Raw genomic sequence first — 72089 nt, forward strand, 5'->3', positions numbered from 1 at the left:
CCTCATGGAATGGAGTGGGGGAAAAATGTGCTGATCTAACTAATTTTGAAAATGAGTGGAGTTTGTTATACTAAAGGCAAAAGGAACTGTACAGAAGCACTGTACTCTAGTTGGTAAAGTTTCCCATAGGAGTTTGGGTTAAAATTCTGAAACCACTATACATGCATACTTTAATTGAACAAGTAAGTAAATAGATGGCAGATGATGGGATTAAGGATTTTGCATGGGAAATGGTCATAACCAAGAAGAATCCAAGGAGACATGACTACTAAATGTAATGGGGTATCCTGTGAGATACTATACCAAAAAAAAGGACATTATATAAAAACCAAAAAAATTTAAATAAAGTATGATCTTTAATTAATAACAATGTATCAAGATTGGTTTATTAGTTGCAACAAATGTATCATTATCATAAGGTAAGAAATAATAGGGGAACTGGATGTTGGGTATATGGGAACTTTATGGACTATCTTAGCAATTTTTTCTGTAAATCTAAAACTATTTGAAAATAAAAAGAGAGACAGAGAGAGAGAGAAATTGGTGTGGATCTAGATTCCAGGGCAAGTGTGATCACTTTCCCCATGTAGCTTTCATTTGTCCCTCTAGATCCTCTTTCCATTCATCACTATCTTGTTCTGGGCCCTTGGCCTCTGGCTTCCAGTTGTGTTCAGGCAATGGTAGACAACAGCAAGGAATCAAGGAGGAAGGAAGGAGACTGGAGAATAAAGCTGCAGAATTTACTTCTCTGAGTATTTCCCTGCACGGCTGTGTTCAGTAGACAGACTTTCCATATAACTCTCTCTTCAGGTTCCTTTAACAGATTTCTCTCTTGCCCTTTATGTCTAAAAGTGGTAATAACTCCCTTTTGTTGCTTAGCCCAAGGTACTGTACCATCCCTTCTTGGTTTCCCTAAGCCTTGCCTAGCTCTTTGTAAATAATCCCTTTATTAAACTTTCTTCAATGACCTAGCTTGTGTATGCCATCTGATACATGCTGAAACCTGGTGAATAAACCCTAGATTTCCTGACTCAAGAAAGTGTCATGAAAATATAGTCCATGAGCAACACGTTTAACTTCTATAAGTTTCCTTTTTTTTCATACGAAAACCTGGAATAATATTTCCTATCTCAAGGGCTCTGATGGATTTCCAATGAAATAATATGAAAGATCATAAGATAAATTGACGTATATTTTTATATCACTTTTTATCATGGCTTTCTTATACAGCAGGGGTTGCTAGTATTGTGCAATCTTTTTAGAAGGACACATAATATTAGTGACTTTTACAGAGCATTTCAGGGAAGTGTGGGTGGACAGTGGGTGGACTGAAGCTAAGGTAGTGGAGGAATGGAAGCTATGTACAACATAGCTCCAGTCAGTCAGTTAAGAGAACAAACATCTTCCGGGGACATTCACTTCCATCAGGAAAGAAACTGGTTACTAAGTTCAAGCAGAGAGTAGACCAAGGTCAGAATTTGGTTGGCAGTTTGGTTTTTGAAGAAGTCAGATCATATTAAAAAAGAAGATTGTTTATATTTGTATAACCTATTATAATTTACAAAATATCTTATCTTTTTCTTACTTGATTTACTCAACAACAATGTGAAGTTAATATTTTTGAAATCAAGCAGGACGCTGTGGGACTCCTGGGCACAAAAACCTTTCTGTGTCCCCCAATTCTTGATTACAGGAAATAGGCTTCATTCAGCCTCCATGACCTTTTCTGAGTTCCAAGGAGCAGGTTCAAACAGCTGCTAATTAGGGAAGGGAGGGGATTGAGAGACAAGGGAGGAACAGTCAAGAAACAATAGTGCAGCCTTGGAGCAGGGTCCTGGTTCCTCTTCAAGGGATACACATAACAATGTCTTTGAGCTGTTTTGCAGATACTGAAATCCCCACCAGGTGGGAGAAGTTAACTGTATGCTGTCCACAAGCACTTAGACACTAGACCAGTTGGAACAAGAAGGTTGATTATGCTGACTCCCACTTACCTCACCACCAACCAATCAGAAGAATGTCCATGAGCTGATCACACCTTCTTTGAACCATTACTATAAAACTCCTCACTACCCCTCCAGGTTGGGACACACAGTTTTGAGGGCATTAGCCTGCTGTGGCCCCCTTTGCCTGGCAAAGAAATAAAGCTATTCTTTTCTACTTTGCCCAAAACTCTGTCTCCAAGATTTAACTTGGTGTCAGGGTACAAAGGCCGGATTTGGCTTCATTATTTTATTTTATTTAAAAAAACATTTTTTGGCTTCATTTTCAAATTTATTTACAGGTGAAAAGAGTTTTAGAGAGATCCTGTGACCTGGCTAAGCTCACCCTCTCTCGAGTGGGTAAGCCGGCACTCTACAGTGAAGCTGTGGTGAAAAAAGCCACCTGAGGTCTGAAAAGGAGACAGGAGGCTAGAGACAAGTGGTAGGTAGCACAGAGTGGTAGTGCCAGAGAATGGACAGGATCAGATAGCTGTGAATATAATCAGCTTGAATACTGAATAGGATAAGGAAGGTACAATGAAATTTTGATTCCCTTATGCTGGTCTCTCTACTTTGTAAAGAGCTCAGGGCTAAAGCAGATCTAGGACCCTTAGGGGTTCTGACAGACGAACAAATTAGGATTTTGATCTTCATACTTCATTATGGAAATACTGTTTCCAGTGGAAGGCTTAATACAACTTGGGACAATAAGTAGCCAATAGGAACATTCCAGCAGCCTCCACTGCCCAGAGTGTCAAGTGTTCTTTAACATCCAGGTGCCCTAATTTGCCTTCTCAGCAAATAAAGTTTCTCACTATTGGACTTCTGAAATACCAAGCTCTTCAGTATATCATTTTTCCATTTACAGTAACTTGAGACAGACAACTTTTTTGTCACACCCAGAGAATTTCTTTTTGCTTCAATTATATAATAGGCTTCCTGGCATTTTTGTCCCCAAATGTAGGTTAAAAAGTGCTTGCTAAAATTAATTTCTGTTATTCTGCACTCACGGGGCTTTCTGGGGAAGGTCTGTCCACTTAAAATAGCTTCTAAGGGAACTATTCAGGACTCTTGTAACTTTAGGTTTTATTAAATGATACAAGCTGCTGATGCCAGTTTTCCTTGACATGTAACTGAATCTCATTTGATCAGGTAAAAAAATGTTCCCTGTGTTGCTGGTGAAATAATGGGGTTCCATGGTCACCCTGTATTGTCATTTTAGCAATCTGGATTGGGGGCGAGTACAGTACAGTGTGGGGAGTCTGAAGATGAATGAATAGCTTGGTGGAAATAGTTCAACTCAGGCTAAAGGGCACTCAGGGAATTTGACCTCTTTCCTGGTGGCCAGTTGTGTATCTTGGAAAAGGCAGAAAGAAAGCGCAAATCATAGAACTGTCTTGCCCTATGATAAGAGCTAGACATGTGCAATGTGCAACTTTACCATGATACACTCTTGTACACACAGAGGTGAAACGCTATTTTCATGTTATTTTTACATAGTCACAGAATTAGTGCCTACAAATAGTCTATAGTGATTGTTTTCTCATGGGATATTCATGTATATATACATATATACACATTCATATATATGTGAATATACATGTTATATATACACAATACATATGTGTATAATATATATATATATATATATTATACACAGTAACCATTTTTCTCCAGGTCACACCACCCTTGGAGATAACTAGGGTTGGGTGTCAACCTAATTGCAATGGTAATTGGCTTCAAGGCACTATGCTGTTTTATTATCCTGATTCCTTAGTCCTGAGTGATTCACACTCCTCCTTGGTGGCACCTGTGACGCTTACTCCCTGCTAAAGATCTAGTGCTGCCCACCAAAAGTGACCAGTGCCACCAGCAGGGCCCATTTATGAGCTTCTCTGGTCATTAACTCTATTTTCCCCTCATCACCTGATTCTGTAGCCCTCTCATTTCCCATGTACCACAGTGGTAATATTGGGTCCTACTTTTTGAGCTGTGATGAGCAAGGCCATTAGAATATCCTGAGATGGAGGAGAGCTGGTGCTGACAGCAGTGGTTCTCAGCACAACATGTAGCCCCTCTAGTCTTAGGTTATGGAACATATGAATGGAGTAAATTTGAGGGCTCAAAGTTCCATTAGGTCTTGGCAAGATTCTACCTTTCTTTCCTGCCCCTACTTCAGATCAGTGCCCATAGCCTCACCACCACCATTTCTCTTGCTGTCAGGATTAATGGTTTATCACGGTTTCTGGAAATCAGTACAAGACCCTCATGTAATTTATCACCCCCCCCCCCCAATACTCTTATCCCAATACCCATACTCTGGATATCCCTTACAGGACTCCATTTCCAAATCCTGCCTATTGCCTAATAGCTTTCTTTTGTGTCCTATGGAACTTTTGCTCCCTCATCACTAGACTTTCTTCTATTCCCAAACTATTCTCAAAATATCCTCCTCTCCTGGTCTAACTTGAACCTACCCTAACTCTCTCCTGAGGACATCAGTTCCCTTGTAACCCCCTCCTATTGTAGATGTTTCTCTTCCCCTCCAACTCCTCCCCCAATACCATCAGGTGGGATAGATACTCTTCTCACTCCTCTTGCTGCTTCCATTTCTGGACCATCGTAACAGCCTTCCTCCCTTTACACTATTCAGGGAGAACACTTATGCCATCAGTGCACACCATCAGCTATGCCTCCTTGTTACAGTCATCTTCGGACACCTTGGTTATTATCTAACTACCGCCTTTTATTTTTCTATCTTACTTCTCCTTGCATCAAATTCTAGCAATCAATCATTCCACTGGGACATGAAATCTGAAGGTCATACCACCTTTTAATTGTCCTTTCCTCCCCCTCATGATCTTTCATCCCCCCTACCAATACCTAGCTTCAATTCTATCACCTATTATTTTTTAAAACCTATCATTGCGTATACCCTCATCTCCATTGTCCCTCTCTGTCATTATTACACTTACTTTGCAAAAATCCCAACCTAGTTATATGCAGCTCTCTACCTACCCTGCACCCACACTTACCCAGGAAAATACCCACAATCATCCTCTTTGATGTCACTTTAACATTCATGACCACTAGCTTCAAGTAGACTATTAACATCACTCAGCAATCCTGCTATATTTCCTCAGTCTATTTCATTTTCCTCTTTCCTCATGAGTATTTCCTACCTTCTCCTTGTTCCCCAACCTCCAGCTCCTTCTTCCTCATTCTCCTTCTTAGCTGATGACCTTACTTCCTATTTAACTATATATAAACAAAACAGTAAAAGCAATTAGAACAGAATGCCCCCCCTCTTCCATTATCACATTTACAAAACTGTCCTTATCTATGCCCACATACTCTGTTTTCCTTTTTGCTGCTATGAATGAATTGACCATGGTCACATCTAAACCCCATTCCATGGCTTGCACAACAGGTCCCTTCCTCCCTTGCCTACTCAAAGACAATACTCTAGCAGTACACCTTCTCTACCTTACCTCATAAAAGTTTCCTTTATTCTGAATAGCATATAATACACTGTAATATCTCTCAACTTTTTAAAAAAATCTTTTTTCTTGATCTCACATCCTTCTCCTTGTATTACTCCATTTATCTGCTCTTTTTTAAAGCAACTTTTCTCCAAAGAGATTTATATTCTCACTATCTCCAGTTCTTCTAGTCTCACTTTAATACATGCCAATCAGTCTTTTAACCCAGGACTTCACTGAAATAGCTCCTGACAAGGTCACCAGTGATGTTGCTAAACCAATACACATTTCTCGGTTTTCATCTTACTCATCCCATCAGCAGCATTTGACACAATTGATGATTTCCAACTTGAAACACCTTCTTATTTCTTTTCTTAGTGTGTTTTCTCTCTGCCTGGCTGCTCATTTTCAGTCTTCTCTGTTTCTTTCCTCCTATTTCTCAAACCTACAGAGGCTCAGTTCCACGACCTCCCATCTTCTCCAACTCCCTAGGTGATATAATCCAGGCTCATGGCTTCTAATACCATCCATATGCCAATAATTTCCAAATATTTGCTTTCATCCTGGAAGTTCCCCTGAAATCCAGACTCCTGTATCCAATTGTTACTTCATAGCTCCATTTAACATGTCCACAAAGAAATCCTTGATTTCCCCCACTAAACTTTCATCATCAGTAAATGGCAATTTCAGTTTTCTAAATTAGTTCCAAAAGTTTAGAGTCATTCAATCTGTCAGCAAATGGCGTCATGTCATAGACATGACAACAATGTTTTGTTAGGTCAGTCTCCCAAGGTAATAGAAATAAAAGCAGCAGCACTATTTGCAATAGCCAAGACATGGAAGCAACCTAAAGGTCCAGTGATAGATGAATGGATAAAGAAGATGTGGTACATATATACAATGGAATACTACTCAGTCATAAAAAAAGAATGAAATAATGCCTTTTGCAGCAACTTGGATGGATCTAGAGATTATCATACTAAGTGAAACAAGTCAGACAAAGTCAAATATCATATGATATCACTTATATGTGGAATCTAAAATATGATACAAATGAACTTATTTATAAAACAGAAATGGACTCAGAGACATAGAAAACAAATTTATGGTTTCCAAAGGGGAAAAGGGATGGGAGTAGGATAAATTAGGAGTCTGGGATTAACAGATACAAACTACTGTATATAAAATATATGAACAACATATATATATATGTGAATCACTTTGCTGTACACCAGAAACTAACACAACATTGTAAATCACCTATACTTCAATTAAAAAATAAATCTGTCACCTAGTGCTATTGGTTCTACCTCTAGAGGACATCTAGAATCTGACCTCTTGTCATGCACTTCTACTACAGCCTCCCAGCTCCAAACCACTATTAATTCTCTCCTCTATTATCTATTACTGTTTCTTCTCCAGAACCACTACAATGGCCCACTCCATAGCAGCTAGGATAGTGATTTCAAAACTTAACTTGCTTATATCTCTCCTATGGTCAAAATCCTCTAGTGGCTTTCCATATCATCCAGAATAAGAGTCAAAGTCCTTACTTTCCCAATAAACCCCTAAATAATTTGCCCCCCTATCACTTCTCTGATTTTATCTCTTACCTCCTTCATGCTGTTACAACCAAACAGGCTTCCTTATAGTTCCTTGCCTCATCTCCTTCAGATATCAGTTTCAACGTCACTATTCATAAGATCACTCTAAAATACCATCCGCCATCCCTGGCATTCCATTCCTCATTTCTCTGTTGTATTTTTTTCCATTGAATCCATCACCACCTGCCATATGTCTGTTTTCATATTTATTTTCTGTTCTCTCAGTTAGGATGTAAATTTCATGAATATAGAGACTTTTTCTGTTTTATTTACTGTTATACTTCCAGTGTCTAGAATAGGGCTTGACATGTAGTATACACCCAATAAATATCTATTGAGAGAATGATTGGTGAAATTATGACACCAAAACTAAATATTCTAATAAAAAGGGAAACTAAACAAAGGAGGACATTTTGAATATTGCAAAATTATGTGATCCTGGAGCTTTGAGGTGAATTTATAGTTCAAACTACTCTCGATGTAGAGTGAGAGAACCTAGTGAGATGGTGGGTATAAGAGACAGAACATTGACACTGAGCTGGACCCATTTTATTTTGACCTTCCAGGTAAGACAGAGCGAGAGAGAGATGAGAGATGAGATCAAAAGGAAGAAAGATCATGGGCAGGTAGAAAAAGAATACAGAAACTATAAAGTTAAAAGTCATTTGAATACTGAGGGATAGTAAAGAGGACTCAGAGGCATGCAAACGAATTAAGGGAAGAGAAGTAGAAAAGGAGGGAAGCTTGTAAGGCAGACACTCGTCTCCGATAACCTCCCTTACATTAATTTAAGATAATACTCCATTAATCTTCATAGTGGAATCTTTAATTGCAAAATCTTTCATCAGCCCTGTTATTTGCTGCACCTGTCATTGGAGACTGTTTTTTGTTGTGTTGTTGTCATCTCTCATGCTAATTAGAGGGCTGTTTTGTTGTATTCTCCTTCAGTGTGGTTGGGTTTAAACAGTAATGCTGTCAATTATGTTCCTGTTCCTCGAGCAGATTTCACATAGCATTTTGGGCAGATTTCAAAAGAGAGATTTTTTAAAACATTAATTAAATACCCCCACAATATTAACAACTTTCTTAATGCCCTTTAACAATCCCATAATCCATCCTGCAGCTGCCTCATAGTCGTTAAACCTCAAATATATGTGTTTAACATTCAATTGGGTGCTTAATGATCTTACCTTAACTGGGCCTATTAAATTTAAAGACATGTGCATAATTGAGTTATTGCACATTAATTATAAATACCTATTGGCTATTAAAATCACATTCCAAGTGTTAACACCTATCACTAGATTTGGCTAAACCTTGCCCAATCTGTGTTCTTCTTGGTGAAAAGACACTTGTCAAAAAGAAATAAGGAAGCCTATCTCTTTTTGGGGTGATCAAGTCGAATTGAAACTGCAAGCCCCAATTCTAATCAGATAGTGTGGATGCCTCTTACAGAGTTACACAGAGAAAATCAGTAATAATTCCTCACAATTTTATAGCACTTAGTACATTTTAAAGGACTTTCACTAAACATCATTGCTTCTAAACTTCCAGAAATGCTGGCATCTATACAAGAAATATGATTCTCTTTATGACAGATGGGAACATGTCAGGCATGAAGAGTTCAAGTGACTTTCCTGTTCCATTCAGAACTGACTTAGGCACTGAATCACAAATGGAGACCATGTAAGTATTTTGCTTTGCAAAGGCAAAAGGTAGAGGCAGTAAGAAAGCAGCAGGTGCCCCTAACCAACTCAGTTGTCTTTCCTTCTTCTGCTGCTACATTATCCAACACTACTCCACAACTTTAAAGATGCTACTGACTCTGTCTCTTCCTGTCTAACTTAATGTGGACCATGTATCTTCTCTACATGTTCACAACACCCTTCTGTACCACTTATTTATCAGTTCAGAGACTTGGGTTATAATTTAGTTTTTAGTTGATAGAAGCATGTTAAAGCTAGTACAACTTAGCTGTACATTTACTGAGGGCCACCATGAGGTCTGATTTTTCTGATTTCTTTCTAACTCATGCAGTAACAGTCAATGGTGAGTGCTTAAAAAATATGAGTAGATTAATTCCCTTTACTGACACTCATTCCACCTTTCAGATGATGCTCATTTAAAGTACTTTGGAATCTTCTTTTGTACTGAATCTTTAATTTATCCTTGAAGACAATGTCTATAAGTTCGGATGCCATGGGAATAAAGTAGTGTTGTGTATCAGTCCCTCCCTTTTTTTCTTTTTTTTTTTTGCCTGTGCCTGAGCTCTGAAGTTCCTCTGGGCCTTCCTCCTCTCTGTAGTAAAACATGACTGATAACAAGAAACGGCAGCCTTCCAAGTGGCTCCCTTTGTAGAAAATCCCCAAACACATTCAATTCAAATTTAAACAGCCACATTTGAAACAAAGAGAGAGATGTAACAAATGACCCCCAACTCTGTTTTCTAATTGTCTCCAGAGACAGATCATGTCTATTTGAATCTTTTTCAGCCCAGTCACACCAATGCACTGACAGATCCTGTCCCTTTCCATCAGGCTTGGAGCTTTCCTTCTTGGGCACAGTATAAGGTAGAGCAGCATGATCTGGGATTTCAGATATGACTTTTGTGGTTTGTGGACCTCTCCATGGTACGGCTTTGAAACTTGGGCAAAGTTTTTATACATAACAACAAAGTTTGACAAAATGTGAACTTTACGATGCAAGTAACATCTCTCAGCCCATGCCCAACTATTGTTTCTTCTCATTGGTTCTCCTCTGTTCATTTGAGGAATCAAGGGGTTTTACTTTCAATGCCATCATTAAGAGAAAGTCAGTAAATCTCTCTGTACATTTCCTTTAATTGTCAAATGAAGAGAACAAGGCTACGCAGCTTACCTTGTAGAAGTTTTGTAAAATCCAGTGGAGAAATGTATATAAAAGTTTTGAAAGAGGCAAAACATTAAATTCAGGTAGAAGGATTGTATTATTTGTCCCAAATAAACAACCTAATGGGGGCCATGTGTGTTCTGCACAGGACTAAAACTATGATAATTAAGTGAGCATCACAGGAAAAGTAGTGAATTTAAAGGATGGCATAGATGTTCAAGAGGGTCTCCAATAAGGGAAAGGAGGAATAACATCTTGAATGTTTACAGAGCTTTCTTCTTAAAAAATGTGATAGAGTGAAAAGAGAACTGAGCTCAGAGATTGGTGAACTGGACTTTAGTCCCAGTTCTGCCACTAGTTGTGTGACTTCAAGAAAATTACTGAACTTCTCTGGGGCCTTCATTTCCTCAACTGTAAAATAAGAGGGTTAGACTGAATGGGCTCTGAGGTCCCTGCTGGTTCTAAAGTTCTATGTAGCTTTATATTTACACTCTGCCACTCCATCACGCAGGACACTGGCATGGTTTGGTTGAGCACGTGATGGGAATGAGGCTCTATGAGTTATGAGCTTTATTATCCAAACTGCAGATCAGAGATGGGGCTCATGTAACCTGTGTTTGGAGTCCCTCCCACTGTGTGAGCTTCACCATCTGCATATACATAGCTCAGAGGCAGGGCCCAGAGCCCTACCAGGATAAGACTAGGTAGACAAGGCTGGTCAGATGATGTTGAAAGGCTGAAAAACACACTCCGCAGTATTGACTGTGTTATGCAGTGACAATTACCTGCTGTCATGTGTGCTCTTTGAAGCAGCATACCAATGGCTGGGGTAACCCCTTCATCATGAATCCCCACTCCACTTTGGCTAGCATCCTTATTGTCACCCACATGCTCAGGAAATATACTTCTCAGCTCATGGTGCTCATCACATTTGGAACCTTCCCATCCTCTCAATCTAATCCCACCTGCTGTAACTCTCCTCTGTACTCCTGGAGCACGAATCACACATCATGTCTGTTGTTCTCTGGATTCTTTTTTTTTTTAATCTTGAAGCTTTGAGCTCCTGCACTGTGCCTTATACTCTTCTTTCTTATTTGAGCATAGAGTGTCTCATGAATTCTATTTTAATTGAAGTAATGCATTTTCAGTCTCCTCTTGAATAATTCCCACTTTGTGTGTGTTTGATCTTGTTTATCATCTCTCCAAAAGTTTGATTTTATATCACATGCTGTTCACCCTGGGTAGACAGCTTGTAAATTTAATACAAAATAAAATAGGGAATACCATTTCAGAACTGCGGATAATCCATTAGCTAAGAGGCCTTGACAAAGATTTATAGTGAAATAATCTTAACCATCAGTAGCACTTTTTTTAAAGGGTACACTATTTTATTAATTATTGCCAAACATACTATTTTAGGAGAAACCATTTAAAAGCTTAGAAAATAGAAAGGATTTCACATAAAGAAAGTTGTGTTGGTAAGATTCTTCCTTTCCCAAGGATGATTTCCACGCTGTAATCTCTTACTGACATGTCACGATGTTTTGAATGTTAACTGCATATTCCATTTTCCACCCAAGTTTCTGCAGATAGAGATATGTCAAAGAGAGATCAGATGACAGTTTCTAGCAGGGCCTCACAGGTGAAAACTTGATGGGGGATTTTCATAGGTCCAGAGTCCAGCCCTTGAAAACTCAATTTTACCAGCCCATCTAAAGATCATAAAGCTCTTGGACTCAACCAAAGGAAGAAATCTGCATCTACCAAATTCACACATCAGAATAGCAATTCATCTGGAGTGGGAGACATGTATGGAAATATTATCTAAATTGCAAATTCAACCATATTACTCCCCTGCTTAACATTTTCAGTACCTCCTTTCTGCCTACAGATTGCTAATAAGACAATTCCCGATATAACCCCTTTCTACCTCATCTCCTTCTGTACCTCCTCTCGCACACAACCTATTAAAAATGTTCCAATTTTCCCAAAACACACAATGCTCTCCAATGTCTTCTTTATATTGCCTACGCTTTTAACATCTGCTTTGAATATGCCCTCCTGCCTCATTTAAACATAATGCCAACCCTGACTTACCAACCTAATCCTCTATTTCCATTTCTAATCTTCATATTTAGGATAAATTCGGATCTCCCCTAATCTAATATGCCCTCATTGTCTCCTCCCACCACAGCCTAGGTAATGTACCATCTCTCTGTACTCCCAATCCATGCTATGCTTTTCTCTTTAACAGATCCTGTCTCTTCATATTATGATAATATATTGAATTCTGTTTGTCCAACTAGACTATGAACCCCTTGAAAATGTTAACCATATTAACCTGTAACCTTAGTGCTGGTGTACTTGGGACATGGTGGTACTTAGAAATGTTTGTTAAGTCAGTGAATGAACAAATATTCTCAGGATTCTCACTTCTGGTAGGTCAGGGCACTCAGAGTCCAAGTTACAGAACAGAACCTTGCTTGGTGAGATGCATTTAGGACAAGAATTGCTAGATGTTTGTAACATCTATTTTTATCTAGTCAAGGTCACCAGGTGAAGTGCCCTTCTCCTCTCTATGGATACTTCTGTTAGCATCCCAAAGCCCTTTCCACCATATAATACTACTTAAATTTCCATCCCTTCTTGCTCTGCATCTCACTGTATTCCAGTCTCTACACATAATTATCTCAGACAGTTGTTACTTATTATATGAGCTTTTGTTTCTCAACACCATTTGCATTTCAGTACTGAGGCAGCATACTGGTCATCTTGATTAGCATGAGAAATACTGTGGTCTTCTGTCTGGCTAGTTTTCTCAATTCCCCCAGATAGAAATTGGGGAGTATCTTAGTCTTATCATTACATCATGATCATCTCTTCAGAATCAGTTACTTTTGCCACTAGGTAATTTTACCTATTATGCATTGATCTTATTAGCTTCCATTTCAGAGGCTGACTTCTGCCTAATCTGTCCTCTATTTCTGAAACAGAACTACAGTTCATGTGCCTGTCATTATTAGACCTGCCTTTTAGAAATAGCTGCCAAATCAATCTAAATTTACATAGTGTCTGGGCCCTGACATTAGAAAGAATATAGCTCTACAAAGCCACCTTTCTAGGTTTCTACATCCCAGAGAAAGTTAGTCATGGAGAAGGGGTCCTATGGTAGATCCTTGGGAAAGATATAGCCTCAGATGCTGGCTAATGGCTTGGCACCATGGGAATTTCCCAGCTTGCTTTGCAAAGTCTGCCCAAACTTGGCTCACCACACTGCTCAGATAGCCTTCCTAGGGAAGCTGGCTGTGCTTCTTGTGTTAGTTTATTTTAAACACAGTGTCTTCTCCTCATCCCTTGATGCCTATTGTGTGGTTTAATTACTACCCTCTGCCTAGTAGTTGCCAGCATGATATGCTGCGAGACCAACACACACAATGCAATGTGTGCTTGGAGGGACTGACAAGCCCAGCTTCTAAACCGGATTCTCAAAGGGAGAGACCAATGAAACCCATCGTCGAGAAAGTGATAATGTCTGTGCCATGCAATTATACCCTTTAAAAAGTATACCTCTGGTGCACTATCCTGCCAACAGTTTACTGACGATGAGGAAACAAAACCAGCAGTTGATGCTAGAATGGCTATGGAAACCCTGTAATCATCTTAGAAATAGATTTATATAGGGAATCTGGTTGTTAGGAGTGTGGTTTTGCACTCTGTTTCAAAAGAAAAAATTCCTCTTCACACTTAAGCCATTTTAATTTCTATGGAACATTGTGGATATTTGGAGTTGGAGGAGAGGTGGGAAGATGTAAGGGAGAGAGGAGGAACAAAATATGTGCTGGGATTTTTCTTCTGTCATATGCTTATGCTCAACTTACCCACCCATAGACACCGCCATCACCACATACACCACACCCCTATCACTATGGGAACATCTCCCTACTGATCATACCCACCAAGAAGCCGTAAAAGTAAACCTTGTTATCACAGCTACCCACTCGCAAATAACCACTGCCTTAAGTTCTACTTTACCCCGTTTCCCTCTCTCCACATGCAATACTCTTCGGTACTTCCTTTCCCACCATGTGTGTATAAAACGCACATGTAGATAACAGTCCTCTACTGAAGGATCCACCCACAGTGGAAATTTCTGGGTATGTGCCAGTGGAAATTCCCGCACCCCTTTCCCTGCAATTTGCAAGTTAAAGTGATAAGAGCCTAATAAAGTCAGGGAAGGTGTAATACCTGATCAGGTGATGGTACAAAATACCAGTTGACCCCAGCCTTGGGTGATTAGGAAGGCTGGCCTGAGAATTTAAATGCCATTTGCTAATGTTGTCAATTGAACAAGTGGTGTCTAAATGATTTTATGAGAGCTGTAGATACATGGTTGAGAGAGAAAACTCTGCAAATAGATGATTTGGGTTTGAATCCAGTCTCTTTCATTTACTTGTTTATAATTTGGATAAATTAATTCTCTCTATGCCTCATTTCTCTCATCTATAAAGTGGGGATTTAAATAGTACACACCTCAAAAAATTTGTCATGAAGATTCAATTAGTTAATATATGTAAAACATTCAGAAGAATGTGCTATTTAGTATTATTTGTTACTGTTGTTATTGCTGTTGTTTGCATATCAAGATTCAGAGGATTAAGCCTACTGATTGAGAATTTCTTATCTTATTTAGATAACTACATAAATATTCAGAATCATGTGCTTTGGAGAACTTTATAGAATTCTTTGGAAAATACCAATAAATCACACAGCAACTGTCTTGTTTGGCCAGGAAAATGGCATCTTATTATTGATTCAAAACAGGACCAATTGCTTCCATTTTTGAAATGACCTGAAATAGAAGATAAGTGATGGGGTAGGAAACAGGAGGGGTGTTAAATTTAAAATTAAAAGGAGGAGAAGAAAGAGCATGAAAGGGATGGCAGAGAAATATACAAATTAAAATATAATAAAAAATGTAATCAGGAAAACAAATACTTCTAACTAGCACTTAGGTCCATATAACCCATAAGACTGTTTCATCAAAGTCGGGCTCTTTTTTTAAAAAAAACTTAATTTACCATGTTTTCCATTAAAATTGACCTTCCCTTTGAATATTGTCTAGGTCTTAGAGAAGTTGGACTATTTTATGTTGTGAAGAATTTGAAGTTCACCATAATATTTCAACTTCATATTCAAATCAGCTGTATCACGAGACGATAAACTCCTTACTAGCCAAGATCCTGCCTATCTGGTTCACAGTTGTTGTCTCATACTGCATAGTGCCCAGGACATAGTAGGTGCTCAATAAATATTGATGAAATGAAAGAATGAATGACTGAGTGAATGTGTGAACTCTCTCACTCAACATGCTTGTGATGCAACGAACTATTAATCATGTGGGTGAAACTCATCAGATGTAGAAACAGATATGGGATCTTGTCCCAGGTTTGGCAAATACTGGCTCTATGTCATTTGCAAGTTACCTGAGATGGCATTATAGCAGTAACAATAATAGTTGGCCCCTCACAGGTATCATATGAGGATTACATGGGGAAATGTGGGTGTTAACCATAAATCCATGCACAGAGGCAATGTCTCCTGTTTAATTGGGTAAACTAAGTCTCAAAAAGAAATTGGCTCCCCATTGCTTCAAGCTTTAATAAGAGAGTTTTTTGTTTTTGTTTTTAATTAATTAATTTATTTATTCATTTATTTATCTATTTTTGGCTGCGTTGTGTCTTTATTTCTGAGCGCGGGCTTTCTCAAGTTGTGGCGAGCGGGGGCTACTCTTCATTGCAGTGCGCGGGCTTCTCATTGCGGTGGCTTCTCTTGTTGCAGAGCACAGGCTGTAGGCGTGTGGGCTTCAGTAGTTGTGGCACATGGGCTCAGTAGTGTGGCTCGAAAGCTCTAGAGCGCAGGCTCAGTAGTTGTGGCGCACAGGCTTAGTTGCTCTGCGGTATGTGGGATCTTCCTGGACCAGGGCTCGAACCTGTGTCCCCTGCCTTGGTAGGTGGATTCTTAACCACTGCACCCTAGGGAAGCCCCAGTAGGAGAGCTTTAATCCAGGAGGCGCATTCATTTTGAAACTGTCTTTACATAAATCATGGGAAGGAAAAGAAACTTGAGAAGTGGAGAGAAAGAGAAGACGGTAAGGGAAAAATGAGGAAGAGTTAGAAGAACAGGGAGAGAAAGTATTTTCACCTTTGACTGCAGTTGTTCAGTCATGGTGAGAATAAATAACATTCTGGAAATCATTCTTGAAAAATGGACATCCTGCCCTTGATTCATTTTCCAGATCTCCTCAAAGGGTCGGGGCTGGTATTTGGAGTGACTTTTTAATTAGCCAGCCCTCCAGAAGTCTGGATCCAGGCTTGGAGATGCTTGCCAGGGTAGTGGCTTTTATCTTATTCAGTCATAAGGAACATGGAAATCAATTTTTCCCAATCTCAGTTATAGCTGGAAATCCATCCTTTTTAAGTCAACAAGAAGATTAATCTATTGAATGGTTTTGGGGATTTTGCTGACATATAAACATGTTAAGAATACATTACATTTTTTTCCTCCCTCCCTAGCACTATTTTTAAAATGAAGCCAATGTGCGGTGCCAGCCAGGGGAAGAAAGATGGCCACACATTCCCTCCCCAAGAGATTGCAAACCCATTTTTTCCAAAGCCTGAAGCACAAACCTCAGTTTACATTGGTCAGTGCCTTCCTCTCAACCAACTGTCCCAAATCACAGGAAAGTCTACTTTTTTCATAAAGATATTTATGATTCCAAATAATTCAACTTAGTGCATCCTATACACTAGATAATATTCCTTTCTGCAGTAACCACTACAATGATTTGGTTGTTTTTTTTTGCACCTAAAACTTTGGGTGTCTGGAGAAGCCCAACCCGCAGTATTTTTAGGTAGTATAAGGCTTAAAGGAGTAGTTTCTGAAATGTGAGTTGTAGAATTCCTGAGGTCTAGAAAGTCATTTCAAAAAGCTCAGAGATATACCTACACATCATCTGAGAGTGAATATAAAGTAGGCTCCCCACATATATGTTTCTACATTTCAAATGCATTTAGATACTCTTAGAACAAATAAATAATACGTTTAATAATAAAAATATATAAATAAGAAATATAATAAATATTATATACTAAAGTAATAATATAATAAATAAAACATTGAAATATGAATATAACAATGAAAAATGTATACCATTAATTATACTAAATATACAAAACTTGAAAAGTACTCTACACAAAGTAACTTTTATGTATTTAGTCAAGCAATACCTAAAATCACACTTATTAGTATAAGCAAGGGTGAGCACAATCTGGTAGGTCTATAGATGGGTTATCATACCCAAATAGTTTTAGAAGCACTGATGGAGAGTAGATACATAGAGATGGGGGTGGGCTTGAGTGATGTGGAGCTATTAAAATGAAACAAGCCGCAAATAACAATTATGTCATGTGCTATTATAGAATGGGTAATGGAGAGTGGAATTGGAGGAGTGAACATGTGGCTATACCTACGGTCATAGATCCAGTCCACTCTGTGAATGGCAGGGAGCTGAATGGACAGATCCTTGCCATCTATGAAGCAGTACAGAATATGGATACAAAGGCAGACATACCAAGAAGCTAATGAAACTTAAGCTTCAGGGCCCTTCCCTTGCATTGCCCCTCCCAAGGCCCTGGGAAGGACTCTAGGAGAATGTTCACCTGATGATAAGATTTTGTAAAGTTTGTAAAAGTAAAAATATTTTAACATCAATCAGTTAAATCCACTCTGCCTTCCACTCAGATACACTTTCCCCTTGTCAGGAGTCATTAGAGTGACTGTTGTCATTTGGGGGGTTGGGGAAATTAGTTGGGGGTGTATTTAAGTTAGATTTAGTGGGGTAGATTTATGTAGTTTGCCATCACTTCTGCATATATAGTTAAGGTATTGCTAACCAGCATAGCGTTGGAATGGCATCCGGGATTACCCGTACCGCCCTCTGAGCTGACCTACTTGTTAATGAAATGAAGCTGCAGGCTGGAAGTCTTAGGATGAAATAAATAAATGGCTCTGTACCAGAGCTAGATGGGCAACAGAAGAGAAACAAGGTTTGAAAGGTGTAGCATCCGAAGTTAGTCTAAAATTAGTAAAAATTTCCCTGGAATCAGACATCTAAAATTGTAAGCAGCAGATTCACTCCTCATCAACACTTGGTAAAGATAGAAATCCACTCTTGTAAGAAATATACTTGTTTTTTATGCAGAATGTACCATTATAAAATACCATAGAATTTATATTTTTGTTGGACATGAACCCGTAGCAGTATGACAAACAGTGTATATATGTGTCCATGGGTGAGGTTGTGTTTTACCACTAATAATGAAAATCAAATTTTGATCAATCATGTTGAAGAAGATAATGAATTGTCTTTTTATTCTCTAGTTAGAAAATATTACAAAAAAATTGCTTTCATGTAAAAAGATGATCAAAGAGTTTAGAGCAAATATCTTTAAGGAAAAATTATTGTGAGATGTATAGAAATTAACTCAGCTAATTAATAAAAATATTACTTTTCTGCATTTTATTATGTTTGTGGTATTTTATTATGATTTCTCTTCTTATTGTAAATAAATATTCACTTTTATATCTAAGGTTGTATTCATAATTTTGCATCATTTTTCTTCAACAGGGTCCCCTAAATTTTATATGCCATAAAACCTGGGGAATCATCAAGTTATCATATATTGTTAGGGTCAGTACAATTGTTAAGTAGCTAAGAACTCATGCTCTGAAGCTGGATAAACTTGAGTTCAAATCCAGATTCTACAGCTTACCACCTCTGTGTCCCAAAGAGTTTGCCCAAATGCTTACAGCCTTGTTCCATCATCTATAAACTAGACCATTTTTGTTGAGGATTAAACTACAGTGTATGTCAAACACTTACTACTCTTCCTAGTATATGGGATGCACTCAGTAAATGTGATTGAGAGAGAAAGAGACACATGTATGCAATACACAGACACATATTTCTTAGTGAGATCAGCATTAACAAATACACAGAAAGTACCTACCATATGAAGCCATTCAACAGGACCAGAAACAAAAATGTCTAAAACATAGCCTTGCCCACAGGAAGCGTTCTACCTAGGTGATAGTGTTAAAGTTAGTAACCTACTCCCTGGACCTGAACTATTCTTTTTTTTTTTTTTTTTTTTTTTAAATGCTAAACAAGTAGTAATTCATTGCAGGTCTAGTTTATTTTCCTCCATGTGTACTTACAAGGGTCAGGGTAGGTTGTGCAAGTTGATAAATTGTGTTTATTTATTGGCAGGACTGCACCAAATAACATGCAAATGATATGCAAAATGACATAGACATTCACATCAACGACTCAGCCACTTATGGTAATAGCACTCCAACCCCGCTCTGCCTCTGATTGTGGCAGTATTGTTGTTTCATAAGTATCGATTGCTCTCAACTTCTGCTGATGCAGCCAGACAGTTTGTCAGGACATAGGCCAAAGAGACCCATCCCTTCAGTTTAATCTGTCCTTCATTCACCTCCTACATTTATGCTAGGACTTGCACCTTTGGGTTTGGGGTCCATCAACATTATATCATTGATTGCAGTATGGGTAATACAGATAATTTTTGCTCTCCAATGTAGAGTGTATGCTACGTAGGTTGCCTTTGTTAAATAACACTTTTATTTGGGACCCCCAAACCTAACAATATAGCCTGTAGGGTATAGCCAGATCATTTCTTATTACCCCCAGGAGGACCTATAGTGAACTCATATTCTTGCTGGTATCCGGCAGTCAACACCAAGTCTTCCCTCTGAGCACTCGTCATGTGAGGTGGCAGTGTTCTCCCGGGAAGTAGATGGGCCCTGATCAGCCTCTCTCCATGATAAACATGTCTGGATGTGACAATCAATTCTTTCCCTGGGAATGCAATGATGATGTGATTTCCAAGGCCCTGCTCTGTATGTATGAGTAACAAACCCATGATCCATCATCCACAATAAACTGTCTTCGTGTAGGTATTAATTTAGTCTTATGTAATATATAGAAGTGATTTGTTGGCTGGCAAGCAGAAAGCATGTGTTTAAGCAGGCCAAAGATATTTGGATCTCTCCTGCGCATCTCTCTAACTTGATCGTATATACCATGCATATTGATTGCTGTTTCATATTGGAGGCTATTTTCTGAAATGCTTTTTCATGGTCTTCATTACAACACAATGCTATTGTAGAGAAGAAATGGAGGATGGCTATGGCTAAACACACTGGGGTTTTTGGACATCTTAATTCACTAAGCAATCATGAGAATAAAGAACAATGCAAATGGAAAGGGTAATTTTTCTCTTTAATGGTTTTGGAATAGATGCTAATTTTCATGGGCTGTTTATTAATCTGAATTTGGGCTCTTAAAGACATTCTCAAATTTTATGAAGGCCAAAGAATTTAATTTGTGCTTTAAGGAAGCAAGCTGGAAATAAAACAAATCAGGTTCCTTTTTTAAGTCATAGTACCTTCTAGTCAACTCAAGCCAAAAAAATATAGTAGAGCCATGTATATCGTTTTAACTTTTCTAGTAACTTCATTAAAATATTTTAAAAGATAAAATAAATTTAATAATATTTTATTTAACTATACTAAAAATATTTTATTTCAATATGTAGTCAATACTAAAATGCATTCTTATTATATTTTATTTTATTTTTTCGAGAGTTTCAATGTGCATTTTGTAATGTATTTTAATGTACATTGATGTAACGAGATAGTTAACATTTTTTGTACTAAGTCTAAAAAACCCAGTGTGTGTTTTACTGCGTACATCAAAGCCCAAATCAGATTAGCCACATTTTAAGTGCTCAATAGCTACCTGTGGCTAGTGGCCGCCATATTGGACAGCTTGGCTCCATATAGCCACAGGTAGGTCCCCTAACCTACACTAACCTAAGGCTTCAACTTCCTCTTTTAATCAGAGAAGGATAAAAGACATACTCTACTGATGCTTTACAGATTTACTAATAAATGTCAGTAAAATTGTTGAAAATAAGTAGAACAGTAGTTCTATAGACTATTTGAGTATTTGATGGACTAGATCAATAGGTTCTACTCCTGACTCCATCACTACTTAGACATGTGATAGAATTAAACTCTCTCCTTTATAAAGCGGGTCTCTAGTTTAGATAACTTACGAGCTTCCTTCCAAATGTAAAATTATATATTTCATTTTTTGAATTATTAGCCTATCTTATCTTTCAGAGCAAGAATAGAATGGTTCCTCATCCCCATTGTTATGACTGGCTGAGCTTTACTATTTTAAGTGTTGGCTTTCTCACTTCTCCATTGGAGATCCTGTTTCTCAGATTGATGGCTCCTATACTCAAGAACTTTTCCTTATACTGAACTTAATTGATGTTTTCTTTTCCTGCGTTTAATTCTTTGATCTCTCAGACCTCTCTGAGCACTTATTTCCCTTCCTTGATGATCTCTGTGGGCAATTAATATGTCACTCCCTTTTCAGCCTTCCCCCATCATGTTCTCAATATACACTCATTTCCTGTCATCTCCCTTCATCAGCCAGGTCCTTGCTCATTTTTCATGGCTGTCCTTTGTGTCCCTAGTCAAGGGAGGAGGCACTGAAGTTTGGACCAGAATCTAACCCCTTACCTACCTTATTTCCCTCATTTTATATTTTATGGGGAGAACGCAGCTTGTTGGCTAGTGAAGGAGACTGGACATGAACTACTGTTTGTTCCTGCCTTCTGTTCCATGGAGAATTGCAATGTTTCTGGATGTTTTTTTTTATAGACTCTGTCTTTCCCAATCTCACTGTCTTCTAGAGGACCCCTCTGTTTTCAGGTCCCATCAAGACTGTGGGGAGGTCTCCCAGATCCTGCTGATGTGGTGTTAGAGGAAGATGCCCTTTCTAGGCCTGTGTTGTCCAATATGGTGGGCCCTAGCCAGAGATAGCTCCTGAGCTCTTGAAATGCGGATAGTGGGACTGAGGAAATGAATTCTCAATTTTAATTAATGTGCATTTAAAAACTGACAGGGGCTTCCCTGGTGGCGCACTGGTTGGGGACACGGGTTCCAGCTGCAGGGGACACGGGTTCCAGCTCTGGTCCAGGAGGATCCCACATACCACGGAGCAACTAAGCCCGAGTGCCTAGAGCTGGTGCTCCGCAACAGGAGAGGCCACCGCAATGCGAAACCCATGCACCGCGGGGAGGAGTGGCCTCTGCTCACGGCAACTAGAGGAGGCCCGCGTGCAGCAACAAAGACCCAACGCGGCCAAAAAATTAATTAATTAATTAATTAATTAAAAAAAAAAAAAACCCTGACAGTTAATTCAGGTATTGGAAAACATTCAAAAATATCTGTAACAACTTGGGTATATGAAGCTGCTTTTTCACCTGTAAATTTTATGAAATCTAAATAGAGATCAAGTATTTCTAGTAAAATGTAGCATTCTTACTGAGATGTTTGTAGACATAAAATACTCACAGGATTTCAAATACTTTGTATAAATAAAAGTAAAATATCTCATTGTTTATATGTATTATATGTCCAAATGATTACATTTGGACAAGTTTAGTTAAATAAAATATTATTGAAATGAATTATACTTGTTTCTTTTAATTTTTTTTGACTTGGCTACTAGAAAATTTTAAATCATATATACGACTCTTTTATGTTTCTACTGGACATTAGTGCTCTAGGCAAAACTTCTCTGTATTTCTGAATATTCTTAATTTAAATTATTAAACATGTTTAATACTCTGAATATGTTATTTCATGTAATCCCCACAACAACTATATTTAAAGCAGATGTTACCCACCTTCTACTGATTAGAAAGAGGCTCAGAAGTTTGACAAAAATTTTTCAAAGTCATATAGTTATACTTAATAAGTGGCAGCGTTGGATCTGAATTTAGGCAAGTTTGGTTCACTCTACAGCCCATATTCTTTTCACTTCACTGTGCTGTCTCAGACCCTGACATTCAGATTCTGATACTTGTCTCACTTGAGCCTACCAGATGCCCATATCTGATGCCTGTATCTGAGTGTGTCAGATGCCCACTTCTGACAACTATAATGATAACAATCTCTTATTTTTATAGCTTAAAAAGTTTTTCACGTTCATAATCTCACTTGGTCTACCTTTATTTTATGGATGAAGAAGCTGGGTGACAGAGTCTAGATCAGAATGCAGGATTCTTTTCATTTTCCTTTTACTAAGAATTAATGGATAAACATGGTGTATATAAAGGGAGAGAAGGTTGAACATACCAAGAAGGTCAGATTTAAGGCAGGAGAAGGAAAAGAGAGATTACTAACAGAGTTGGAAAGACTTTCTATCTGGTGTTTCAGAACCCAGAAGTAAGGAGGTAAGAGCATCAATCTTTCTTTGTTTCTCTTCTGATTCTTCACATGTGACTATTGGCAGATATTTTAAGTGGACTTTGTATATGCTAGCATTTTTCAACCTACAGGTCAAGACCCATTAACGGGTCGTGAAATCATATCAATGGCTCACAATGAGTATTTTAAAAAGTAAAATAGAATACAATAGCATCTATCAGAGTGTACCTCATGTAATAAGGGTAAATATTGTTTTATGACATTCTATCTTCATTTATGTGTGTATAAGTGTGTGTGTTGCAACAGAAATTGTATTTATTACTCTGAGTGACAGTAAAAATAAAAAGCAAGTTGGAAAACACAGCTGTATGCTACCAGAACCATCACAGCCATACATTATGCTGCACTAGCTCTGTACCAGCACTGCAGTAGCTGTTTCTTCCAGTAAACCTTCTGACTCTACTGGATCAATCAAGCTGACTGTCTCAGCCAGTTTCACAAGGCATAGAATTGTCTCAATTGCTCCAAGAAGATGTCAGTCAGGATGATATACACTCAGTTATATAAGTCCACACCTTAATTTAACATTTCAATATATGGCTTCCTCTACTCCCCCAGATTACTTCATCATCATTATTTTTTACCTTCTGAAACTCAAAAAAATTAAACTCTTATAGCAACAGTTTCATGTATTGGCCATAGTAGTGGATGAATAGCGAGAAAGATTTTAGATGGCAAAAGATGTGCATACATTTATTCATCTGGTACTTATTGAGTACTTTCTATGGGTAAAAGTTAACTTGTTATGTTTTGATACGATAAAGAGAAATCAATTGTGCTAGTGTATGCAGAATTCTCACATACACACAGAACTCAGCTAAGTAGGGAGATGACTTGGTTTCTCTGAGAAAGAGATCTTTACGCAAAGAGCAGAGGTAACCTTACCAAGAGCTGTGTTACTAAAGAGATAAGAGGAAGCTCCAATGGATTGGGTTAAAGAGGTGGGTAAGAAGAGAGAGCATAGACCCAGAGAGTGTAGGCAGCTCTGGAGAAGTTTGGTTTTGAAGAGAAGAAAAGAGAACAGGCAATAGTTGGACAGAGAAGTTTGGTCAAAAGAGAAATTATTTTGTTTTGTTTTGCATTTTTAGATGGAAAAGACTTGACCTTTTTTAAAGGCTATTGGGAAATCTCTAGAAGAGAGGATATGCCTCCTCATTTTCACTTCTTTAAATTTTACTTATTCTTTTAAGGCCTAAGATGCATATCATCTCTTGTGTGAAATCCACTTGTCCTCTCAGCCCTCGCCCACCCATCCCCTTCCCCAACTGATAATTAATTTGTTCCCCTGAGAGTTCCCAGGTCTTAGTTACAGTATTAGAATATTTATTCACTATAGCTGTGATGACATTCTTGTGTGAGTATTTTCCTCAGCTTATTTTCTGTCTTCTTAATTGGGCTTTGAGTTTCTTGAGAGAAAGGACTGCATCTTGGTCAGCTGTGTCACTCACTATGAGTGAAATATAGTATGCACTCAGTAAATGTTTGTTGATTGACTATGCAGGAGGGATTCTGAAAGCTAAGGGAAATTGCAGAACCAGAAGCAGAGACGATAAGTGCTCTTATCTATTGCACCTCTTGTCCCCCTTACACTCAGAAACATCATTGTCCCCATTCCTTTAATGACCTAAAATCTCTGTCCCAATTCCTTTAAGAACTTTAACGATTAAAATAAAAAAAAAAACCCAGAAGCTGTCTGGTGGTCCAGGGGCAATATTAATCCCTCAAAACTATTCTATTTGGCCTGCATAATGATTTTTAAGCTTGTGAATTAGTTATCAACATTTAAATACAGGAGATTTCACCTAAGATTTAGATACCTAGCTTCTTTTGAAAAAATCAGAACACTCAGCAGTACTGGGACCAATTTCCTGGCTGGCAACAACTTGCATAAGCTGATAGGTGCTGCTCATTTTAAACAGTGCCTGATATCTAAACTGGCGACAGTCCTCATCACACTTATTTTACTCCTGTGAGATATTTGCCCGGCCCGTGAAGATTTTTCAGCTTGTGACACTTGAATTCCAACCAACTAATCTACTACCTCTTTTTTTTATCATGAGAGGAGTAAGTACCCTATTGGCATTTTTGAAAAAATAATTTTTTTTTTATTATGTATGGCTGTCCATTCACTGCAGGACCTTCCACACTCATTTGAAAGACCAAACTCTATCTAGCTGGTTCATGGTGTCCCAAAATAAGATCGAATCCTAACTAGGAAAACACAAGGGAAGCTCATTTGATATCTGCTACATTAGATCCTGGCCACTTCTTTCTCCCCATCCCCAACAGACCTGCTGCTAAGGCCCTAGCATGCACAATAGCCAAGTCCTTTCCCAAACCAATGTCAGCCCTGCCTGTCATTTTACCCTTCAACATGTCATACGAAGGGAACATATCAGTGCTGGGTAAGGGCAGGGGCTACCCCTGAGAAGAGTAGAGGGAAATACAGGAGAAAATAGAAAGAGCTGTTGACCTCACAACTCTTGTATAAGCTGAGTAGGATGCAAAGTTTTGTAGATACTAAAAGATAGAACCTCAGGGGTAGAAGGAGCACCTACTCAGATGTGAGCATTCTCTCTACTGTGATTGTATCCCACCAAGTGACGGTAACCCCACCAAGCTGTTGTCCAGCCTATGAGGGCTCAACCTCAGTGACAGAGACATCTTATGTGGTAGCTAATACTATCTGTAGACAGTTATGATGACTGTTTCTTCATATGGAGCTGAAATGCCATTTACTCATTGGAATCATACTCTCATTTTCTTAAGAAGTAGGGGGAAAACAACATAATAATATGAGAACATCAATACTCCAACTACTCCTTATTGAATGCTCACTAAGTGTTCAAAAGCAACTAAATACTTCACAGACATGATCTCAAAAGAATAAGAGTAATCCTTGTTCCTTAGCTGTGATAGGCAGAATAATGACCCCCAAACATGTCCACATTCTAATGCTTAGAACCTGTGAATGCTATGTTATACGGCAAGGGGGAGGATTAAGGTAGCTGCACTGCTACTTTAAAATAAGGAGATTACTCTGGATTATCTGGTGAGCTCAATGTAATCACTATACTCCTTAAAATTGGGAAGAGGGAGAAAAGCCAATGTAAGAGTGATGCAGTGTAAGATTCAACTGGCCATTGCTGGCTTTGGCTTTGCAGTTGGAAGGAGGCCATAAGGAAAGGGATTCAGGCAGCCTTTAGAGGCTGGAAAAGGTAAAGAAACAGATTCTCCTCTACAATTTCCAGAAGGAATACAGCCCTGCTAACATTTTGATTTCAGCACAACAGTGTCAGACTTTTACAGAGCAATAAGATAATAACTTTGTGTTGTTTTAAACCACTAAGTTTGTGGTAATTTGTTACAGTAGCCATAGGAAACTAATACAACATCGAAATTCCTTGCAAAGGCGAATCATACCTTACTTTGTATTTTGTCCCCAGGCTAAGCATCCCCAGCTCTCACCAGCTAAGCCTGGCTTACACACAAAGTAAAAACAAAGTAATAAGGTTGTTTGGCTTGATTTAGCTTGATTGGTATTAAACATCACATTTGAAATAGTCAGGATAACTGTTTTGCAAAATGGCCACTTTAGGAATCATGATATATTCTTCCTTAATTCTGTCATTGTGTTCAGTATTTTGAAACTTGCCTTCAGATTACTGAAAAAACTGCTGTGATTTTACAGCCATGCATTTTTGTTGCTTTTTAAAACCTCATTTTGAGACAGAGAAATACTACTTAACCATAATAACTTACTTTTTCACCTTAGTATGTAAAGAATTGTGACTATTTGCAAAAATTAAATAGAACCCTCAACAGGTTGACCACCAAGACTACACTCAACAAAGTGTTCAGAATATTCTGTAGGCAGTGTCCCCAAAAGAGATCTCAAAACACTTTTGAACAAGGTCAGTATCTTTGAATAAGGGTGGCACAGAACCTGCTATCAAAGGGAGAACCTAATGTGCATAGTTCTTGTGTGTTTCTTAAAAAAAAAAAAAACACATCAATTTGAAACCAAACACATACACTTCTGTACTAGCCATGGGAACATTTGTTTTTCTTCAATACTTAAAAGAGGAGGGAGACAGAAGAGGTCATTTGTACTCTCATATCTCCTCTTCATTCTGTCATGAAGCTAAAGATAAAATCTCTCCCTCATTCCCCAGCCTCCACCCATGCAAGAAAAAAGAAATGGGTCAGTAGATTACTTAAACAATCCTGCTGTAATTATATATGGTCTTAAACAATCCTGCTGTAATTATATATGGTCTTAAACAATCCTGCTGTAATTATATACGGTCTAGGTGTGAATTACTTGGGGCACTGAGAGTCTGGGGAGACAACTAGAGGACTCTCACTGCCTGGATTGCAGTTTTGTTTGTGTGGTTTTTAAAATGTTGATCCCCAAACAGTAAGCAGCTTAATAACACTCAAAGCTCGATCACTAATAAACTTGGTAATGGATTTCTTCTCTCTCTCAACATTTCATAGGTTTTGCCCAAGCTGCCAATGAAAGTGAAATGTGCTCTGCGTTTCTCTCTCTCTCCTTTTTTTTTTTTTTTTTTTTTTTACCTTATTCCTTTTTAAGTTGTAGTCACTGGAGAGGCTTGATAAGTTTCTCTCTTATCTCACTGAGACATCTGAGACTGATCCATAGTAACTGAATAATCAATTAATTCTCCTGCAGAGTTCCATTTACATAATGAAAATGCAACACGCTGATATTTTATACAAGTCGTTTTTGGTCGTCTAGACTGATAATATATTATGTATTGATTGAGAAGGAAAGCCTAATGGATCTTCTGTTGTTAAAGTTGCAAAATTACAATTAAAGTAAAATGACAGAAGCAAGCATCTATTGGATTTATATCTATACATCTCTCTTTAATATAGGATTCTAAATGTCTGGGCCTGATTAAGGCTTTGCTCTCATTTGAGCAAAAAGGGCATATAATGTGTGGCTGTTCGTGTTCTCATTGCTAGGGCCAAAATCAATATTGTACTGTTTGCAAACATTACCAATGTACAAAGCTGAGTCCTGTGTCCTCTGTGTGATCAGGGCACCTATGACTTAAATCATCCCTTCACTGTTGATTCAGTGGTCTCTTAATCTGGGAAGAGAAGGAATTTGAGTAGAGTTTAGATCAAAAAAATGAAAATTAAGGCTTCTGTGGTCTGTATAGTCCTGTGGGGAAAATGAGACTTGGTTCTTAGTCTCAGTTCTTCTGCCTTTATGTGTTTACAGAATCAGATCATCATCAATAATTTTTATGGCATCTCTAACAGAGAAGGCAGTAAAGTGTAATGGTTAGGCTCATGGGTTCTGAAGCCAGGTTTCTCTGAGTCACAATCCTACCTCCATCACTTAATAACTGTGAGATGCAGTATCAGTTATTTGACTTCTTTGAACCTCAGTTTTCTCATCTATAAACAGACATAATATTAAAGCTCATCCTACAGTGATGTTGTCAAGATTAAATGAGCTCATACTTCTTAGGTCCCCAGAATAAGATCTGTCACATAGCAAATGCTCAATAAAATTATCTATGATTACTAACAAATCTACAATGAAAAGCATCACGGTCCTGGCCCTCCAGGTCAGGGGCTTTTTACTTCATTGGGGAGAATGGATGCATACCTAAAAAGGGAGTGGAAAAGAATAAAGTTGAAGCACAAGGAATTGGTAGCTATTTATTTAAACATAGGTGGTAGGATTACATTTACTATTTTCCTTCATTTAATTTTCTCTGTATGTTCTAATTTTGCCACAATGGACATGAATTACTATCTCTTAAAAAATAAAATCATTTCTACTTTGAAGGAGAGAGGGGCACCATCAGCCCAGAAAGAGGCAATAGTATCTGAAGCTCATATGCTGTAGTTCTCTATTTTGTTCCCACCACATCTTATAGTAGTTCTTTCTGAAATGGTATCCATGTTTACTCTCTGACTTCTCTAAAGAGCAACTCCCACCATAAATTGGGATACCTTCAGAGCAGGAACCCTTTGACAAATCAGGGTTAAGTCTAGCAATTGCACCTTTATTTGTATTCATATAGTTTTCATTTGCCCATAGAGTCTTTCCCTTCTCATCACAAAAAAACCACACAGTTGGGAAACAACAAGTGACACATGTTTTAATTTACCATTTTTTATGGGCAAGCCCCAGAGCCATCCCTGAGGTGGGAGGAAGATCTGAAGCCCCAAGATGCTAATAAAGATACTTAAGAAGTCATCATCCCCTCTTTGTCCTGTAATGGGACAAGGCATCCTTGGAGCTTATTCAGCCCTGGAAACAGGGAATCCCTTTGAAGAGCAGATATGGAGAAGCACTGACTAGGAAATGAAAACTGAGTTTTCCAGGAAGTTCAACACAGCAACCAACAGCAAAGATAGAAACATCCACCTCCTATAAATCCAGTTTAGCATGTGCCTGTACTCAACCCTGGACTCTGCTTTCAACAAAGAATTGTTTGACATGTGAAAAGGAAGAGGAAGCTATACAACCTTTGTTTTTTGATGGTTCATTAATTACCCTTTCCGACAATAGAGTATGAACTCAAGTTATTCAGAGTTGAGTTAAAATTAGCATTGGTGGCAGGCATAATTGCATTCTCATCCCAAGGAAAGGAATTCTCCCATAAAGCCCAGAATAAACTATATACCTTTACAACTCGGTAAAAATGTACACAGATTCTTAAAACACGTAGGGTAAAAATAAGTTAGAGTCTATTATTTGATATTTACTATTTATTATTGGCTTTGTGCCCTAATTAATCACCAGGAATAACACTTCATACACATATCTGGTCTTCCTTCTACATGTGGTCTTAATTCTCTAACGTTTTAAATGTTATAACGCCTCTGGTCTTTATATTAATATCGTGGTGTGAGAAAAAAATAAACAAACAAAATAGACTAATAACTTTTCTTGATTGCCTAACAATGCTTCCCAATAAAATCCCTGTGAAGCAAGGATATAATTGTATACAATGGGAAACTGAGATACAACGAAAGCCAGTGGTAGATTTAAGATTCTAGGTCACCTGAATAATCTTTAGAGGTCAGGATCCAACTCAGAGGCCATGAGGATGAAGGAGTCATGCCAGAGGGTCCAGGCTATCTAAAGACCCCTTGCATCTGCTCCAGAGTGATGTCCCAGGGAGATGGTCACAAGGGTAGAAATGATGTTTGAATGGATTTAGTTACATTTCTTCCCAGCACTCAACGAAGACACGTTTTTCCAGAAACCTAAACAAAAATTCTCTGAGCTTATAGAGGTTAAATGTAAAAGAACATTAAATGAGATATTTCCTTTTGCCCTGGAATTAAGGAATAGGCTCCAAACCAAGTGGTAAAGTGCTTAATAACCCATTTCTAAAGAAACCTGCCAATAACTGGGATAAACACCACTCTCAGGGCTTCTTAAGAATCAATAATCAGCATCAAAAGTTGTCAGCCTGGTGGGAAGATATATGGCTATTTTTCTGCCCTTTCCTTGAGGAGGACAAGGAAGGGGTATTTTTCCCTACCAAAATCCAAATGAAGCAAGCTTCAAATATTAGCCATGTCTACAAGAAAGAGGATGTTTGGATGGCTGTGTGCTCAAGCATTGGGTTTGTTAGCTATGACCTGCTCCTACTTGAACAGAGGGAAAGGGCATTGAGAGAAGGCACCAAGGAGCAGGCCTCTCTAGCTTCCCCATGACCAAATGAAGCCCACAGAAGGAACCTGTTGAGTTCTCTTGCCAGCACCCTACTCAGCAGGTTGATCACCAGTGGAGGGCAGCCCAGAGCTGTGAAGTGTATCACTGTGTGCAATTGTTGAGGGGTTGGAAGAAGTCAGACCAGAGACAGTTCTCTTACCTCAGGGAACTCTGCAAGGGGAGCCCTCTCCCCCTGGGTCCCACCCAAGAGCTCACACAGGAGTTTGTACTCTCACCATTAGGATGCCAACTACACAAAAATGCTGTATCTGGTAATGTATCTGGGGGAGAATCAGTGACAACCAATAGAGAGGTTTAATCAAAAAATATTTGTCCTTTCCACACTATTCCTCCACTAGGTCCCTAAACCAGAGAAAGTAAACCATGCTAAGGGAGAGCAAGAAGGGTTCCCAGAACAAGACAACACACCAAAGTGAGGGAGAAGGTGAAGAAGTCACAGAGCAGATTGCATGCTGCCTACTTCCTGCCACTCAAGCCCCAAACTGGCTGGCTCTAGGGGCCCAGGGAGGGAAGAAGATGGGATTTAAATGACTGTGAAATATAAGTGTTTAAATTGACTAAACAGAACTTTTAAAAATCCTAAGAGATGAAAAAACTCAATAGGATCTCCCTGAGATAATAATAGCTTAAAATTATAAAGACTATAAAAATTGTTCAATAGTTGTACCAGTCATGGGTTAAAACAGCTCAATAAATTGGTTACATAGATGATTTGTACATAATGCCTTATATGGAAACTGGGACTTAAACAGAGACCATTTGACTTCAAACCTTGAGTGTGCTCTACTCTAATGAATCGCTTTTTCCCCTCAATACCAAATAATTCACCCCATCTTTTGCAAAGAAAGAAATGAAAAGAGTGGGGAAAAACTTAGTAAACTTTACGATGCTTTTATTTCCAAAACCTCTTTAAAATCACCACCTCCTCCAGCTTGTTTCTTAAATAATCAGATTTTAAACCATGTACTTGCAGGGACTCGATAAGATTACAAACAAATGGAGGTGGGGGTGGAGGCACTGTACCATTGTACCTATCAACTTAATAAATGCAGTTATCCTCATCACTCAGGTCCAGAGGCCAGCGAGGCACTGCAGTTTGCTGAGTCAGACCCAGCACATTTAATAAAAGGGATTGAAAAATAATGCTTGATGCTGCTCTAGTTCACATGAGTAAATTGTGAGGACACCCCATACATTAAGTGGAACTATTCATTTCCATAATGTGATAGGATCATCTCCATTGATCCCACTGAGCTCTGAGGACAGAAACTTGCTTTGAAAGGCTTATCAGGGGCTCAGAGGAGTTGACAGGAGGCAATACACTAAACCCTGTACCCAAACCCCAACAAGATTTTCTGCTAACTTATGTCTCTGAATTTTCTGTTGTTTTTTTGTTTGTTTGTTTACATCCATCAGATTAATAGTGATTGAGAGAGATTCCACTCTCTTGTGCGCAGCATATACTCAGAGTATGTGGTTTCCATTTCTAAACTTCCCTGTAGTTCACGGCTCTTCAGTAGTGAGTTCATGCTTACTAGCGAGGTCTAATCCCAGGATAACAGTCTGATGGGTATAACTGAGTGAATTGACAATGGGTTATGTTTCCTAACACTCTTCAAAATCTTTTCATTCTCCCAAGCATATTCTCAGTCACTCAGACTAGAAACTATATCTTATCACCCAATCCTGTATTATTAGTTGTATATGTTGCCTATTTTTTGCTCCATAGACACTGAGCTATTTCACATTTTACACCTTTGCTTCTCTAACCTAGACTATTGCTAGAGCCTCCTAACTCATTCTAATTTCATTCAACAACATTCGAGAAATGTATTTGTTGAACATGATAAGCTCTGGACACACTGACGTGACCCAACCCCTGTCCTCAAGTAGCTTTCAATCTAATAGAATAGAGTCAAGGAGAAAAGGTCCTTGGAGGGTCAATTCAAACAAGAAGACCATTACTTAATTGGTCCCTGATAGTGACTCTAGAGAGAAAAATCAGTCTGATTATCAAAGGGAGATAAGATCCTATGCCCAATTCAAAGAACGAGGAAAGAACAGAACTGAAATAAAGGAAAATAAATGAGATTGGTGGCTTCAACAGTTGAGAGCAGAAGTGGTGAGGTGCTTAGATCAGTGAAAGTGGGCCCCTCAGGACTGATTCCATGGACAGCAAGAATCTATAGCCAGACCATGTGATACCCTCCTGAACCAGGACAGGAACAGGAATAGTGACTTTAAAAAGTATTTCCAGGCTGGACAGTGTTAGCAGGCTATAATCATTAAATTTTTGTGTAGACAAAGTTTTCATAAAGTTTGAAAGTGATTAGTAGCCAGCATTATTTTAAAAATAGAATCATTAGAAGGGAATATTTAATAAGCATAACAGCTTCTTTTAATTGGGATATCACTTTACCAAGGATTTGGCTATACTTGGTAGATTAAGCACTGAATAATATACTTCAAATAAAGCAATTTTCTTCATGATTAAGTCAAAAGCTTATTTCGTAGGTATTCTTGTTGTTCTCCCAACATACGTCCTGGTATAAAATCTTGTTGGACAAAGTGAGTTTACATCACTTCCTACCTCAAAGATTTAGAAGATATGCCATACCATGGCTTTTAAAGATTGCTTCAGAATTTCTAAAAGCCAAGGTTCGCAGGAGCCAGGCTCATAGGCAGAGCCTCCACACACAGTGCCACATCTCAGGAGGGAGAGCTAACACACTAGACATCACAGATCTGCATATTTATCATGGCGGCTCTCTGGGGGATGCTGGTAATTCTTCCTGTTCCAACACAGTCAGTATACCTGAACAGGGAAGGGATGCCGATTTCTAATGTACCTAAAGGCCATCTGGGCTAGTGGGCTCTGCTCATGGGTCACGTTGAATCACAGTGAGACCAAGGTCCCCAATACCTTTTAGCTGAGAACAATGAAACTTAGCTCTGCTTTGCCTGTTACAGTTTCACATTCCTGGATGCCATCATGAGTGGTGGTATTCGTTATTCTTATTGGTCATTGATAAGAAGAACTTTGTCCATGAGAAAATTCATTAGCCCACTGACTGAGTGGCATCTAAATTATGTGTTTAATAATGATAGTTAACATTTATTAAACGCTTAATATGTGCCAGACACCATTCAAAACACCTTACAATTATTATCTCATTTTATCCTCACAATAACTCCATGAGGTCAAGTTATATTATCATCCTCATTTTACAAATGAGGAAACTGAGACTTGGGTAATTAACTTGTTGAAGATTAAAACTCGAGAGCAGCCTATCAAGCATGTCTGACTAGAGAACATATACAATTGGCACCAGGATGGAATTACAAAACAAGTTAATGGGGCTACCACATAGTTGATTCAATCTCATGTATATTAAGGTTTGAACTAATAGACATTAACAGTTACCAGGGTTATCATATAGTAGAATTAGAGGGAAATTTGAGTTTTGGAGTCTAACTACCCAGGGTTTGACACCTGATTGGGTGGGGTACTCTCATTATCAGGACCAAAATAATTAAACTGCTTCATCTTTTAATCATCTGATTACTTTGTACGTTAATAAAGACAATAAGCAGTGTTAAAAAACAATGTCTTTGAATAGGACTGATAACATTGTTGCGAGAACTTCTTTGAATATCTTTTTATTCTGTAAAATTGTTTCCTACAGTGAGAAAGATTGGCAGCTTCATCAAATATTCACAGCATAAAAACACATGTTGTAACTTTTGTAACTATAATCCTATGAAACAGTGTAATATGGTAAAAAAAAATTAAACAACATTTAGGATCTAGAACTTCGTTGAAAAGATAAGGTCAGTCTAACACTAAAAATCTCTGTCTTAGTATTTAAGTAGTTTGCCATATTAATGGACTCCACCATAATCTCAGGTCTGACACTATCTTGAATCCTGCAGAAGTGTTTAGACGGCAGTTAAGCAGATAGAATAAAGTTCATTGTTTGTTTTAAACCAATGAGAAGGGATTACAGATAGACATTTACCCAATATATACAAATGCATACAAATTCATTTTACCTTTTATTCAAGTGTACTCTTCAAGATAGTATTTATGGGCTTTTTTTTCTATATTAGAATCATTTGTTTTATACCATTTACAAGGTTCTAGTTACCATGTGCAGGACACCAGAGACTGGAAGATGAGTAAGATGTGGTGTCTGCCCCCAAGATTTTAATCCAGGGGATGATTCAGAGCTATTGCATCAGCAAATAATGCTGATCGGTAGCACTTGTGGGGAACAAAGTTCTGATCCATGCTTTGTCATTCCCCTATTATTTGACCAGAAGTAAATCAGTTCAACCACACATCTCAGATCTTTAGATTTTTTGTTTAAAATGAAGGGCTTGATCAAAATCAGTGTTTTGCTTTTACCCTTCACAATGTTTCTTGGGGGGAAAAAAATCAAACAATATATAAAAGCATAACGAAGAGAGAAAACACACTTGAAATCCCACCACTATTGATAATTTTGTTGACTATCTTTCTATATTACTCTCTGCATGTGCGCATGACAGACACACAGTTTTGCATAAATCATAGTATGTGTTTATAGTACAGACTATTTTTTAAATAGTGTTTTTCCTTTTATCTTCTTTTTCCCCGTTTGACCAGACACGATAATCAACATTAACATAATTAACAACCCTCCGACTTTAACCATGCTCATAAAGCAATATATATATATACACAATACAATATATCTCTATGGAGGACTTGCATGACATTGTAAAAGTTTGTGTTGTTAAAATCTACCTGTTCTCACATAAAAACACATCCTGATAATCACTCTAAGCTAACTGGTACAGAGCTACCTTCATCATTTTAATGGTTGCTTAACCTGTAATCGTATGGGTAGGCTACAATTTCATTTCCCAATCGATGGGCATTTATTTGTTTTCAATTTTTAGCAACAGAAAGCACTGTCCAGTAAACATTTTTGTAATGTTCTAGTGCTTTTATTTCTGTGGGATAAATCTCCAAGAATGGGATTGCTGCATCAAAGAATAAGTATATTTTTTAACACATATTGTGAGAACTTTCCAGAAATACTGTAATAATTTATTTCCACCAATATTCAAAAACACTGGTAGTTGCCTGGTAGTCTAGCCAACTCATTTACATTTTTACCAATGTGAAGCTTATAGAGTTGTTTTAATTAGCATTCCATAGTGAATGCTAATGAACTTGAGCATTTTTCCCACTGTTTATTGGTTGTTCTAATTTGTTCTCAATAATTATTTTTCCAGTGGAAACACACGGTCCCTCTGGTTCCTGGAGGCCACCATAGGAAGAAAGAGAGTGACCAAGATACCAGGGCTTCAGGTCCCCTTGCTCTTTTCGACTATCACAGTTTATTTATTGGGTTTCTTATGGGATTTGACATATAAAAATTGTTTGAGAAGTATTAGACCCAATGCTTTTAAATATTCCTTCCCTAAGATTTAAAATAATCTTATTTGTTAATTTTATTTTTGTTATTATCATCGTCATTATCATCCCATCCAGATTTTAAGTTAACTATACCCAGAATCTCCTTCTTACACTCCTTTCGTATCATTGAATCTTACTAAGACTGTAATTCTTACACTTTAATATGAACAAGAATCACCTGGAGAACTTGCTAAAAATGTGGATACTTAAATGCCAATGCCAGAGACTGATTCAGAAGTTGCTGGGGTAAGGTTTAGGGATCTTTATCTTAACAAAAACTTTAGGAGATTGTTACAGAGATGGTCCAATAAGCATACTTTAAGTGTTGATGAGGATGTGGAGAAAAGAGAACACTTGTGCACTGTTGGTGGGATTGTAAACTGGTTCAGCCACTATGGAGAACAGTATGGAGCTTCTTCAAAAGATTAAAATAGAACTACCATATGATCCAGCAATCCCATTTCTGGGTGTATATCCAAAGGAAATAAAAACAGGATATCAAAAAGATATCTTCACTTCCATGTTTATTGCATCATTATTCACAATAGCCAAGATATGGAAACAACCTAAGTGTCTGTCGATGGATGAATGGATAAAGATGATGCCATATGTGTGTGTGTGTGTGTGTGTGTGTGTGTGTGTGTGTGTGTGTGTGTAGCATCCATTGTGTGTGTGTGTGTGTATATATATATATATATATATATATATATATATATATATATATACATACACACATACAATAGAAAACTAGTCAGCCATGAGGTAAAAGGAAATTCTGCCATTTGCAACAACATAGATGGATGCTGAGGATGTTATGATAAGTGAGGTAAGCCAGACAGAGAAAGACAAATGCTGTGCATTATCTCTTATATGTGTAATCTTAAAAAAAAAAATGAACTGAACTCATAAAAGTAGAGAGTACCAGGGGCTGGGGGGGAGGTGAGGAAATGAGAGAGATGTTGTTTAAGGGTACCAACTTGCAACTAGTAGATAAGTCCTGGAGATCTAATACACAGTTTCCAACACTAGAAGAAATGATAATTATGTGATGAGATAGAGGTGTTAGCTAACACTACCATGGCAATCATACTGCAATATATAAATGTATCACATCAATATGTTGTACACCTTTTAAACTTATACAATGTTGTATGTCAAATATAGCTCAATTTAAAAAAAAGAAGATAACCCTGGCATTTGGTACTTAGTGAGTTTTCAATACGTGTTTGTTGATTAATAGATGCCTCTTAACTAGCATCAGGGTCTCCTTAAGTCTGTGTGATTTGGTGAAGCTACATAAGTACAGCACTAAAAAGTTTATATAAAAGTTTCACAATCCAGTACAATGTGGTCTTCGGAGTCCAACTAACCTCTTCAGAAATAGGAGAAAATTTTCACTTTTTACGGGCAACTGGGAGGTCAGAGAGAATAAATTCAGGTTCTCCTGGTCTGTCAAGAGTGGCCCCAGAGCACCTGTAATGTGGTCCTGGTTTCTTCCCAAAAGAATTCCTCATTCTGACCCTATTCCATACCTGGCCATCATTAGCCAGAGGATGGGCTTATACAAAAAGAATTCAAGTTCCAGGTCCAGAAACCTAAAATTCATTTCAGTAAAATCATCTCAGAGAAAAAGGAGTCATATAAAGCCTTATTTCTAAAGAGAAGTTTTTAAAGAAAGAAACTTTCTCTGATAAGATGGGCCCTGTTCAATCTCGCCGTCTTGCCTCTAATCTTATCTGCATCCCAATCACCCTGATTTACTCTGTCACTGGGTGATGGTACAAAGGGAAAGACTGCAGATCTAATTAGCATAATATGGATAAGCAAATGAGGCCTAATCAATTATGGTTCACACTTGCTTTCATCACTCGTGCCAACAGTCGGCAAATTCACTGACAGTTCAAATGCGACATTTTTAGAAGCCATCAGTAAATCAATAACAAGTGACAGTAATTTAGATGCACACTTCGTTCTGCCTCCATTTCTGTCCAGGAGATGCAGCCTCACAATCCAGAGACACCTGAGCTCAGCAGTCAAAGCCTTTCACCATTTAAATCATACATTTGGGCCAAGTCTGCATCTTGACTCTTGGCATCACGGCCATCTAGGACAGCTTGCACGAAGCTGATGGTAAATGTGGTGACTGGAAGTTTTGCTTCGGTTTGTATTAAATTTTTGGAAGAAGGCTGATGTACGTATTTGTGAGAGGCAATATGGTCTTGTAGTACATGCCACAGGGCAGCTGACCTGTATTCTTGTCCTCACTCTACCACTCACTACTCGTATAACCTTGGGGAAAATCACTTAATCTGTCTGTGTTGCAACTACACCGTCTGTTGAATAGGAGGGAGGGCGGTGCAGAGGGGGAGGAATGCCACTATGTACCAACCTCACAAGACTGGCTTGGGGATGAAACAAGATGTCAATGGTGAACATACTTTTCATAAATATAAATCCATTGGTAGGGCTTCAAGAGAACAGTTTTAGCTTTCAGAGTAAAGAGAAATGGTCTGTTCTCTTGTCTGACATTTATAGTCATTTTACTTTATTCCTATGATAGTCATGTCAAAAATTCCCACCTTAATGTGACTCTCATAAAGAGGCAGAATGGGAATTTTAAAGTTCAAATTCAGTGTAGTGAAATAAAATCTGAGAAAGCCAGATTTGGAAAGAACCTTAGTTGTCACCATCATCATCACTGTCATCATCACCAACACCCTCTTATATTTCTTCAGTGTTTACAGTTACAAAGAGCCCTCACGTAAGAATTTATCTCTGGGTTTCATGCTACAGAAAGAACACTGAACAACTGCAAATCAATCAGATATGGGTGATGATGGAGGCTCTGGCACTCCACTCAAAAATCTCTTTCCGTCCTGACATTTGTCTTCCCACTGCTTTGGGGATATGTCCCTTTGCCAGTTCTAAATCCAATAAACAAATGTCATTCCACTCCTATCTGCCCACATTGCCCACAGGTCATCTTCACTGAAATTATCATTTACTAGAACTACAGCATCCCCTTAGCGTAGTCTCATTGTAATATGCACTTAATGAATCCATAATGTCTTCTATAGGTCACTCTTCCCCATTTTAAGTGCATATGAATTAGTCCTTAAATATTTAATTCTCGAGTTTAGAAAATACTTTATTTCAATTTATTTGAAGACGTTAATTGAATAGTGTATCCATCGGCTATTGTTAGAAAATTGCTGTGCAACAAATAACTGCAAAAACTCAGCGACCTGGAACAATAAACACTTATTTCTCACGTCTTTGCAGTTCAGCTGATCTTGGCTGAGTTTGCTCACATCTCTGTGGATGGCCTAGGGGCTCTGCAGTTTTGACTGGAGCATCTTACCTGGAGCAACTCCACTCTATACTTCTCTCATTCTCATCCTTATCCTGAGAATGGCCTTCTCATGGTAATGTCAGAAGAGCAAGAACAAGGAGGTCAGTCACACAAGCACTTTCCAAGTCTCTGCTCTCATCACCTCTACTAACATGTTACTCACTGGCCACAGCAGGTCACATGCCCAAACTAAGGGGTGGAGAATGTACACCATGCCCACAGCAAAAGGGTACTTTTATATGTAAAAATATGGATATTTGTTGGGAAGAAAATTGGGGTCATTAATGTTAGTGCCATATATGGAAAAGTCTTGAGTCACTTTCTACAAGAAATGCAAGTGTAAGTGGAAAGAGATTTTGCCATGTAGGACCTTATAATCTCATAGTGAACCCAAGAGCATTTCATATAAGGGAGAAATTATATCTGGCTGTAGAATGAGGAAAGGCTATAAAGGTGTCATTTGAGATGGATTTCAATGAGCAAGTAGGATGTTAACAACCAAATGAGAAAATAAGAGAATATTCTATGTGGTAGGAACTTCCTGGGAGATGGCACATGAAAAGAAAAGCGTGGTTATGTCCAGAAAACAATGAGAAGTCCTAGGTGTCTGTAGATCAGGTATGCAAATTGTAGTAATTGATTAATAGAGCCAGAAAAGGTTATCTTATGATTCTTAGGGTCTCAGTTATATCAATAGAGATCTCATTCTGCCAGTACATTGTCTATAACCAAATTCCAACCAAAGAAACAACACACACACACACACACACACATGCACGTTTATGGACAAGAGATTTATTTATTACTTACTACCATGGGGCAAGCCTAAATAATGTTCCGGATGTTCCATTAGTTGAACACCTTCCTCAACTTTTTAAAGAAACATTTCATCTGAGAACATCTGCATCTGCCTGAAACATATTTTCCCAGTGTAGTACTTGACTTTAAGCTGACTAGAGATATCAAACTTTTTTTCACAGATTCTTTGACATACTTGAACATTATTGAACAAATGTCAGTTATGTCTATCTCTTGAATTGTGTCAATCTAAATTGAAAATGTGCTGACGTTTTTTTAGCATCATCACTCTCTGTGTTTCTATGCCAGCAGTACAATTGGACATGACTGGAAATATTGGTCACTTCTATTCCTTGGAATGGTTAAGTTCATTCTTGCATCTGCATTTGCAAGACTTGACCCTGAAACACAGAATCATACCTGAAAAATACAGAGATAATTACAATTCTTTTGTGATTATATAGATATAGTTGCTGATAGTATTGAGGCTAATAATGTCATTAATAGAATACAGTTTTGTAAATGAAATGACAACTCTATGGGTTTAATGAAAACAATGTATCTTATTTCTTACAATATTATTCAAATTCACTAATTCATCTTGGTTGAGACAAGAGCCCTCTTAATTACTAATAATTAGAATTATAAGATACTTCTGAAAAATATTAAGATTATAATTTTTGAGGTACTATAATTCTTGATTTCTACCAAGTTAGCAAAATGTTTTAAAGTAAAAGATATGTTAAGAAGCAGATAGTAATAAATAAGAATAATATATGCCATTTATTAACTGTTTGCTACTCTTAATGTGCTAGACCAAATGTTTGTATATATTACCCAATTTAGTACTCATAATTACTTGTGAGGGTGGTACTGTTGTCATTCTTATTTTATAGATGATAAGACTGAGGCTAGATAACTAACTTGCCCAAGACCACATAACTGATAAATAGTAAAAGATAAATCTGTTTGACTCAAAAATCCCATTTAGATATAGTCAATAAGGAATTTACTGTGCACTATATGCCAGATACTATTCTAGACTCTGGGGATCTTTTAGTGAACAACACAAATAAAAATCCCTGTCCTCAAAGAACTTATTTTCCTCTCTATATTGTATATTTACAAAAGTAGGATAAATACTCAGTATCTCACCATTGAGTGGATTATTTTTCTTTAGTATATTACCATATTAGTCTAATCTTCATAACTAAATTATAAATTCTGTATAAGCTGGAATTATATTTTAGAGCTCTTTTTAATTTCCCTATAGCACACAGTGAAGTGATGATAGATTGTGACATTCAATATGTACTTTTTAATTGACATATTTTTTGAGTACCACATCATTAACAACCCTTGAGAAATCACCAGTTCAGGGCTGTTTTATTGTTTGAAGTTGCTGCTGATTCATTGTAAGGGCAGCAAAGAAGGTGATTAATCCAGGTCCCCAGGGTGTCTATATAACTTTCATTTCCAGATGTTGTGCTGACTTGAATCACTAGTGTCCAAGGCCAACATCTAGAGAAAAACTAAAAAAAATTATGCTCTCTGGACATTTAGCACCGTACTGAAAAATCATTGTGTGATGTCAACCAAATCCTTTATTCTGCCAGTGCTTGTTTCTCCTTGTATTGCACTTCAGAAGAGGGAGTGTTAGAAAGAAAAAAAAAGGATGATACCTGACCTCTTTAACAGGAATTGTCTATTTATTCTTTTTACTATTATTATTATTTTTTATTCCAGGGGCTGCCCACTCCTGCCTCTCTCCAGCTCCCTGATCTCCATTTATCTCATTGCCTCTCCCCATGGCTCTTTCTCTGTTTATTATTTGTTCCTCCATCTCTCCTCTTTCATCTCCCGCATGCCCTTCCTCTATCCCTCTGCTTGTATCTGTTATAACTTGCCTCTTTCCATATGGCTGTCTCTGTCCATCTCTGCCTAGATGTGTCTCTAAGTCACTCTCTCTGAGTCTTTGTCTCTTTCCAAATTTTACACCCTCTCACAATGGCTTTCTCTCTCTCTTCTTGTGTGTGTGTCTATAACTGTGTCTTTGCATACTTGTTTGTTTTTCTTTCCTTCAATCTGTTTCTGTATTTTTCTATTTTTCTTCACCCTCTGGGTATTTCTTATTCTGTTGTTTTCTTCCTGTGTGAATCTGCTTTTTCCTCTTTCTTTCCTTCTCTCTCCTTTCTCTTTATACCTATTATCTCATCTCCACACCCCACCATCGCTCACTGCCTGTGTCTCTCATTTCTTCTATGTGAATGTGAGTATGTGAGTCTATGTGTGTGTGTGTGTGTGTGTGTGGAAGGGGGTCGTGCACCTGGTGCCTGTGTGTTCATAAAGGCTGTCTTGATGCCTCTGTATCTATTTTCAGTGAATCAATTAATTTTTCTCTCTCTCTTACCTGGCATATATCTACAATGGACTATTACTCAACCATAAGAAAAAAAGTCCTGCCTTTTGCACAACATGTATGGAATTTGAGGGCATTATGTTAAGTGAAATAAGTCACACAGAGAAAGACAAACACTGTATGTTTTCACTTATATGTGGAATCTCACAAAGCCTAACTCATAGAAATAGGGAGTAGATTGATGGTTCCCAGGGGCAGGAGTGTGGGGGAAATGAGAAGATGCTGCTCAAAGGATACAAACTTCCAGGTACAAGGTGAATAAATTCTAGGAATCTAATGTACAGCATGGTGACTATAATTAACAATACTGTATTATATACTTGAAAATTAAGAGAGTATATCTTAAATGCTATCACCACCACCACAACAAATGTAATTATGTGAGAGAATGGAAGTGTCAACTATCCTTGTGGTAATCATTTTACAATATATATGTGTATCAAATAATGACACTGTGCATATTAAACTTATATATGTTGTATGTCAATAATATTTCAATAAATCTGGAGAAAAATATATGGGGGGGAGGGTCAAACAAGAAATACAGAGAGAAAAATTAATCATCCTGTTTATTTTTAACAGATTGTCAAAAGGAACCATGCCTTTATTTAATTATTTCATTCCTGGCATTTTGGCAAGCGTAATGAGAAACAAAGGATCCTCTTTGATTTAAAAGTTCAGTTCCAACAATTTCTAATTAGAAGGTTAAATAATCACTCCTGACCTGGTCCTTATAGAGAAGTTAAAAAGGACCAGTGATGACTTGAATTCCAGCAAGATGGTAGACTAAATATCTGGAGATACCATCTCAGTTCAGAAAATCTTTGGACTGAACACCAATAAAAAAGGCATATGTCAAATTTGAAAAATGCTGGAAGAGCAGGATGTGGAAAGAAATTTACATTAATGGTTATAATTTAAAAATAAAGACTTAAAACTAATGTGTCAAACTTAAGAATTTGGAAAAAGAGTGCAAACACAAAAAAGAAGAAAGTAGGATAAAAAGATAAGAGCTGAAATTAATGAAATAAGAAGCAAACATACAATAGAAAGGATAAAAAAAATTTAAAAAAAAATGATTCCTTGTAAAGTCTAATAAATTGACAAACAATTCACAAAAAGTGATTACAGAGAAAGAACATGGAAAAGACAGAGACAGAAAGAGAAGTTCCCAAGCACAATGTTAGGAATAAAAGAGGAATAAGATCAGAGATGAACAAAAGATTAAATAAATATTATGATAATTTTATACCAATAAATTAGCCTAATTGTTAGAAATTATATTATAAAATAGGAATTATCCCCAAAAGTCAATTTAGAAAAATCTTCTTTTAGTAATTCAGCACACATTGTTTTAATATAATGTGTCATATACATTGTTAAATATTGAAACATCTACACACTAGCTTTTAAAGCTCCTACCTTGATCCCTAAGTACTAACTGGACCATTTTTGCTCCTCCCTTAGGCCCCCTTAAACCTCTCTATAATCCATCAACTGAAGGTTAATTCTGGGTCCAGTAGGCCTTTGGATCCAGTTTCAGGGCTATTTGTTGGCATCTATCCTGACTAGTTCAGTGCCTGATCCAAACCACTAGTAAAACATTCTACTTGTCACTCCTATCTATAATCATTAATTAAAATGAATAACCAATTAAAAATCTACTCATCAAAAACACATCTGGTGGTCCAGATGGTTTTATAGTTGATTTCTACCAAATATTTAAGAAATTGGTAAATTCACACAGTTTTTCACACATTCCTTCAAACACTATAAAAAGAGGAAATACTGTCTAATTAATTCCATAGGAATAATCTAGATACAAATTCAAAATGAGACAAGAAAATTATGAATATGTAAAAATCACAGGCCAATTTCATTCACAAATTTTGATGAAAAATTATTGAATACAATACCAGAAAACTAAATTCAGCAATGTATAAAAAGATGACACATCATTAACAAAGCAGATTTATTCCAAGAATGCAACACAGTTTCAGTATAAGAAAATGCACTAATGTGATTCACCATATACAAAGAATAAAATAAAAAATACAGTTATTTCAATAAATACAGAAAACTAATTTGATAAAATTTAGCTGATATTCATGATTTTTAAAAATAGAATCTTAGAAAACTTGGAATAGATGTGATTTCCTTCATCTGGTAAAAGGTATGTGCCAAAAACTATAGCAACTCCATATTTCACAGAGAATATTAAAAGCATTCTCTTTCAAATTATGAATAAGTTTTAAAAAGCCTACTGTCACCACTTCTAGTCAACATAGTATTGGAACCTAGACAGCACAATTTGACTACCAAAAAAAAAAAAAAAATACCATAATAAGTACAAGGATTGGAAAAAAGCAGCTGAACTGTCATTATTTTCAGATGATATGAGTGTCTATATGGAAAACCAAAACAAAAAAATATAGAGGTTAATATTAGAATTAATAAAATAATTTAGCAGTGTTTCCAGCAAGAAGGTCAATCTGTAAAAATCAATTCCATGGCTAGAAAGAATATGAAAGCAGTAGAAAACATTGTGTGTGTGTATGTGCACTATTTATGATGATTAAAAATACAAGGAGCAAATGCATCAAAAGATATGAAGACCAAACCTTTATGGAGAAAATTATAAAGTATTATTGAAGTACATTAAATAAAGCTTAAGTAAATGGAAAGATACATCTTATCCACTCATGGATGTCAATTCTCTCCCAAATTATTTTTTGCATTCAATTCAGTTCCAAAGAAAATTGTATAGGTTTTTTTTCAAACTGATTCTAACATTTATATCTAAGAACAAAAATTCAAGAATAGCCAATACATTAATGCAGAAGAAGGACAAGATTGTGAATCTGGCTGTAAGCAAGAATTATACTAAAGTCTGGTAAAAGCAATGTAGTTTTGGGATAGGGTAAGATAAATAGACAAATGCAATCAAATGGAGATCCACAAACTTAGAAACTTAGTATGTGACAGAACTGACTTTGCAAATCAGTGAATAAAGTAAACTCTATAGAATAAGTAATGTGGAGATCACTAGTTAGCCATATGGAAAAAAACTGAATATTTCCCACTATTTGCAAATATCAGTTGCAGCTAGAATTATGACCTATATGTAAAAGGCAAGATATAACTTTTAGAATAAAATGTAAGGAAAGACTTTTGTGACTTCAAGATAGAAAAACATTTCTCAAATTAGACTCAAAAGTAAAAATCATAAAGAAAGAAACTGATAGATTCAACTATATTAAAATTAGAACTTATTTTCAACAAAAGATACCATAAAGAAAGTTAAAGAGGCAAGCCACAAGCTAGGGAAAAATATTTGCAGCACATATAATAATAAAGGATTTGTATTCAGAAAAAAAAGAGAAAAACCCTACATTTCAAAAAGAAAAAGACAAAATCTCAATAGGAAAATTGGCAAAAGTCATGAACATGCATTTTCCAGAAGAGGAAACATCAGTGGTCAATAAACATATGAAAAGTTCCTAATTTTATCAGTAATCAGTGAACTGTAAATTAAAAATCCCAGTGAGATACAACTACACAGTCAACAGATTTGTAAAAATTGAAATGTTATACAATACCTGAAGTTGGCAAGAATGTTCAATGAGAAGTTTTATACTCTGCTAATTGGAGGATAAGTTGATACAACTACTTTGGAAAATAATTTGGTAATAAACCCCTTGGAAAGTTGAAGATGTGTAGACCCTACCACCCATCAATTCTACTCCAGGAGATATAAAGATGTTCAGAAAAGCAATGCTCACAATGGCAAAAAACTGAGAACAGCACACATGCTCAATAGTAAAAAGGATAAACAGATTGTGTTATATGAAAAGCAGGGAATACCATGCAGTAAAATGAGTGATTCTAGCTCTATGTAAAAGTGTAGATGAATCTCAAAAATATAAGATTGAGCAAAACATTCAAAATCACAAAATGTATGCAGCATGATTTCACTTATATAAAGAGTCAAAAACAGAAGAAGTAAATAATATATTGTGTAGGGAGACATACATGTGTGAAAGCAACAACAACAAGAGTGATTAAGACCAAAACCAGCCCATGGTGAATCCAAGCCAGGAGAGAGGGATTGTTATCTGGGCACACATGATGTTAAGAGGTACTGGTATTGTTCTCTTTTGTATGCAGTCTGATGGGTACACATGAGTTCATGCCAATATTTTTCTTTAAATTCTAAATATATGTTATATAGACTCTTCTCTGTGGATGATGTATTTCATAATAAAAATATTTAATATCATGGAAATCCCATGTTGAAAATGTTTTAGAAGTCTCAAAAGAAAAGCTCTGTGGATTGCATATCAAGGTATAGTAATTCAGTGTAAGGAATAAACTCAGAGGCAATGTGCAGAAAATACAACTTATACAAAAGACCCCTGTTACACAGACTGGGTAACCAGGCACAGGAGTGAAATGCAATTTTAGAATAGCCTAAATCTTGTAATAAAAAAGGCAAAGAAAAAAAATATTAGTTTCAGAGAGGAAATACAAATTTATATTTGAGTGAGAATCTTTTGTACAATGAAAACGTTCATGGATCTGTCTGCAGATACTGGCAACACAACTGTGAACTTCTCCACAGGACTCAGGCAGGGCATCCAGCTCTTGCCCTAGAATGAGAACCCTGGGACTCCTGGTCTGGGAGACAGGAACAGTTGGCAATTAGAAGTCCAAGGGAGTGGGTTAACCCACAGCTGGTGGAAATCAACCAAACAACTAAGAAGACAAAGGAAAGCATAGGGGAGGTGCAAACAGAGAGACCAAGAGAGGAAAAGAGCTGACTGAATTAAACCAGACATCCATATAAATTAAGCTTTATTAAAACGGTGCCATGGTTCTGATTCTTTTAATACTAATTTACTGGTTAGATAGATTCTTATAGCTGAGAAGAGTTTGAGGTACAGGAAGGCAGAATGTTCCTTGTGCTCTTGACAGAGAGAATACTGTGAGGCTTCCCATATTCTTTTCTTTTTTCCTTCCCTCAGTCCCTCATCCTCCAAGAAAGATCAGCCTGTTTGTCTCCATAGAGCCCCTGAAACTGTGCACCCTGAAAAGCAAAGATCTGAGACAGTAGCCTTAGTGGTGGAGTATAACCTACACTGATTCAGCTTTTAGGCTCGACCATTAAGAAAACATTTCTTACTGTCAAATGCAAAAGACTAAAATATCTTTTGCTAAAGAGTATATTTTACCACTAAAATTAAGTGGGCCACATTTCTGAAAGATCTATAAAGTTTAGGAGGAATTAAAGGAGGAATATATCAACATTTATGGAAGATTAATGAAAGCTTGCAAAATGTGAAATGCAATGTTCTTAAATTAGTCTGGGAAAAGAGAAATGGAACAAAATGTTGAGGGAACTGGGATAAAATTCAGAAAGAAACCTCTTAGATGGGACATCAGAATGACAGACAAGGAGAAATCAACTATGATAAGGGGCTTTCCCAAGGAAAGGGAAGAAGTGGCCCAGAGGAGATAGATCATTCTGGGGGTCCACTGTCAGGGCTGGGTGAATGAAATGATCTGTTTTGTACTGTATCTTCCATATTTAATGCCTCATTCCTGTCTGACCGAAACAACTATCTATCTTACACCACGACATTTCATCAAAGATGTGTCGTTCTTAGGGTGAGCAAATTGACCTTAGGATAAAATGAAAATTCCAAAGTTACTTAAACAGCCAAACAGGAACACCTTTCCCAAGGGGACCTTCTTCATGCACCCTGACCAATTCCTAAGTATTTTCTAGAGGAGTCTGAGTGGAGTGAGGGGGCAGAGAGGTAGGGTAGAGGATAAATTGTTTTGCTTTAAACAAAGATAAATAGCACCTTGGATTTTGATATAACTATATATATATATATATATATATTCATGGGCTTATAAGTTTAGAACCTCTGATAAATCAGAGTGGCCTATGAAGAAAACAAATTTAGGGCAGTTATGTAGGATCTCCAATTTCTATCTTTATTTCTTTTTCCCAAATGTAGAAAAGAGTAATACCTCTTAAGGATCTTGAAGAGCGAATGACAAATGGTAAGTGAAAGGGCTTTGTTAGTGTAAACAGTAGAATTCTGATAGTAAAGAACTCCTTTGGAAACCAGGCAACATATACTTTGTAATATCAATAGTTTACACCTTAAACCTCCTTTCTTAAACATGTTCATTGAGGTAATCAGGTTCCCAAGTGATCCAAAACAATACCACCACATGAGGAATGAATGCTTTCTGTATGTTACACAATGTCCTAAGCACTTATTCGTCAGGTGCAAAACTCCCATGGAATAGGCATAATTGTTATCTTCATTTTCCAGAGGAAACACATAAGCTCAAAGAGATTTGCTAATTTGCTCAATGTCCAATAGTGAACATAATGGTGAGGGGATTCCAGCCTAGTCCTGCCACTCAATAACTTTGTGACCTTGGGAAAGTTCCTGGTCAAAATATAATGGCACCCTTCTCTTGGGATTATTGGAGGCGGGGGATAACATGAGATAGTAGTCATAGAGAACCTGGCACTAAGTAAATAGACCAAAAAATTGATTTTTATGTTCATTAGTTGTAGAAAACATTGGTATCTAGAATTTGGCTCACATCAGTATTACCTATGGATGTTTTAGAAAAATGCATAGCCTTGAGCTCCACTCCAATTTGGTCCTACTGAGGCAGAATCTGCTGGAGTGGGCCCATGAACTAGTTTTTGATAAAGCTTCCTCTCAAGGGATTCTGTTGAAGTAGGTGCAGAGCCTGGTTTTAGAAACTGTTATTATTGGTATTTGGGCTAAAGAAGGTCAGCGAGAGAGAGACCATGAGGCTGTGGTGGTTGGAATGCACTTCCTGGGGACGTAGGACAAATCTGTCCCTTTAAGGTGCATAAGATATAGACAGGTTGAACTGAGTCAACACACACCACCCAGGAACTAGCCCCCTGATTATGAGCTCTGGCTCCTCTCACAAGGTTGGAGCCTCATCTGAATGTCCTGGGCAGCATTCAGGAGATAAAGATCTAACACACACAGCTTCATCTCCCATGCATGCTGCAGTTGGGTTAGGATTTCTTGGGCTCAGGAAATTATCGTGGGCAGGAGGTTGCTGTTACCTAATTCAAAGTGCTCATGGTCTTAAAAGCCCATCTCACCTTAAAACTAAGGTCAGGGCAAGGTGGAAAATCTCTGCTGGCCTCAGTGCTCCCATCTAGGAAATGAGAGGGGGCAAATCAAATGATGCTCTGACCTTTCCTGCTCCAACATTCCATGAGTTTAAGACCTATGAACATTACTTAGACTTTCCAAGTATGTGTGTACAGAGGCGTGGGGAGAGGCAGAGAGAGTGTGGATTCCTATCTGAAGCTATTCTTCATGAAGCATCAGCAATGTCAGGAAGTACTGATTCCATCTGTCCAAAACAATTTCCTTTTCCCCTTCCCTGTGGATGCTGGTCCTCCTGTCTTTGTTTCTGCTGAGACTTCTGTTGAAAACAACAGGCCCAAATGGAGTCGCTTATGCTAAGCCCCAGGTCACCAAACCAAGACAATTACAGTTTGAGTCTCCCAGAAATAGAATCCTAATCCAGTCAGTCAGGAGTTGTCTGATTAACACTTAGTTAGGTAAACTGCCTAATAGACCCCTGTCATCCCCTAAAGGAAAAAAAACCTTGCAATAACCTACCTGCTTTCTTGCCTAGGATAACTTCCTATTCCTGTTCTCTTCTGCCTATAAAAGTCTTTCATTTTGTAAAGCTTCTTGGAGCTCCTTCTGTCTGCTAGATTGGCTGCTACCCAATTCTAATCGATTTTTGCTCACATGAACTCTTAAAATGTTTAATATGCCTCAGTTTATCTTTCAATACTTCCCACCAGGTCTCCCTCCTCCTTGTTGCCCCTGAATATCAGTCAGCAAGGCCTCCTTGAGCACCTCATCCCCACTTTCCCACTACATATCTTCTCTGCTCTATGTTTATCCTATTTAGAGCTGTGTAATGTTGTGCTTGAAATCTGACCCTCTCTTTGATCAAAAAATCAGCAGTGCTTCCCTTGTTCCATACGTCCATGCTGGTGGTAAACTGGGACCTTCATTTTCTAGAGTCCTTTGGAGCTATGAGTTTTGGAAATCCATTCTGCATTTGCATACGTATGTTAGTGAACATTCAAGCATCTCATCTACATAAGCAAAAGAAGAACATCTGTTTTCCTTTCCTAACTAGTATTGATCATAGATTTTTCAGGAGCTTTATTGCTGGGTGCTCCTTGATATCTGATCCCAGCATGTATTATAGAGACACTTCCTGGCCAAAAGGAAGGAAGGAAGGAAGGAAGGAAGGACGGACAGAATGAAGGAAGGGAGGGAGGAAGGGTGGAAGGAAGAGAGGGAGGGAGGGAAGGAGGGAGGGTAGGTTACAGAAAGTAAGGGAAGGGGCACCTGTGGGAAGACAAGAATATTCCTAGGACTTGTGCAGCCCTAAACATTAACTGAGACTTCAAGGAAGTAGAAAACTCTTTCTTCTGAGGGTCTGGACCTCTGTCTTTAGCAGGAGTACACATCATGGGTTCAGGTGAAAAAGACCTGTTAGAATACATGATTTGGTCCTTAGTGATAAAGCAGCTCAAAGAAGTATGAGTGACTGTCTTCCCAAAGGTCACAGAGATTATATTATTTTTAACCTCACATCCAGAAACTGTCACCTGCTGCACTTGTAGGACCAAAATAAATCTTTTCACTCCTTTGTCTATCCATATTAAGACATAACTACCCTGCCTGATGCAGAATTGTGAATTGGAGATATAATAATGTAATTGGAAAAATTGGAGAGGAGAGATATATAGCTATTTGTAAAAGAATAAGAAAGTATACAGAGTGTGCTAGGACTCTGAACAGTGTGCCCCCTTGCCTGGCTCTATTGCTCTAAAGATGAGGGAGCTTGGAGCCATTCTTCCTCCTCTAGACCTTAGTTTTCTCACACTGACAGTGAGTTATAATACCTCTAAGGTCCCCTCCATATTTTTAATGCTGAGTCTCTGAGTAGTCAGTCTTCTTTGCCCATTTTTATGTGTTCATCTCATCCAACACACACACACACACACACACACACACACACCCACACTCCTTCTCAACAGTGCCCAATAGTGACAAAATGTTTCCCTTCATCAATGTGGGGTCTGTGTAGCCAAGGAATTTCTGGCCTCAGTATCCTGTATTCTTCCAGGTAGAAGTGAATGCAAGAGATTTTCATAAAATACAGTAAGCCCCTACATATGAACGAGTTCCGTTCCAAGAGCACATTCGTAAGTCCAGCAAAGTTAGCCTAGGTACCCAACTAACACAGTCGGCTACATAGTACTGTACTGTAATAGATTTATAATACTTTTCACACAAATAATACATAAAAACAAACACAAAAAATAAAGAAAACATTTTTAATCTTACAGTACAGTACCTTGAAAAGTACAGTAGTACAGTACAACAGCTGGCATACAGGGGCTGCCATCTAGTGAACAGGCAAGAAGAGTTACTGACTGGAGGAGCAAGAGGAGGTTGGAGATGGTAGAGTTGAAGGATCGTCAGCAATAGGAGACGGAGGGCAAGCTGCAATTTCACTCACACTTGACGTTGATGGCACAGGTTCTGGTTCCTTGCTGGATTCAGTTCCATCTACCCTCTTGAAAAAAACGATCCAGTGATGTCTGGGTAGTAGCTCTTTTTTTCTTAACATAGATGACACGGTGGCACTGGATTGCATTCTGAACAGCTGCTGCAAACTTCATGTACCATTCTACATTCAGGTCCTGTGCCTCAAAAACTAGCAGTGCCTCCTCAAATAAAGAAAATCCCCTTGCCATTTTCTGCGTCATGAATCTCTTCAGTCCTTCAGTTACTTCTTCCTCTTGTCTTTCTTCATCCTTTCTCTGGGCGTCCAATTCCATCTCTTCCCCTCACTTCACTCTCTGAATTATTTTCACTTTTGTTTCCATTGTATCACTTGGTACTTCTTAGCAGTACCAGCTATATCACCACTGCTTTTATGCTTACTTCTGGACATTCTGGGCTTGAAATAAAGATACTGTACTACTTTATACAGTAAAGTACACAAAAGCACAACCACTTGTAGAGGATGCATACGTGTGACAATGTACGCCAGACCCATGAACTAACTTACGTGATTGGACATGTGAACATATCTTTGAAAGTTCACAACATGAAGGTTCGTATGTAGGGGACTTACTGTAAATGAATTCCTGTGACGGGATAAAAATTAACTTCCCAGATCACAACAGATTAAGTCTTTCACTCTTTGAGAAAGCTTTTGAAAACATAAGCTAAATATTAGACATTTTTGCCAGCAATGGAGGCTCATGTGGGAAATCGTTTTAAGACAGCAGAGGTGCTGCAGGATACATGGTACCACCTACTTGCAGAATTGGCCTAAATGCGATCTCCTATTCCCTGTTATTTACAGGTGAGGGGGCTGAGGACCAGATGTGACACCACCAGCCAGAAGCTCTTTCAGGACTGGAGGCCCTGTCTTCTAACTTCTGGGCTTTACTACATAGTTTTTACTCCATACCTTCTCCCTTTGGGAGTCCTCCTGACACGGTGGTCATGTGGGTTCTGAGGTCATTAACCTGAGTTGGAAGGATACGTCATCTCTCGTGTGATGTCTCCCCTCACCAGGAGCAAAGCACAGGCACAGTACAAACGGGACACATGTGTAGCAGCCTAGAAAGTCAGGTCTTCTTAGGAGTAAAACTTTGAAACTTAACTACAAGAAAAGTGTCCTTTTAATGTTTAAATTCCTCCTCTTTTGGTCTCAGGCACAGCACCTGCCACAGAGCAGGTTCAAGGAACACAAGCTGATCGAGCGAAGATGGAATGGAAGCAAACCCCCTGTTCCTGGGGGACCAAGAGAAAGCAGATTGTCTTCACACATTCTCCAAAAGGGTAGTGGGGCTACAGCAGAGTTAGGTTGGCCATCATAAATTACTTATTCCTCCTTACATCCTTATCACTCAACTTACTCAGCATGGATTTCATAGTGTGACACCATAACCACTCACTTTCTGTCAACCTTAAACTATTTGCCTTTTTTAAAATTGAAGGATAGTTGATTTACAATGTTTCAGGAGTACAACAAAGTGATTCAATTATAAAAATATACGTATATTCTTTTTCAGATTCTTTTCCAGTATAGGTTCTTGCAAGATATTGAATACAGTTCCCTGTGCTATACAGTGGGTACTTTTTAATCTATTGTATATAGTAGTGCATAATAGTAGTGGTAGATATATAGTAGTACATATATAGTAGTGTGTATCTGTTAATACCAAATGCCTAACTTATCCCTCTCCTCCTTTCCCCTTTGGTAACCAGAAGTTTGTTTTCTTTGTCTGTGAGTTTATTTCTATTTGGTAAATATGCTCATTTGTCTCATTTTTTTTAGATTCCACATATAAGTGATATTATATGATATTTGTCTTTCTCTGTCTGACTTACTTCACTTAGTATGATAAGCTCTAGGTCCACCTATGTTGCTGCAAATGGCACTATTTCATTCTTTTTTATGGCTGAATAATATCCCATTGTGTGTGTGTGTGTGTGTGTGTGTGTGTGTGTATATATATATATATATATATATATATATATATATATCTCCCCCACATCTTCTTTATCCATTAATCTGTCAAAGGACATTTAGCTGCTTCCATGTCTTGGCTATTATAAATACTGTTGCAATGAACATTAGGGTGACTGTATCTTTTCTAATTAGAATTTTCATCTTTTCCAGATATATGCCTAGGAGTGGGATTGCAGGATCAGATGGTAACTTTATTTTTAGTTTTTTAAGGAACCTTCATACTGTTCTCCATAGTGGCTGTATCAATTTACATTCCCACCAGAGTATAGGAAGATTCCCTTTTCTCCACACCCTCTCCAGCGTTTATTATTTGTAGATGTTTTGATGATGGCCTTTCTAACTGGTGCTAAGTGATACCTCATTGTAGTTTTGATTTGCATTTATCTAATCATTAGTAATGTTGAACATCTTTTCATGTGCCTGTTGGCCATCTGTATGTCTTCTTTGAAGAAATGTCTATTTAGTATGGGTTTACTTCTACCCATTTTTTTGATTGAGTTTTTTTTTTTTTTAATATTGAGCTGTGCAAGCTGTTGTATATTTTGGAAATTAATCCCTTATCAGTCACATCATTTTCAAATATTTTCTCCCATTCCATAGGTTGTCTTTTCATTCTGTTTATGGTTTTCTCTGCTGCCCAAAAGCTTTTAAGTTTAATTAGGTCCCAATTGTTTATTTTTGCTTTTATTTCCATTACTCTAGGAGACAGATCCAAAGAAAAAATATACCTTAATAAACCTTAACATCATGGTTTAATATCACCTATCTGAGGAAAGAAAAACAAACTCTCCTTGACCCTGACTTCCCCAGCAGCTTTCATCTCATTTTTTTGCTCCTATTCATAACAAAATACCTCAAAAGAGTTGTATATACCCACTGACTCTTTTTCCTCAAATTCTGTCCCCTTCTCAACCATTCCCACTGTGCTTTTGTCCCATCTCTGAGTCCTGAAATAGGACTCTTCAAGGTCACCAATAACTTCCATCTTGCCAGAACACAATAGTCAGTTTGCTGTGCTCATCTCATTCAAATTCTCTCCAGCATTTGATTCAATTGATCACACCCTCCTTCTTGTAATACCTTCTTCTCTAAACATCCAAGGAAATGGCATTCATCCAATTTTCTCCTGACCTTCTCCTCAATCCCTTAATTGGCATCTCCTTCTCTGCAACATCCTTAAATGTTGTAGCACTCCAAGGATCTAAAGGATCTGCCCTTGGCCTTCTTCTACATTTTCTCCTCAGATGATCTTTCTGAGTGCTATGAATATTATATATATGTATAATTATACATTATAATTATACATATATATAATTATTAATTTTATATATATATATATATATATATGTATATGTATATATATATATATATATAAAATTTAAGATTCCCAAAACCATATCTCCAGCCTGGACCTCTATGTTGAGTTTGTAAATCCAAATGCTTATAGTAAGTCCCCTACATACGAACCTTCAAGTTGGGAACTTTCAAAGATGCGAACGTGTGTTGAAGACCTGGTAGAATTGGAGGCCCAGAGAAAAGATGAAGAAAAACAAGAGGAAGAAGAAGTAACTGAAGAACTGAAGAGATTCATGACACAGGAAATGGCAAGAAGATTTTCTTTATTTGAGGAGGCACTGCTAGTTTTTGAGGCACAGGACCTGAACGTAGAACGGTACACGAAGTTTGTAGCAGCCGTTCAGAATGCAATCCAGTGCCACCGTGTCATCTATGTTGAGAAGAAAAGATCTACTACCCAGACATCACTGGATCATTTTTTCAAGAGGGTAGATAGAATTGAATCCAGCAAGGACCCAGAACCTGTGCATGCCATCAACGTCAGGCGTGAGTGAAATTGCAGCTTACCTTCCATGATCCTTCAGCTCTACCATCTCCCAACTCCTCTCCGTCCTCCTGTCAGTAACTCTTCTTGCCTGTTCACTCAATGCCAGCCCCTGTATGCCAGCTGTTGTACTGTACTACTATACTTTTCAATGTACTGTAAGATTAAAAATATTTTATTTTTTGTGTTTGTTTTCTATGTATTATTTGTGTGAAAAGTATTATAAATCTTTTACAGTACAGTACTATATAGCCGATTGTGTTAGCTGGGTACCTAGGCGAACTTTGTTGGACTTAACCAACAAATCAGACTTAAGAATGCGCTCTCGGAAAGGAACTCATTCATATATGTAGGGGACTTAACTGTATTTGGCATCTCCTCTTGGATGACTAATAGATATCTGAAACATAACATGGTCAAAACACAGCTCTTGCTTTCCTATCAGCCTCATCTTACTAATCTACTCCTCACCTAGTGTTCCTCATCTTAGTAAATGACAGCATTTTCTACTCATTTCGTTAGACACAAAACCCAGTCATTATCCTTGATTGCTCTTTTTCCTTCATACTCTACATTTAATTCTTCAGGATGTCATGTCAAAAATAAATATGCCCCAAATATATCCAGGACCAAGCCACTTCCCACTACTTTCCTTATAACAACTTTATTCCAAAGTAAATGAATGAATGAATAATGTGATGGTACCTACAGAGAAAATGGTGCTAGGGATAATATTTTTCATTGTTCCTGTGATGTAATATCAGATCAGCATGAAGAGAAAGTTTATGAGATGTGAGCTCTGATATCTACATACATTACTACTGCCATAATTCACTGGCACTTTGGCTGAAAGCAAATTAAAAATGGAATCCAGGTAAGTTTACAAAGAAATTTTTCAGAAGTTTAGAAACCCATTCTGTTTAACTTTCTGTTTCTGTGTACTACAGAAATCCAGCTTCTTATAAGGATTAACTTTCTTTCCTGACTTTTAGTTAAGATAGCACAGTGAGATTTCTGCTTTCAGACAACTTGAAGTTACAGGGACTAAGTTTAGTCTTCCCCTTGAAACATATAAAATAACATACAAAATAAATGAAACAATGATTTTCAAATCATTTGATATCAAGCAAGAAAGGACAGGGGAACTTCAGAGACAGGAAACAATCTGAATCAGCCGCTACGGTAGTCTCAGTCTGCTGAAATGGAATCCTAGTGATCTTTTCCAAAAACAACAACTAACATTTGTATGATACTTACTATATGCCTAGCACTGCTCTAAGTATTTGATATATATATTATCTCAGTAAACCCACAGAGCAACCATTTGAGGTAGGTGTACTATTATTGTCTTCATTTTCCAGAAGAGAATTTGAGACAAAAATGTTTTAAACCTTACTCAAGGTTGCACAAATATTTTATAGTGGAGCTATGGTTGAGCCTATACAGTCTGCATCTAGAGTTTATGCTCATAACTACTACTCTAAACAACCAATTCAGTAAGATATCTTGGGTGTGTGGCAGAGAGAAGGAATCGGGAGAACTAAGAAAAGTGTAGGAGGGAGTGGGGCAGAATTTTCAAGTCTGCAACAATGTGAGGCATTCAGAATGTGCATTAACAACCAGCTCACTGGGAAGAAGGCCATGTGAAAACAGAGGCAGAGATTGGAGTTATGTTGCCACAAGCCAATGAATGTCATGACCTACCAGGGGCTAGAAGAGACAAGGAAAAACTTCAGAGGGAGCATGGCCTTCCTAACACCGTCATTTTGGCCTTCTAACCTCCAGAACTATGAGAGAATAAATTTCTGTTTGTAGTAATTACCAAGTTTGTAGTGGTTGATTACAGCAGCCCTATGAGACTAGTAAACATTTTGGTTTTCAGTTCCTGGAGCTAAATCAGTTTTGACTGATGGTTTTTCAAGCCATGTATCTCTGAGTGCTCCAGACTAGACCATGCTATCTGTCACTGTGGTTTTTCTAGTACTCAAGAGCTATACAGTATCATGTGGAGCTGCATAGTTCATGGGTTCTCAGAACTTCCTAAGAGGGTCAGAGGAGCAATACAATCTTGTGAACAAGAACTTTGGCATGGCTAAGAGTTGACCTTAGTAATTGGATTAGATAGTTCAACAGTTGACTCAGTTCTCACCGGAGACCACATTCTAAAGTAGGAAGAGACTATACAGCTCCTTGAGTCCCCTTACTCTTCTTCCATGGATCTGTGCCTTTCTCAAGTCTATGATCTTTGTTTAATACCTGGCTTCAGTGTTTATGTTTCAACTCAATAGTTTTCAGCGTATTCAATATCTCCCTGACATCTGGTCAAGATAGCATTTTGAGAATTATTATTCTAGACAAACAGGGATTGGATTTACCCTCTCCTTGAAACAAATGCCATGCAAAATATATAAAACAAAGTATTTTAAGAAATTAGCTATGAGACAACAAAAGACAAGGAAACCTCAGAAACAGGAACCAAATGATATAAGCCCTATGATCTTCCTAGATTACTGCCTGGAAAGTGTATCCAGACCACAGAACAGGGAAAGGGAACCTAGACAAAACCGGCAGTCTATCTGAGTTGAGAAAATGGAACTGGAAGTACAGTTAGGTTAAGGCAGTGAGAATTTTCAGGGAAGAATCTTGAAGACGAGAGAGCTATATAGGGACAGAACAACTGAAATCTGCAGACAGCCCTCCTTAAATCTTTAGCTTAGTACAGATCAACAATTATGTTTAAGGAAAGTAGCAGAGGCCAGGGAAAGAACCACCTGAAGGATTAGAAGGACCAATTACTTAACTTTATGCAGAGCCAAGAATATTTCCTGTTCTCACCAGCTAAATTAGAAAATCTCATAATTGATGAACCATCAGTTAGAGTACTCATAAGAGTTTACCTTTGTAAAAGGACAAAGTTAGGCTAGACTAAACACGTTTTGATCCCACCAAAGAAAGCTTAAAAACAAAGTCCAAAAGGATTAAATAATTTCCAAGTAATATAACTTCTTTGCAAGACAAAGTTCAAGAAGACTTTTAGGAGCACAAAAACATCTATCACACAAAAAGTAACATTTACAATGTTTGGCATCCAATGAAAAGTTACCTGACATGCAAAGAAGCAGGGAAATATAACCCATAATGAGGATAAATAAATCCATTTGAAACTGACTAAGAAGTGATACAGATGATGTAATGAGTAGACAAGTCATAAAACAAATTTTATATGTTCTGGTTTTTTACATGTTCAAGAAACTAGGGAGATATTGAAAATTTAGGTTAAGACATGGAATATGGTTTAAAAAAAACATAAATTGAACTTCCAGAAACAAAAACTATAATATCTGAAATGAAAACTAATTGGATGAGATTAACAACTGAATACATACTGCAGAAGAAAAGACTATAGAACTTTGAGAAATAGCAACAGAAATAAAATTCCAAAATGAAATTCAGAGAGAAAATATAACCATAAAAAGATAAATAGAAGACTTCTGTTTCCAGACAAGATGGAATAAAAGGGACTGGATTTACCACCCCTGCCACATGAAATAATTTTTAAAAAAGAGAAAATATTTAAAATAAAACATTGAACATCATGAAACAAAGGACAGTGATCCTATCCTGAGAAATGAAAACCAAATTAGATGAACCCTAGAACTACCCCAGATAACCACCTTGAGAGAGTTTCCAATCTGCAGTGTAAGGAGGGTGTGATGGTTAATTTTCTGTATTACTTGGCTAGGCCATGGTGTCCAAATATTTGGTCAAACATTATTGTGGATGTTCTCTGAGGGTGTTTTTTGGATAAGACAAACATTTAAATTGGTATACTTTGAGTGAAGCAGATTGTTCTCTATAATATGGGAGAGAATGGTCCAATCAGTTGAAGGTCTTAATGGAACAAAAACGGATTTCCCTCAATCAAGAGGGAATTCTGCCAGTACATGGCCTCTGGACTTGAACTCCAACCTTGACTCTTCCCTGGGTCTTCAGCCTGCCAGCCTACCCTGCTGATTTTGGACTTGCCAGCCTCCCTAATCAGATGAGTCAGTTCCTTAAAATAAATCTCTCTTTATTATATTTATATACACATATATCCTATTGGTTCTGTTTTTCCTGGAGAACCCTGAATAATACAGAGGGAGAATCCAGACAGAGAGAGCCTGGGAGACTCTCTGATATGAGAAGACAGAATTAAGAGACTAGAAAGAGAAAGGAGACTAGGGTCCATAAGACAGACTACTAGAGAAGAGGGAGCTGAAAAGAAAAAGAACTTCAAAGGTCTACAGAGGGTACATCTTAAGATTTCATCAAGTACTGATTAGCATGTGCCTTGAGGTAACTACCTGAGACTAGGGAAAGAATTTCCAGAAAGAATTAGATGTAATAGTGCATGGTACATATGCAGGACTGTTTCTACCAGTCAAATTGGAGACCTCATAAATAATGGGGCATCAGGTAGTGTAGTCAGAAGACCTTGCCTTAATAAGCTCAAGAACATTTACAAGAATACAAAAACATCTAGCACCCAACAGGTAAAATTATCAATGTGTGGCATCCAATAAACTATTACCATGCATGCATAGAAGTAGCAGGAAAATACTACACATAATGAAGAGAAAAATCAGTCAGTCAGTGAAAATCAACCTAGAACTGATGCAGATGTTAGAATTAGCAAACAAGGACAATAAGACAATTATTATGCCTGTATTCCATATGTTCAAATCATTATGCAGAGACATGGATGGTGTTAAATAATGCAAATAAAACTTCTAAATATGTAAACTATACTGTGTGAAATAAAAATCTACACTGGTTGGCATGAATGGCAGATCAGAAAACTTCACAGAAAATATTAGTGAACTTGAATACAAAGCAATAGTAAATATTCAAAGTGAAAGAGAAAGAAAAAAAGAGAAAAGAATATCAATTACTTGTGGGGCTATTTCAAGGGGGCTAATATATGTATAATTACAAGCCCTGAAGGAGATGCAAAGAGAAGAAACAGGAAAAAAAAAAATCTGAAGAAATAATGGCCAAAATTTTTCTAAATTTGATGAAAAACATAAACTCAGAGATGCAAGATGCTCAACAAATCTGAAACACACACACACAAAAAAAAAAAATGAAGAAAACTACTACACAAGGTTTCATCATAATCAAACTGTTCAAAACAAGTTATGAAGAGAAAAATCTTAAAAGTAGCCAAAGAAAAATGACATGTTACATGCCAGGAACATACAAACAGGAACAAAGATAAGGATGACAACAGACTTCTCTTCAGAAATAATGCAAGTAAGGAAAGAACAAAATTACATCTTTAAAGTATTGAGAGGAAAAAATCTGTCAACCTAGAATTCTATACCTAGTGAAAATATCTTTCAAGCGGGAAGGTGAACTGAAGGATTTTCAGACATAAAAAACAGAGAATTGATGACTAAATGATTCATACAACAAAAAATGTAAAAGGAAGTCTTTGGCAGAAGGAAAATGACACCAGATGGAAGTATGGATTTATATAAAGGAATGAAGAGCATTGGAAATGGTAACTATATGAGTAAATATATAAGGGCTTTTTCTTGTTATTTAAATATTGTTAAAGGATAACTGCTTAAGTAAAAACAATACAAATGTATTATGGGGTTGATAAAATATGTGAAAGTAAAATATATGACAATTAATAATATAAAGGTCAGCAGAGGAGAAATGGAAGCATACTGATGTAAGGTTTGAATATTACATGTGAAGTACAATAATATTACTTGAAGGTAGACTGATAAATTAACAATATATAGTATAAACACTAAAACAATCACTAAAAATAACAGAATAAAGAGTTATAGCTAGTAATCAAACAAGAGCTATATACTTTGCTCTTGGATTAGAAGGCTCAACATTGTTAAGATGTCAATTGCCCCAATATTGTTGAATAACCTAACACAATTCCAATAAAAATCCTAGCAAGTTTTTGTAAAAGTTAATTTTAAATTCATTTGGAAATACAAAGGACATAGAATATTTCAAATAACCATGAAAAAAGAATAAAGTTGGAGGACTTACACAACCTGACTTTAATACTTATTATAAAGTTACATTAATCAAGACAATGTGGCATTAGTGTAAACACAAACAAATGAATGTAATAGACTAGACAGTCCAGAAACAGACCCACCCTACGTGTTCAATTGATATTTGACAAAGGTGCAAAGACAATTCAGTGTAGAAAAGATAGTCTTTGTAACAAACAAAAGTTGTAGCAAGTGGATACCCACACATAAAAAAGTAAACTTATATCCTTATTTCATGCCAAACTCAAAAATTAATTCAAGACAGATCATATGCCTAAAGGTACTATTTAAAATTACAACAGTATGCTAACACATATATACGGAATCTAAGGGAAAAAAAAAAAAAGGCCATGAAGAACCTAGTGGCAAGACGGGAATAAAGACACAGACCTACTAGAGAATGGACTTGAGGATATGGGGAGGGGGTGGGGTGAGATGTGACAGGGTAAGAGAGTGTCATGGACATATATACACTACCAAATGTAAACTAGATAACTAGTGGGAAGCAGCCGCATAGCACAGGGAGATCAGCTCGGTGCTTTGTGACCACCTAGAGGGGTGGGACGGGGAGGGTGGGAGGGAGGGAGAGGCAAGAGGGAAGAGAAATGGGAACATATTGTATATGTATAACTGATTCACTTTGTTATAAAGCAGAAGCTAACACACCATTGTAAGGCAATTATACTTCAATAAAGATGTTAAAAAATAATAATAATAAATAAATAAATAAATAAAATTACAAAACTTCTAAAAGGAGAAAAATTTTGTGACCATGTGTATGGCAAAGGTTTTTTAGATATGACACCAAAAACATGGTTCATAAAAGAAAAATCAATAAATTCAATTTTATCAAAAATTAAAACTTCTGGGAATTCCCTGGTGGTCCAGTGGTTAGGACTCTGAACTTTCACTGCTGAGGACCAGGGTTCAGTCCCTGGTCAGGGAACTGAAATCCCACAAGCCGTGTGGCACAGCCAAAGAACTAAAAATATTTAGAAGCTTTAAAAAAGATTAAAAGTTCTGCTCATCATTAAGAGAATGAAAAGACAATCCCAACTGGAGGAAACATTTTAAAGTATATATATAACTGATAAAGAACTTGTATCAGAATACATAATGAACACTTAAAATACAGTAAGAAAACAAAAACTCAATAACAAAATGGGGAGATGATGTGAACAAATACTTCACCATAGAGGATATATGGATGGTAAATAAGCACATAAAAAGATGCTCAGCATCATTAGTGATTAGAGAAATGCAAATAAAACCACAGAAAATGCAACTTCAAACCTAGTAAACTGGTTAAAATTTAAAATACTGACCATGTCATGTGTTTGCAAGGATGTGGAAGAACTGGAACTCTAACAAACTCCTCTGGCAAACTAAAATGACACTTTGGAAAACTTTTAGGGTGGTTCTTAAAAAGTTAAAGATATATCTATCACATGATCTAATCATTCCACTCCTAGGTAAATATTCAAGGGAAATGAAAGCATAAGACTTGTATGCCAATGTTTGGGGAAGTTTAATTTGTAAGAGCCAAAAACTCAAAACAAGACAAATTTCCATCAACAGGTGATTAAATTAACAAATTGTGGGCCATCCATACTATGAAATATTAGTCAACAATAAAAATAAATGAACTATTGAAACACACACCAACATGGATGATTTTCAAGATAATCATTGTGTGTGAAAGAATCCAGACCAATGAGAAAGAGTAAATATTGTTTAGTACAATTAATATAAAATTTGAGAAACTGCAAACTAATCTACAGGAACAGAAAACACATCAGTGGTTGCATGAGGATGGGTGTAGGGTGTGAGGAGCTATGTTAGGTAAGAAATGAGAAAATGTTTGGAAGTGTTGGATGTGTTCATTATCTTGATTTTGGTGACAGTTTCAAGGGTGTATACATGGACTAAAATTTATCAAATTATACACTCTATGTATGTATCATTTTTTGTAGTTGCTTACAACTCACTAAAGCAGTTTTTAAATATAGCATGGGGAGTTCATGTTTGCAGGGCAACTTCCATATCCACATATATTTCAATGCTCTGCAATAAAATAAATATCTCTGTGGAACAGAACTGGAATAGAAGCCCAAGAAAGTAAATGGTGCTAAATCCGCAGATCTTCTAAACTCAGCTCCCCAAAGAGGCAAAGGCAATGAAAAGCTACCACCTTGTTGAGTAATGGGCACTGAAATGTGCCCTTTGTGAAGAATGAAACCAGAACCAATCTTACAATTAAAAACCAACTATGAGGTGAGTGTCTCCTACTTGTTAAGAGGGTCAAACACTCTCTATGTTATGAATTATATAAAGTTGCTTACTTGGAGAGGAAGGAGGAAACAGACACAGCTTCTTAGCCAAACCTCAGTCAAGCCACCCAGATTGGTGACTAGATCTGCAATATCTAGAATATAAAAAGGTAGTAGAAGCCTTTAACCCTAAGGCGATTCTTGATAAGGATGATTAAAACCACACTTAAAACTACTATGGAGGGAAGAGTAAGATAAAAATGATGCAAAGTGGGATTTCCACAGAAGATGAGTAGGTAAAACAAAAAGCTAAAAAAGTATAAGGAAAAAAAATGTTAAGAAAGCCACCAAAATCAACAATTAGGAAATTAACTCATAGAGATTAAATAAAATCAATAGAACCAATTAAAATGACTTTAAAATAACAGTTAACATCCTCACATAAAGGAAGAAATCCTATTCTTTGCAAAAAAAAATAAAACACTGTGAAACAACAAGAGAGTTTTTTTTTTTTTTAAAGAAAGGCAATAAAAAAATTCTGGAAATGAAAAATATACAGCTAACTACTAGATTTGATACAAAGAATAGTGGAATACTTATTAATACTGAAGAATTCATCCAAAACACAGCACAAAGAAATATTTTATTTTTTTAATTTTTAATTTTATGTTAGAGTATAGTTGCTTTATAATGTTGTGTTAGTTTCAGGTGTACAGAAAAGAGATTCAGTTATACATATACATGTATCTATTCTCTTTCAAATTCTTTTCCCATTTAGGTTATTCCAGAGTACTGAGCAGAGTTCCCTGTGCTATACATAGGTCATTGCTGGTCATCTATTTTAAATACAGCAGTGTATACATGTCAATCCCAAACTCCCAGTCTATCCCTCCCCCTGCCCTTCCCCCCTGGTAATCATAAGTTTGTTCTCTAAGTCTGTGAATCTGTTTCTGTTTTGTAAATAAGTTCATTTGTAGCATTTTTTTAGATTCCACATATAAGTGATATCATATGATATTTGTCTTTCTCTGTCTGACTTCACTTAGTATGATAATCTCCAGGTCCATCCATGTTGCTGCAAATGGCATTATTTCATTACTTTTAATGGCTGAGTAATATTCCATTGTGTATATATATCACATCTTCTTTATCCATTCATCTGTTGATGGACATTTAAGTTGCTTCCATGTCTTGGCTATTGTAAACAGCACTGCAATGAACATTGGGGTGCATGTACCCTTTCAAACCATGTTTTTCTCCAGATATATGCCTGGGAGTGGGATTGCTGGATCATATGGTAGCTCTATTTTTAGTTTTTTAAGGACCCTCCATACTGTTCTCCATAGTGGCTCTACAAAAAGAAATATTTCAAATGAAAGAAAAGTATAATTTTGAAAGGCAGCATTACTGTACCTAAACAATACTAATCTTTCATTAGTATTTTTGACTGATTATCCCACTTTTCACTTTATTTAGTTCGGCAGTATAGTTCTATTAAAACAGAGATTGCATTTTTTTTAAATGAAAGAGAAGTCAAAAGACGTGGAGGATAAATAGACTCCAACATAGATCTCAGAAGAGTAAAGAAGGAATGGTAAAAAAGCACATTTAAAGAGCTAATATCTGACAATTTTTCATATTTGAGAAAAGCCATGAGTCCTCAGATTAAACATGCAAGAGTATAAACCAAGATAAAATAAATTAATACTAAAACCTTTCATAAACTTCTAGGGAGTTCTTCAGCATGCTAATAACTAGATTCTTGACTGCCCTTGAAAATGTCCTCAAAACAAGACAACACAGTAATTGAAGATCTTGTCTTTTCACTTCACGTGTGATTTTATTTGATTAACAGGAGATTTTAATTTAACATAACCAGATTTATCAACATTTTCTTTTATGGTGAGCACTTTTCTCATCTTGTAAGAGAAAAATTTTAAACCCCTTCAGATATATTTTGCTTCCTTAGCCTGTAGATGTGTGTTTTTCATCAGTTTTAGAAAATTCACCAGCCATCATCTCTTTAAATATTGTTTCTTTCCCATTATCACTATGGTGCTTTCCAAAACTCCAGAAAATGAATTTCTCATTCTATTTTTCATATATTTATTTTCTTTTATTTCTTTTAACTATTTCACCCTTCAACTTTCTCTTATCTGCTGTTTGTCTATCTCATAAGATATTTTAAATTTTAGATATTAAACTTCTTTTAATATTTAGAAGTTTCATTTGTTTCTTTTTTAAATCATTTTTTAAAATTTCTGATAGTTTTTTTGTTTTAAGCTCATAGAGAATTATTATATATCCTCTACCTCACAACTTCAGCATCTTTACTCCTTGGGGATCAAAATCAGTTTTTTTGGTTTTTGTTCATTGTTTTTCTGCTCTCAAACATAGTATCTTGCCTTCTTGTTTGTTTGGTAATCTGTGAGAGACCTAAAGGCCTAAAATGGGGATAGTTTTCCTCTCTTTATACTTATAAGTCAGAAGACATCTATTTAGGACCATGTTAGCCAATTTGGAGGGTTTTATCTCATAGCTCACTTCCTCATCTAATTGCCACTCCAAGTTTTAGTAATCTTTTAGTATTGCTATATGAATCTAGCCTCAGCTTCTTAATTTCAGTTGACCAGATCTTGGCTCCAGACCACTGAGGGTCCAGCTCTCAACTGCCAAGGTCCTGGAAGCTCCAAGCCAAGCTCATTTGTGTCTTTTCTCATTTATTTATTTTCTTTGGGGTGAGAAGTCCTTGACGACCTCTCTATCTTTTATTAGATGACTACTGACTCAGAGTGTGTTTTGTTTTGATATCACTAGTGGTGGAATGGGATGATACTAAAATCAGAACTCTCCGCATGTCTTTAAATAAACGATAATAACATTTTGAAGGACAGACATACAGAGGGAAAGACTGTAATTAGAGAAGCCAGTTAAATCATTGTTTATTGAGTACACATCATGACAGGCATTATTTTAAGAATTTTTCATATGTAATCTCACTTATTCCCTTATCCCCTCTGTGAGATAGAGAGGCAGGTGTCTTTAACCACATTTCATACATGAATTAATAGAAGACTTAGGAGGTCTGATTACTCGACCAAGTTCATACAACAAATGAGTGGCAGAGTCAGGATTTGAACCCAGGTATGTCTGCCCCAGAAAAGTATCATCTGAGTAAAAGCATTTGCTTGTGAAGGCAGATAGATCTCCTTTTGAGTCCTTGCTTATAAGGGTTAATATGACTATTAATCATATCATAACCTATCTGATCCTTCATTACTCAGTTGTTTAATGGGCTTAATTCTTACCTTATAGGGTTGATGTGAGAAATAAGATGTTAAATTAATACAGTGCTTGACACATAAAAAGGGCTAAATAATTTATTAGTTGTTTTTATTATTTTCTGCCCTATATCTTGTTTTCTCTCAACAATGTACACTGGAGTCTAAACTGTGTTCATCATAGGAATTAGAAATAGCAAATAAATGTCTTTAGCACAAAGCTTTTTCCAAACTTCAAGGATCATATTCAACCACTTATTTTTACACCTGCCCCTCAGTGTCAGCCTAACCTCAGTCTTCCCCCAGATAAACTCCTCCTCCTTTCTTCTCAGTGAAAATTATCACCCACCTTATTTGTCAAGCCAGAGACCTAGAAGCTCATCCCCACTGACACTTCTCCATTCAAAACATTATTTCTCTTCAGGGTTCTATAACTGCCTTCAACATGATTCCTGCCATGAGCCAGTTCATTTTCTATACTGTCCCAGGGTCGTTTTTCTAAAACATACGTCTAATTCTGTAATTCTCTTACTTAAAATATTTTACTGGAGTCCCATATTTTCAGGGTAATCTCTAAATTCCTTAACATATATACAAGATCCCTCTTGGAATGATATTAACCTATCTTTCCAGGTTCATCCTCCACAATTCCTTTCTTAACTCAGTATAAGTCTGTGCAGTAGGTAAGTAGAAGTATTGTTTATCTTATTTTACTATATCTGTATATAGAATTGTGGCTTGTAGCAGATGAAAACTGAATTTAACAGGGCACACCATCTCCCCTTCTGGATCTTTGTTCCCTCATCTGTGCTGTAAAGAAGTTGGACTCAATATTTTTTCCATCTGTAGCATGGCATGCTTCCCTATAATTCACAGCTATATGTATCTTAAATTATACTTAATGGAAAATTTTCTGCAGGTTGCAATCTCCAGAGAGGGAAACAGCTCACTGAAGAAGGATGCAACTGTTTCTCTTAAATAATAGAAGAGACTTATCTGTGTAGAATGGTTTAGAGGCTGTGCTCTGTATCTGCACATAGTAAGTGTTCAACAAATGTTTGTCCAGCAAATAAAGTCTATGTGCACTTTCTACCTTTCTGACTCACAAAGCACTTTCTCATGCATTATCTCATTTGATTCCACACTATACTTACAAAGTGGCTAGAGCAGGTATTCTTGACCCTGTTTTCTAGACCCCCAAAAAGTGAGCCTCAGAGCATCTAAGTGATTAGGCCAAGGTCACAAAGCTAGGAAATGGCAGAGCCAGGTCTCAAACTGAGGGCTTTTAGCTCTAAATCTTGTGTTCTTTCCATGGCATTATGCAAGCCTCATAATTCTAAGATCCAGTCCTAAAATAACACAAAAGACTCAGCCAGCCTCCTGCTTTGTTCCCTTGACCTCATTAAAGCCTTAAATGGAACTTGTCCTCGCAAACTTAGGGTGCAACATCAAATCCATCTGAGTTTCTAGGGCACGTAGCAACAGCTTGCTTTAATCTAATAATTGGCTGAAGTAGAACCACAGAAAGGATGTAAAAAAAAAAAAAAGGCAAATTGTTATTTTTCAAAACCAAGGCATTCCCCTGCCTAAAAGGTTCACAGCTTTTCCAAGAAAATATTTATCCCTCTAAAAGATTTCTTCCCATTAACAATATTTTTACAGCCTTTGTGATACTTTTAGAGAATTTTAAATACAACCTAAATACTATATATTTCAAGAATGAAACCATTACATTAAGAACGCTGCATATGTTTAAAAGTGTTTTTATGAGGTTTATTAAAAGAAGCCATAAATTTCTGAGAAAGGTTTAAGCCATGTTACATTGATCTTACTTTTCATTTAAACAAAATGTAAACTTTAAGTAAAACCTTGATGTAGAATGTAAACGCACTCATATACCCTGAGCTTACTCATTCGCATGTGCTACCTCTAAAATATTAAATCATCTGTGAAGCACTCCATTTCTTTGAGTGTTTTCCAATCACAACAAATAGCTTTCTGGTGATTGCTTGTACCTGTTGAATTTCTTGGATTCATTCACAGTAAGTGAAGAATGGGTGGTGCCCGCTGGATACAAAGCAGGGTTTTTAAATCATTCTCGGCTCTGCACACCAAGGGCAATCTGCAGCCCAGCTTAGCTCTTGAGGTGTCCACTCAAAATGAATTCATATACAAAAGGTAGGTAGTGTTTTTATTCCCATTTTATAGATGGAGATACTGAGACACAGGGAGGGGTTGAACAGCTTTCCAAGGTCACACGGTTAATAAGGAATAGAATCAACCCCACAAACCCAGGCAGTCTGGCTCCAGATGGCCAAAGCCCAAGCTCTACTATTTACTCTGCACCATCTTGCTTTCTTAATAGGATTATTGTGATGATTAGATGAGATAATACACATAAAGCGTTTGGTACAGAGCTTGACAGATAGCACTCAACAAGATTAGCCGTTATTAATATCATGATTATTATTATCTGGTGCATGTTAAGGCTGATTGTTTTTACCAAGGCTGTCCTTCGCAAAGGCAAAGGCAAATTGTTCTGTGAGCCCCAAATTACCCTTCTAGCCCAGGCCCTTGGGAGATGAAGTGAGCACGGATTGCCTGGCAAGGAAACAGAAGTTGTAGACTCAACCATGTAGGAAAGAAGGGTGGCTCCAACTCTGCAGTATTTTAAGATTCCATTTGTAAAGTTTTTGGGTCTTTTTAACACTATAGTACAGTCTCCTTGAATTAGAGGGTGGCACCTCATCTGTCTACCCAAATACCCACACTCTCAATTCAGAGCAATTGCCATTAATTTTGCCCTTAAGTTTTTATACTTGTGTATGCATTGGTTCTTCTATCTGGAATGCTTTTCTCTCACTTCTCCACATGACAAACTCCTATTCATCCTTCCAAAAAATGTCCATTTCCCTTTTATTATAGACTTTGTTTACACTTCTCAAATAATATTTAAACGTTTATGTTAGAGTTATTGCTTACATGCTCTTCCACTCAAGTTATTATAACTTCCACTCAAGTTATTGCTTGCATGCACTTCCACTCCTGTCTAGACTGTGGACTGTCTAGACTTAAGGAAAAGAAAGGAACCAGGACTTATTTATCTCTGTATCCCTTCACCTAATACAAAGTCTGGCCCAAAAGAGATTTTCTGTAAAACTCTGATAAGTAAATGAGTATATGACGACCCCTGTTGTCTCAGCCTCCCCATTTGACCTCAAGGGCTGGTCATGTCAGAGTTAAGAACCAGAAAGAACTCATTCACCCAGTGCTATGCCTAAGCTGAGATATATATAGGTCATGGGGCAAAACCTGTATCTCTGAACTTTGACCTTTCCTGGCCCATAGAAAATAAAGCTTTAGACTCAAATCCAGTTGCCATAAAGCCAGTCCCAGTGAAGTTGCCTCTTGCTACCTCACAAAGTTTCTTCCCATGTCACCGTGTCCCATTCCCCATCCTGAGTTCCTTTTAAAGTTAGGCCTCATGCCTAACTTGTCAATCATTATTCTATTCCTTCTCAGAAATGGCTTGAAAAACTTGGAAATGAGCAGATGCTTCCTGACAAAGCCTAAGTTGAAGGAGTCACATCCAAGATTTCTAGGAAGCAGGGAAAAAATTGCTTCCACCAGAGAGCCACTACAGAAAACGTTAAAAACTGTGAGGTAGATCTAAAGACTTAGAACTTTTTTATAAAAGGTGATCGTCACCCCCTCAACCCTATACATTTCACATCCTACCTTCTGCCGTATATTGTATTTTGAGGAGAAGGCCACTGATGTAACACTTTTCTGAAGGGATTAAGTGGTAGACTTGAACTCAGATAGTAT

Source organism: Balaenoptera physalus, assembly GCF_965194825.1.
Source record: "Balaenoptera physalus genome assembly, chromosome: 1".
Classification (NCBI taxonomy): Eukaryota; Metazoa; Chordata; class Mammalia; order Artiodactyla; family Balaenopteridae; genus Balaenoptera; species Balaenoptera physalus.